Here is a 72,089-nt window from a genome sequence, read left to right as displayed (position 1 = left end):
GTGTCCTTTCACTTTCCATGTCAATCTTCTTTACATTGTTCTTTGCACACATAGTCCCTTGTGGCCCAGTTTCAACAAAGCTCTCACTAATTCCAGGCTGCATATAACTAGTCACATGTTCCCCTTTTTTATATGTTTGGGCCATCATGACCTTCTCTTCCTTGAGGTTAGGTCTTAGCTTCTGGTGTAACATCCTTGTTTGACATTTCCCACAGACTTGTCTTTCATCACCCTTGAAGGTTCTTCTAGCAACTGTACTCATCTCCATCCCTTCCTTTTTGTCATAGGTATATTTAGAGGAATCATCCATTTGAGAGCTCCACATGTAACAGTTGTCTTTGGTCCTGATTCCTTCCATAATTACTTCATTGTCTTTGTTAATAACCAGACATTCAGTTTTAGTGAAGATGACATTCAGACCTTGATCACCTAGCTGACTGATGCTTATTAGATTTGAAGTCAAGCCCTTAACCAGTAAAATATTGTCAAGTTTAGGAGCTCCAAGACACTCAAGCTTGCCTATCCCCTTTATTTCACCCTTTGCTCCATCACCAAAGGTTACATAGCTTATGTCATGAGGGTGAAGATCAATTATCAAGTATGAGTTTCCAGTCATGTGTCTAGAACATCCACTATCAAAATACCACTCTTCTTTGAGGGGAATGTGAGCTATTAGACTTGTAACATTAGTCTTAGGAACCCATTGCTTCTTGTTGATAGGCTTGTGCTATTTGGGTTTGGGTTGATAGTGAGTCTATTGATGAACAGGGGTAGGGTAACCATACAGCTTATAGCAGAAGGGCTTTAAGTGACCAAATTTCCCACAGTAATGACATCTCCATCTTTGGTGTTTCCCTTTCTGCTGTTTTCTCTTCTGATGATGTGACATATGATGTGACATCTCAGGACTGCTCTTACTATTGCGGCATTTAGGTTTAGCTTGAGGTTTGCAACTAGTGTAACTGCTCTCAGCCTTAGATTTATGGTACCCTATTCCAGATTTATCTCCTGTGATTAGTCCAGTTTGGAGAATCTTATCTAAGGAGTCAGATCCATTGTTTAACATCCTTACATACTTGGTTATCTTTTCTAGTTTTGAGTTTAAGAGCATAGCTTCAGTTTTTAGCTTGGAGATGGTTTCCACATGTTCTGCCTTTTCATTCTCCAACTGTACTATCTTCTAGATTTCAACTTGTTGACTTTCATCTAGCTTGACCTTCAGAGCCACAGCTTCTTTTCTCAATTTGGAGATGGTTTCCAATTATTCTCCCTTCTCATTCTCAAGTTGAGTTATCCTCTTCTTCTGGCTTTCAACCTGTTTACACAACTCTACACTTTTGTGACACAACTTTCTGTAGGTAGAGGCCAATTCTTCAAATGTCACTTCTTCATCACTTGAGTCTTCATCAGAACCCCATTTTCCTGTTAATGAGTCTTCATCACTTGAGTCTTCATCACTTTCTGTATGGTTTACCTTAGATTTAGTCAATATCTCTAATGGTAACGAATACCCCGCTACACTACCCCATTGAATATTGCATTCAAAGCTTTAGAATTTCCAAGAGCTAGATCATCCTCCTCCTTGGACCATTGTTCTTCAGGCTTCTTCTCTGTAGTGGCTTTTCCTTCTTTAGTAATTACAAGATGCACCCAGCCTGTTAACATAGCCTTCCAAGCCTTGTTATCAAGAGATTTTAGAAAAGCTACCATTCGAGGTTTCCAATAGTCATAGTTAGAACCATCCAAAATTGGTGGCCTGTGAACAGATCCTCCATCTCTCTCCATTGTACCAGAAAGTATTGTCCCTAGATCTCACCCAGAAATAGAGCAGGATGCCTGCTCTGATACCAATTGAAATTCTGGTATTAGATATAAGATGTCGAAGGTAATGTCACGACACTAATATCTGTTAACACAAATAGGATAAAGATACATAATGGTAAAGCAAATGACACAAGCAATTGTTAACCTAGTTCGGTGCAACTCACCTACGTCTGGGGGCTACCAAGCCAGGAAAGAAATCCACTAAAATAGAATCAGTTCAAAGACTCTCCGTACACTTTAACAAGTTACAGTCTTTCTCACCTAATCTCTACCCGTGCAATTTCTACCTAAGCACTCTTAGATATGAGAACCCACTCACTTCCCTACAATCACACCTGTGATCTTAAACAACAATCCCTTGAGAAAAGAAAATACTTTTCAATAACACACTCTTGACTTTACTTCACAGTTTCAATCAAGAAGACACACTCTTGATCTTGCTTCACAGCTTTGATTAAGAAGACACACACTTGATCTTGCTTCACAGCTTTGATCAAGTAGACACACACTCTTGCTTAACAGCTTTAGAGTGACAAATTACAACCACAAATCAGTCCAATTCAATCATCAAAAGATTTCTTGAATGGCTTACAAGTCTCACGACTAAACAGACATAAACCCTAGCTCTCTCACTATATTTCGCTCAGTATTGGTTGTGTTGTTAAACAGGTTTTCTAAGTCCCTTTTTATAGAAGCATTCAGCTGGGCTTGGACATCTTGAAAACCCTAAATCTATTTTCCAATCAAATCTTTTTATACCAGCTGGTTAGATCTCCTTGGAAAATAAGTAAATCAGGTTGTAATCTGTAACACCCTTCTAAAATACCCCAAATATTTAATTAAAATAGCAATATATCAATCAGAGTAATCATGCAATTAAGGGTGTCACACAATCATTTCACACCATTCACCAAATAACTGTCATGCTCTTTTATTAATTCAAAACATAAAGCATTTGCACAATACGCAGCGGATAGAAATCAAATCAATCATGCAAAACATGTAACACATTACATGTAAAATTATTCAACAAGGTAAAACATCCCGTCCCGATGTTACATCTATCAGAGCATGACCCACTAAGGAGACTACACTAGACTCCAAGCACTAGCTTCAACTCAATCACTGCTCGTTACCTGAAAATAGTTGTAAGGGTGAGTTCCTCAATCGATATAATAAGCATTATAAAATAATCATGTAATGCTAAGTAAATAACACATTAATCACCCTAATCATATCACACATTCGGTAACGGCACATCAACTCAAATGGCATACTCAATACCAACACAATTCGTACTCATACCCAATGCCAACACAAATACACGTATAATATTGGAATACATCCATTCATATTATACGTCATACAAACATTATGCAATGAGACTCCATGCATGCGGTACCGACTATTCGTGAACATATAGTTCACCTCACCGATCAAATCCAGATACGGCTACCAAGCCCACTAGTCCCACTCATTTGAGACCTAGTGACTCACTCACTAATTCCTCACCACGGGAATTAGCTACCACCCCAAGGACCATGCTATGCACGCTAATTCACCTAGCATGCAAACATCAACAACAGTCCATAATGACTAACTCACTAATTCCTCACTATGGGAATTAGCTACCACCATAAAGACCACAATATGCATGCTAAATCACCTAGCAATGCAAAATCATCAACAATAATCCATAATGGACATATGCTCACACTCTAAGCCATAAACAGTCCATTCACAATTGCATACATAACATATACATTCACAGCATTATGCATACCATCATACATTCATCAACACACGTATCAAAACATCATATCATGTCAAATAGTTAATCACAGTATTAGCACCCTCCACTAATACCTATACTGCTCAAAACAGCGGGAATTAATCCCTATTACATCATACGCCAATATAGGCCAAACACCAATTATGCACACATTATTCAAATATTAATTTTTCCATTTTCCAACAGTGTTAACCGGTTAACGCCCTGGGTTAACCGGTTAACGCAACACAGAACACGCTTTCTGGCAAAACTCAACAGTGTTAACCGGTTAACACCCTGGGTTAACCGGTTAACGCAGACAGAACAGCAATATTTTCACAACTCACAACAGTGTTAACCGGTTAACGCCCTGGGTTAACCGGTTAACGCAAGCAAAACAGCAATACCTCCCAATTCCTAATAGTGTTAACCGGTTAACACCCTGGGTTAACCGGTTAACGCAAGACAGAAAGCTGTTCCTGCGCTAACACGAAGCAGAATGCAGAATTCTCCGCATTTTCCGCCGTTGGAGGACTTCCGGACCTCCGATTCCGTAAAAAGCTATACGTTCGGGAAATCACAACTCACACAAATACAGATTCAATTACAGCTTTAACACAACTTATCCAACACAATTTTTCAGCATTCAACATCCCAATTAGGGTCAATTCAACGGTTTATCACTACCCATTACATGTTAACCCATAATACCCATTAAACGACGATAAACCCCCCTTACCTGAGTTAATCCGGCGAATCTTTAAGCTTCAAGCTTTTCTCTTCTCCAACCTTCTTCCTCTTGCTCTGTCTCTTTGCCCTTTTCCTCTTTTCAGCCGCTTCTCTGCTTTTCACGTAAAACCCTCTTTACCAAAATGAAACTCTTTCCTTATTTCCAACTTATATACTTTCCAATAATTATTATTCCAATAATAATCCAATAATTCCAATTATTTAATTAAATTAATAAATATAATATTAACTTAAATTAAATAATTATCTTATTTTTATCGGGGTGTTACAACTCTCCCCCACTAAAAGAGTTTTCGTCCTCGAAAACATACCTCAAGCGAATAACTCCGGATAAGACTCCTTCATCTGACTCTCAAGTTCCCAAGTCACATTGCCACCTGCTGGTCCTCCCCAAGCTACCTTCACCAAAGCAATCTCTTTACCCCGCAACTGCTTCAACTCTCGATCCTCGATCCTCATAGGTGATGTTTCAACAGTCAGGTTATCTCTCACCTGTACATCATCTACTTTGACCACATGCGACGGATCAGGAATGTACCTCCTCAACTGAGACACATGAAAAACCTCATGCAAATTCGCAAGTGACGGCGGTAAGGCGATACGATAGGCTACCTCCCCTATCCTCTCCAAAATCTGATAAGGACCAATAAATCGAGGTGTCAACTTCTTCGACTTCAAAGCTCGACCAACCCCAATTATCGGAGTAACACGAAGAAACACATGATCTCCCTCTTGAAACTCAAGTGACTTCCTCCTCTTGTCGTGATAACTCTTCTGACGACTCTGAGCATTTCTCATCTTCTCTTGAATCATCTTAATCTTTTCCGTAGTCTGTTGAACAATCTCCGGTCCAACCACAGCACTCTCACCGGACTCATACCAACATAAAGGCGTCCGACATCTCCTACCATACAAAGCTTCAAACGGTGCCATACCAATGCTCGAATGAAAACTATTGTTGTAGGTAAACTCAATCAAAGGTAAATAACAATCCCAAGTACCTCCCTTTTCCAAAACACAAGCCCTCAAAAGATCCTCTAGTGACTGAATCGTCCTCTCAGTCTGACCATCAGTCTGCGGATGATATGCAGAACTCAATCTCAGCTTAGTTCCCAAAGCCTTCTGCAAACCTTCCCAAAACTTCGATGTAAATCTAGGATCTCTGTCCGAAACAATACTCGACGGAATACCATGCAAACTTACAATCTTCTCAATATACAACTCGGCTAATCTCTCTAACGGATAATCCATTCTGATCGGAATGAAATGAGCCGATTTCGTCAATCTGTCTACAATCACCCAAATAGCTTCAAAATTCTTACTTGTCCTCGGTAAACCAGAAACAAAATCCATACTGATACTATCCCACTTCCACTCTGGAATAGCCAACAGTTGCATTAGCCCAGACGGCTTCTGATGCTCAATCTTTGACTTCTGACAAGTCAAACAAGAATAAACAAAACTCGCAATTTCTCTTTTCATTCCCGGCCACCAAAATAACTTTTTCAAATCATGATACATCTTCGTAGCCCCAGGATGAATACTCAGGCCACTACGATGTCCTTCCTCAAGAATACTCTTCTTAAGTTCGGTAACATCCGGAATACACACCCGATTACCAAATTTCAAAACACCATTCTCATCAACTCTGAATTCACCACCTTGATCTTGATTCACTAGAGTCAACTTATCAACCAAAAGCACATCGGATTTCTGACCCTCTCTAATCTCATCCAGAATACCACTCGTTAACTTCAACATTCCCAGTTTAACACTATTGTGAGTACTCTCACACACCAAACTCAAGTCTCTAAACTGCTCAATTAAATCCAATTCCTTAACCATTAACATAGACATATGCAATGATTTCCGACTCAATGCATCAGCCACTACGTTTGCTTTACCCGGATGGTAATTCAAACCAAAGTCATAATCCTTCAGAAACTCTAACCATCTCCTCTGTCTCATATTCAGCTCTTTCTGATCAAACAAATACTTTAAACTTTTATGGTCACTGAAAACCTCAAATCTTGACCCGTACAAGTAATGCCTCCATAACTTCAGAACAAATACCACGGCTGCCAACTCTAAATCGTGTGTCGGATAGTTCCTCTCATGAACCCTCAGTTGTCTCGAAGCATAAGCTATAACCTGCTTGTTCTGCATCAACACACCACCCAAACCCAACAATGAAGCATCACAGTAAACCTCAAAGGATTCCGACGAACTCGGTAATATCAGAATAGGAGCAGTAGTCAACCTTCTCTTTAACTCTTGGAAACCTTCTTCACATTTTGAGTCCCAAACAAACGCTTGCCCCTTTCTAGTCAACATCGTCAACGGTAACGCCAACTTAGAAAATCCCTCGATGAACTTCCTATAATAACCAGCCAAACCAAGAAAACTCCTTATCTCCGAAACTGACTTCGGAGCTTCCCACTTAGATACCGCTTCTATCTTAGAAGGATCAACAGCAACACAATCTCTTGAAATCACATGACCAAGAAAACTAACCTCTTCTAACCAAAATTCACACTTTGACAGTTTAGCAAATAACTTCTTTTCTCGTAGAACTCCTAAAACCACTCTCAAATGCTCAGCATGCTCTTCTTCAGATTTCGAATACACCAAAATATCGTCAATAAACACCACAACAAACTGATCTAGGTACGGATGGAAAATCCTATTCATATACTCCATAAACACTCCAGGCGCATTAGTCACACCAAAAGGCATTACAGAATACTCATAATGTCCATACCTCGTTCTGAAAGCAGTCTTCTGAATATCCTCAGTTTTCACACGTATCTGATGATATCCCGACCTCAAATCTATTTTGCTGAACACACTCGCACCAACCAACTGATCCATCAAATCGTCAATCCTCGGCAAAGGATACCGATTCTTGATCGTCACTTTATTCAGTTGCCTGTAGTCCACACACAACCTCATAGTACCTTCTTTCTTCTTAACCAATAACACTGGTGCACCCCACGGTGACACACTCGGACGAATAAATTTCTTATCCAACAGATCTTCCAACTGACTCTTCAATTCAGTTAACTCAACAGCAGACATACGGTACGGAGCCATCGACATCGGCCTAGTACCAGGTACCAAATCAATCGAGAACTCAACTTCACGCTCTGGCGGTAATTCATTCACTTCTTCAGGAAACACATCAGGAAAATCACACACCACAGCTAGATCGCAAATCACCAGTTTATCTTTAGCCTCCAAAGTCGCTAACAGCATAAACAACTCTGCCCCATCTGCTACTGCCTCATTCACCTGCCTCGCTGATAGAAACAAACTCTTTCCTTCCTCAATCTCAGGAAAAATCACAGTCTTATCAAAACAATTGATATAGACTCGGTTAAACACCAACCAGTTCATACCCAGAATAACATCAATCTGCACAAGTGGAAGACACACTAGGTCCATCCCAAAGTCTCTACCAAAAATACTCAAAGGACAATTTAAACAAACTGAAGTAGTAGTCACTGAACCCTTCGCAGGAGTATCAATCACCATACTTCCATGCATCTCAAATATCTCTAACTTAAGTTTCACAGCACAATCCAAAGATATAAAGGAATGAGTCGCACATGTGTCAATAATAGCTACAAGAGGAAAGCCATTAATATAACACGTACCTCGGATCAAACGATCATCTGCAGAAGTCTCAGAACCCGATAAAGCAAAGACCTTGCCTCCCGACTGGTTCTCTCTCTTCGGCTTAGGACACTGTGGGCTAATATGACCCAACTCTCCACAGTTGAAACAAGTCACAGTCTTCGACCGGCACTCTGCAGCCAAATGACCACCTTTTCCACACTTGAAACACTTCCTCTCAGCACTAGTACACTCATGGACACGATGTCCATCCTGAACACATCTGTAACACTTAGCAGGGGCACTAGAGTCTCCCCCACTAGGCTTCTTCATTCCACTCTGTCTCTGGAAACCTTTGCCAGCTGCATACGGTTTCCCACGATCATTCTGATTCTTGCCTTTCCTATCAACCCTCTGCTGATAGCTTTCCGCTCTGGCCTTGGTATCCTGTTCAAAAATCCTGCAACAGTCAACCAAATCAGAAAACACTCTAATCCGCTGATATCCAATAGCCTGCTTGATCTCGGGACGCAACCCGTTCTCAAACTTCACACATTTTGAAAATTCCCAAGTAGCCTCATCATAGGGAGTGTAATACTTCGACAACTCTGTGAACTTAGCAGCATACTCAGTAACAGACCGGTTGCCCTGCTTCAATTCCAAGAACTCTATCTCTTTCTTTCCTCTGACATCCTCTGGAAAGTACTTCCTCAGGAATCTCTCTCTGAACACAGCCCAAGTGATCTCAGCATTCCCAGCAGATTCCAACTCAGTGCGGGTAGCAACCCACCAATCATCTGCTTCTTCTGACAGCATATGCGTACCGAACCTGACCTTCTGGTTATCGGCACACTCAGTCACTCGGAAGATCCTCTCGATCTCCTTTAACCACTTCTGAGCGCCATCTGTATTGTATGCTCCCTTGAACATTGGAGGATTGTTCTTCTGGAACTCACTCAGTTGACGAGCAGCTCCCATTCCCACAACATTCGGATTTCCCCCAAGTACTCCAGCTAGCATACCCAGAGCCTCAGCAATCGCAGCATCGTCTCTACCTCTTCCAGCCATCTCTATTCTGAAAACCCAATCAAGCTAAAACAATAAGTACTGATAGGGTTACACAACACCTATTCCGTACAGGGGAAACAGAATAATTACGACTCGACTCGACCGACTATGCTCTGATACCACTAATGTAACACCCTTCTAAAATACCCCAAATATTTAATTAAAATAGCAATATATCAATCAGAGTAATTATGCAATTAAGGGTGTCACACAATCATTTCACACCATTCACCAAATAACTGTCATGCTCTTTTATTAATTCAAAACATAAAGCATTTGCACAATACGCAGCGGATAGAAATCAAATCAATCATGCAAAACATGTAACACATTACATGTAAAATTATTCAACAAGGTAAAACATCCCGTCCCGATGTTACATCTATCAGAGCATGACCCACTAAGGAGACTACACTAGACTCCAAGCACTAGCTTCTACTCAATCACTGCTCGTTACCTGAAAATAGTTGTAAGGGTGAGTTCCTCAATCGATATAATAAGCATTATAAAATATCATGTAATGCTAAGTAAATAACACATTAATCACCCTAATCATATCACACATTCGGTAACGGCACATCAACTCAAATGGCATACTCAATACCAACACAATTCGTACTCATACCCAATGCCAACACAAATACACGTATAATATTGGAATACATCCATTCATATTATACGTCATACATACATTATGCAATGAGACTCCATGCATGCGGTACCGACTATTCGTGAACATATAGTTCACCTCACCGATCAAATCCAGATACGGCTACCAAGCCCACTAGTCCCACTCATTTGAGACCTAGTGACTCACTCACTAATTCCTCACCACGGGAATTAGCTACCACCCCAAGGACCATGCTATGCACGCTAATTCACCTAGCATGCAAACATCAACAACAGTCCATAATGACTAACTCACTAATTCCTCACTATGGGAATTAGCTACCACCATAAAGACCACAATATGCATGCTAAATCACCTAGCAATGCAAAATCATCAACAATAATTCATAATGGACATATGCTCACACTCTAAGCCATAAACAGTCCACTCACAATTGCATACATAACATATACATTCACAGCATTATGCATACCATCATACATTTATCAACACACGTATCAAAACATCATATCATGTCAAATAGTTAATCACAGTATTAGCACCCTCCACTAATACCTATACTGCTCAAAACAGCGGGAATTAATCCCTATTACATCATACGCCAATATAGGCCAAACACCAATTATGCACACATTATTCAAATATTAATTTTTCCAATTTCCAACAGTGTTAACCGGTTAACGCCCTGGGTTAACCGGTTAACGCAACACATAACACGCTTTCTGGCAAAACTCAACAGTGTTAACCGGTTAACGCCCTGGGTTAACCGGTTAACGTAGACAGAACAACAATATTTTCACAACTCACAACAGTGTTAACCGGTTAACGCCCTGGGTTAACCGGTTAACGCAAGCAAAACAGCAATACCTCCCAATTCCTAACAGTGTTAACCGGTTAACACCCTGGGTTAACCGGTTAACGCAAGACAGAAAGCTGTTCCTGCGCTAACACGAAGCAGAATGCAGAATTCTCCGCATTTTCCGCCGTTGGAGGACTTCCGGACCTCCGATTCCGATTCCGTAAAAAGATATACGTTCGGGAAATCACAACTCACACAAATACAGATTCAATTACAGCTTTAACACAACTTATCCAACACAATTTTTCAGCATTCAACATCCCAATTAGGGTCAATTCAACGGTTTATCACTACCCATTACATGTTAACCCATAATACCCATTAAACGACGATAAACCCCCCTTACCTGAGTTAATCCGGCGAATCTTTAAGCTTCAAGCTTTTCTCTTCTCCAACCTTCTTCCTCTTGCTCTGTCTCTTTGCCCTTTTCCTCTTTTCAGCCGCTTCTCTGCTTTTCACGTAAAACCCTCTTTACCAAAATGAAACTCTTTTCTTATTTCCAACTTATATACTTTCCAATAATTATTATTCCAATAATAATAATAATAATCCAATAATTCCAATTATTTAATTAAATTAATAAATATAATATTAACTTAAATTAAATAATTATCTTATTTTTATCGGGGTGTTACATAATCCATTATTGAATGCGCCAGCTAATCAGATCTTCAATCATACATAGATTTCCATTAATTGTGCAATCATAAAACACCAGACATTCATACTGAATGTTCTGTGTACAGGATGTCATGACATCGGGTCTGACATCCTGGAAAAATCCTGCATAATCCAATAATTCCTTTTATAACTTCCAGCAGGTACAACCATATCAGATGCCATGACCTTGTGTATGACATCCTGAAACAATCCTGCATGAACATGTCTTTCATTTAAGCTCCGGCAGGTACATCCCATATCAGATGCCATGACCTTGTGTATGACATTCTGAAACAATCCTGCATGAACATGTTCTTGAACTCCAGCAGGTACATAGTATATCTTATGTTAAGACATCACACATAACATCTTGTGATCACTCTTTGTTTTACCAAAATTGCTGTCAATATTAAGAATCAACAGTGTTCATCGATGATATATTGATTTATTCTAAGAGTGAAGGGGATCATGCCGAGCATTTGAAGGTTGTGTTATCGGTGTTGAAGGAGAAGAAGTTGTTTGCTAAACTCTCTAAATGTGAGTTTTGGTTGAGTGAAGTAAGTCTTCTTGGGCATGTGATTTCGAGTGGTGGTATTTCCGTGGATCCTACGAAGATTGAAGTTGTATCTCAATGGGAAGCCCCTAAATCTGTTGCTAAGATTAGAAGTTTCCTTGGTTTGGCTGGTTATTATAGGAAGTTCATTGAAGGATTTGCTAAGTTGTCGTTACCGTTGACGCAGTTGACTAGGAAAGGTCAAGCTTTCATTTGGACTTCGCAGTGTGAAGCGAATTTTCAAGAGCTTAAGAGAAGATTGACTACGGCTCCTATTTTGATTTTACCGGATCCGTTAGAACCTTTCGTTGTGTATTGTGATACTTCTTTGTTGGGTTTGGGAGGTGTTTTGATGCAAAAAGGGCAAGTGGTAGCTTATGCTTCAAGGCAACTTAAAGTTCATGAGAGGAATTATCCGACGCATGATTTAGAGTTGGTCGCCGTTGTGTTTGTGTTGAAGCTTTGGAGACATTATTTGTTTGGATCGAGATTTGATATGTTTAGTGATCACAAGAGTTTGAAGTACTTGTTCGATCAGAAAGAATTGAATATGAGGCAAAGAAGATGGTTGGAATTCTTGAAAGATTATGATTTTGGTTTGAATTACCATCCTAGAAAGGCGAATGTTGTAGCTGACGCATTGAGTAGGAAGTCATTGCACATGTCTATGTTGATGATTCGAGATTTTGTATTGTTAGAGAAATTTAGAGATTTAAGTTTGGTTTGTGAAGCGACACCTTCGTGTGTTAAGCTTGGTATGTTGAAGCTTACATGTGGCATTCTTGACGAGATTAGAGAAGGTCAGAAGTCAGATTTGAAATTAGTCGATGTTATGACATTGATTAATCAAGGCAAAGGTGGTGACTTTCGGATTGATGAGAATGGTATCATGAGGTGTCGTGATCGAGTTTGTGTTCCGGATGTTGCGGATTCTTGAGGAAGGGCATAGAAGTGGTTTGAGTATTCATCCTGGTGCTACTAAAATGTATCAAGACTTGAGGAAGATGTTTTGGTGGCAAGGTATGAAGAAGGATGTAGCGGAATTTGTGTATTCATGTTTGACTTGTCAAAAGTCAAAGATTGAACATCAAAAGTCGTCTGGTTTGATGCAACCGTTATCTATTCCCGAGTGGAAGTGGGATAGTATCTCTATGGATTTTGTTTCGGGTTTGCCGAGAACATCGAGTAATTGTGAGGCGATTTGGGTCGTTGTGGACAGGTTGACGAAATGTGCTCATTTTATTCCGATGAGGACGGATTATTCGATGGAGAGACTGGCTAAGTTGCACATCGAGAGGATTGTGTGTTTGCATGGTATTCCGTCGAGCATTGTTCCAGATAAATATCTGAGGTTCACTTCGAGATTTTGGGAAAGTTTGCAAAGTGCTTTGGCTATGAAGTTGCGTTTGAGTTCGACATATCATCCGCAAACTGATGGTCAAACGGAGAGGACTATTCAGTCACTTGAAGATCTTTTGAGGTCTTGTGTTTTGGAACAAGGAGGAAATTGGGATAGTTTCTTGCCTTTGATCGAGTTTACTTATAACAACAGTTTCCATTCGAGTATTTGAATGGCACCTTTTGAGGCTCTTTATGGTAGAAAGTGTAGAACTCCTTTGTGTTGGTACGAATCGGGAGAGAGTGCTCTGGTTGGACCCGAGTTGATTCAAGAGACTACGGATAAGATTAAGATTATTCAAGAGAAGATGAAGGCTTCTCAGAGTCGTCAAAAGAGTTATCATGATAAGAGGAGGAAAGCTCTTGAGTTCGAGAAAGATGAGCATATGTTTCTTCGAGTTACGCCAATAACGGGTGTTGGTAGAGCTTTGAAGTCGCGTAAGTTGATGCCACATTTCATTGGTCCTTATCAGATTTCCGAGAGGGTAGGTGAAGTGGCATATCGGATTGCATTGCCACCGTCACTTTCTAATCTTCATGATGTGTTCCATGTGTCTCAATTGAGGAGGTACATTGCGGATCCATCGCATGTTGTTCCATTAGATGATGTTCAAGTACGAGATAATTTGACGGTTGATACATCACCTATGCGAATTGAAGATCGAGAAGTGAAGAAGCTTCGTGGTAATGAGATTGCTTTGGTGAAAGTGATATGGGGCGGAGCTGCCGATGGCAATATCACTTGGGAACTCGAGGATAAGATGAAGGAATCGTATCTGGAGTTGTTCGTTTGAGGTAATTTTCGAGGCCGAAAATCTTTTAAGTGGGGGAGAGTTGTAACAACCCATTTTTTTAGTATTTATTTCTTATATTATTATTATACTATTTTATTTTATTTATTTGGTGTGTTAATCAATTATTTAGTTTATATGAGATATAATGAATAATTGAATTAATTGACTTGGTGTGTATATTGTGTTGGTTTAATTTATTTGAACTAATTAGAGATATTATGATACTATGTCTTATTGGGCCTAATAATTAAATTAGAGGTATCATTTCTTAAGCCCAGATATATACTAGGATAGTAAGAGGTGAGGAGAGTGGGAGGTAACACTCGTTTGGTCATTTCAAGGCAACAGAGAAAGAAAAGAGGAAAAGTAAGGAGAAGAGGGGAAGAACAAGGGAGAAGCTAGGACTTCCAGAAAATTGAAGAGGTAAGGGGGAGAATCCTTATTATTATGGGTTAGTATAATTGGGTCAATGGGTAGAAATATGTTTAGGTTGAAATCCCTAATTTTTATGGTTTTGGAATTGTTAGGTTTTGATGAGTAATCTTTGATTTGTGATGATTAACTGCGTTTGGAATGGATATATGGGTGAAATTGAGGGATAGATTGAGAAGCCACTTAGTTTATTAAATTTCATTACACTATTGGTAACATTAAGAAAAATTCCGGTTTTAAACTGAGTAACGGGTTACCCCAAATGCGTTAACGGGTTACTTGCTGAAAATCTGCCCAGGAATTGAATTCTGTTTTCGTGCTAACGGGTTACCCAAAATGCATTAACCGGTTACTTAGTTAAAAATCTTCCCAGGAATTGAATTCTGTTTTAGTGTTAACGGCTTACCCAAAATGCGTTAATCGGTTACTTAGTTAAAAATCTGCCCAGGAATTGAATTCTGTTTTTGTGTTAATGGGTTACCCAAAATGCGTTAACCGGATACTTAGTTAAAAATCTGCCCAGAAATTGAATTCTGTTTTCGTGTTAACGGGTTACCCAAAATGCGTTAACCGGTTACTTAGTTAAAAATCTGCCCAGGAATTGAATTTTGTTTTTGTGTTAACGGGTTTCCCAAAATGCGTTAACCGGTTACTTGCTGTTGAAAAAGGGAAAATTGAGGATTTTAAATGTTGTAATCATTTTGAAATGAAATCTAAGTGTGCGTATTTGATAATTAGCCTATATTTGTGAATGGTGTATTTGTTATGAATGTGTATATGTACCATTGGTGGATAATTCATAGAGTTGAATTATGGTGATATGCGGAATGTTAAGATGGTAGAGATGATCTTAATTGCATATGTTGTTGGTATGTGTACATTCATTCATGGCATGGTCGGCTTTATGGTGGAAGCGGTAAAACTGTGGATTCACATGGTAATAGACGTTGATCCTTGAATGGAAATAGGCGTAGCAGACGTTGATCCTTAATTGGAAATAGACGTAGTGGCTTAGATTCTAGATATTGAATCGGAAAGCGGTGAAACTGTGGGTTCACATGGTAATAGACGTTGATCCTTGAGTGGAAATAGACGTAGCAGACGTTGATCCTTGAGTGGAAATAGACGTAGCAGACGTTGATCCTTAAATGGAAATAGACGTAGCAGACGTTGATCCTTGAGTGGAAATAGACGTAGTAGACGTTGATCCTTAATTGGAAATAGACGTAGCAGACGTTGATCATTAATTGGAAATAGACGTAGTGGCTTTGATCTTGTCCGGATCGGAAGCATGGCTTGGATTCTAGATATTGAATCGGAAAGCGGTGAAATGTTGGGTTCACATTGTGGTACCACATGCATAGAGTCACATGTCTTGCATTGAGTCACATTAGAGTTATGTGATAATTGAATATATGCATTGATGTGATTGTTATATGTGTATGAGATATGGTAATTGAGTTTGGTGATGTTTGGGTATATAACTTGGTAAAATGTGTGATTATGTGATAATCATAGTTATGTGTATATTCGGGAATATAGCATTGGATTTTAATATTATACTCCTTGAGTTTTGAGGTATGCTTGAAACATGTGAAATAAATATTGGTTAGTATTATTTACATGGTTATACAAGGTGTGATGAATTCCTTTAATTGTTGATTTAATCATTGTGCTTTATTATACTTCTTCATAATGATTCGAATTCTCACCCTTCTGTTTGAATGTTGCCTTTACATGGGCATCGTGCAGATATTCAAGAGTAGTATTGCTGAAGTAAGTGGAAGGTAGCTTACTCGAGATTTAGCCGGAGAGTTTCCGTGTTTTGGTTTAGAGACTAGGTAGTGAGTCAATGCTCTGGTCATGTAACACTGGGTAGATTAGTAGTATTGAACTCATATCTTATTTGGATATGTATTATGTTATTACTTGTGAACATGTTTATTTGCAATCACTGTTTGAGAGGCCATAGTGCCAAATACTCTAGATATGGTTTTATTTTATCTTGAAGAGATTATTGAGAGATGATCATGGTATGGGACATGAATCATTTTATGAAATGCATGAATATTCAATATATTCCGCTGCGAACACATATTCTTCTATATTCAGGATATTTGAAGTGTGTTATTTTAAATAACTAGGTGTATTGTATATTGATGATGAATGATGTTGGTTTTTGAAAGCTTTTAGTTTTTGAAAACGTCGATGTGACGCCCTTTTGTTTATATGCGTGTTTATTCACTCTGATTATATGTTAAGTATTTTGGGGTATAAAAAGGGGTGTTACAGGTCCCGCTTCAGAGAATGATAAAACCTTCTGTTCAATTAGCTCTTGTGAAGTACTGGTGTTGAAGAGTCGTCGTCTTTTGTATTGGAGAAAGGACAAGGTGAAAGTTTTCTGGTTGATAGTCATGAGATGCAAATGAATGAATGCACATGTTGGGGATGGAATGCAAATAATTATGCAACATCCACGGAGTCAAAGCATCGATGGTATAATAAATCAGTGTCAAAAATCCGGCATATATACTGCAATGCAAAAATGATATGCAATAATGTATGCTAACAACATGAAAATAAATCGGATAATCTGCGCATACTGCTCGATGCAGGATCAAAGGTTCGACGTCCATGAGAATAAGGTATGTAAAGTCTATGGTTTCTTGCAAAAAAATCTCATATCCCCCTCACAGGTAGGTTCTAGTCTTCAAAGGCAACCTAAGAGGTTCCTAGAGTCGATGACCCATTTTAAGATACCATTGCCTTAGAAGAAATACTCGTCGGACAATGATGCTCTCAAAAGGATCTACTCTAGGTATGACGTCTCGTGTCAACCATGATCACGAAATAACTCCATGGAGGTCAAACACGACTCTAGTCACATTGCTATCCTGTGTATGTACTCAAGCTCGGGTATATAGCTTTTCTCTCTTGTAATCTATCCCAACCCAACAGGGAGTGTAATAGATAATATCCAGTATAAACAATATTTAAAGCGGTAAATAATGTGATAAATAAAGCTAGTAAGGAAATAAAGGTGAACACCCATAACAAGCGAAAACAACATAAACTAGGCTCGACTCCTTTTACCGACTAGGAAATGATCCAAGAAGCAAATCCCCAACAGAGTCGCCAGCTGAATCTAGCGAAAATATACCCGAATGTATCACGCGCTCGAACATACAACAGAGTCTCCATCAAACTTTATTTATTCCCGAAGGAAAGGGAAAACATCGATAAAACTCGGGGGAAAGAGATATGTTGGGTAAGGAAGTCGGTTATGCAAGGGGAAGGTATTAGCATCCCTAACATCCATGGTACTCCATGGGAACCGTTTTGATTGTTCTCGCTCGAATAGGTGTTAGATCTAAAGATTACTCACAAAAGAATGGAGGAAAAGAAAAAAGAAATAGATAAAGTGCTCGGTGAGGATTGGGGCCCTCATGCCTACGTATCCTCATAGTGCAATGAGGAATTCAGAGCTCCGTAGTTCAAAGAACTAGTGGCGGGAGATGAAAATAAGTGTGCTAAGTATGGTTTAAACCAAAGGATTATACGATTGAACTCCAACAAGGGGTGAAATACGAACCCAAGAGTAAACTGGTATGAACCAACAAGTGAGGGCCTACAACATAATATCACTGTATCGGAACATCATGAAAAGAAGGAATTAAGTGTCTGGGTACAAGCCAAATAACTTTTGGTTCACAAAGGGATACAAGATGGAGCACAAAGGTATATTGTATTTGGTAAGAACTTTGATGTCAACCTCTGTATCGTCCTCTTGTCAAGTCTAGAAGCATCTGTTGGATATTCTTATTTCTCAAGATAGCGTTTGATATCAAAGAACCAGGGTTTGCCATCTGTCTAATGAGCAGGTTCATCAAAACGCTTGATTCCAATATTAGGCGGATGGTTAGGCCATATCAACTTATACATGGATGCTAGAGTTGCCAGAGCATCTGCCATCTGATTCTCTTCTCGAGGAATATGGGAGAAAGTGATTTGATCAAATTTCAGGAGCAATTCAGCACATAATCTCGATATGGAATTAGATTAGCATGTCTTGTTTCCCAATCACCTATAATCTGATGTATTACTAGAGTTGAGTCTCCATATACTTCAAGGAATTTAATCCTTAAATCAATAGCCTCTTCTAGTCCCAACATGCAAGTTTCGTACTCAGCCATGTTGTTTGCACAAGTGAAGCAAAGCTTTGCTGTGAATGGTAGCTGAAAATTCTTGGGAAACATCAATACTTCCCCAACTCCATGGCATGTAGAATTTGAAGCACCATCGAACATAGAAATCCATCGCTCTTTCGGTTCGGGTCCTTCGTTAGGTCTAGGGATCTCATAGTCTTTGACAACTATAATATCCTCGTCTGGGAAGTCAAACTTAAAAGGATGGTAATCCTCTATTGGATGATGAGCGAGATGGTCTTCCAGTACACTACCCTTGATGGACTTATGTGCAACATAAAGGATGTCGTATTCTGATAATAACATCTGGCATCGGGAAATTCTGCCAGTGAGGGATGGTTTTTTGAATATGTACTTGATGGGGTCCATCTTGGATATTAACCAAGTTGTGTGAGTCAACATGTATTATCTGAGACGTCTAGCAGCCCATGCAAGTGCCCAACAAGTCTTTTCGAGCAATGAGTATCTGGTCTCACAATCGTTAAACTTCTTGCTAAGATAATAGATGACGTACTCTTTTTTTACAGTTTCATCTTGTTATCCTAACACACAACCCATAGACTCATCGAGTACTATTAAGTACATGATGATAGACCTTCTCTAAATAGGGGGCATCAAAATTGGTGGTTCTTGTAAATATTCTTTGACCCTATCAAAAGCTGCTTGGCAATCATCACTCCACTCAACTTCTTGATCCTTCCTCAAAGGCTTGAATATTGGTTTACAGGTGGCGGTGAGTGTCGTACCCCAAACTTTTCCCTCCCCTTTTCATCTTTCCACTCAATCTATGGCTTAAGATTAATCTGCACACATTCATCTGCATTCATAAGCATCATGCATTCATTCTAACAAGCTTCCTAGATTCAAGGCTTGTTTGTTTTTAACTAATAGAGGCTAAACTCTTAGTGTTTAAAGCATGGGTTTGAGATTGTATCTTGGTGTTTAAACATGTCTAAGCCCTAGTTTCTTGGATCCTGTATTTGGTGGATCATTTGGCTTGGAAACCCTAATTTTGTGGGTCATCTTAGTGTGAGCTTGCTTGAGGAGCTTTGTTTCTTGTTGTGGGATCTTTGCTTAACTTTTGACAATATGGTTTGAACTTATGATTGTTTAAAACCCTAATGCCTAGAGTATGGTACTAGTTCAATTTGAACGTATCTTGCCATTATTCTTTGGAAACATTCCCAAGATTTAATCAAATTATTGGATGGTTTATAGGCATGGGGAATAAATAGTGGTCTTAGCATACTTGGTTTGAATAACACTTTCATTTGAGAACCAATTGTGGTCCATATAATATAGTCATAGTCCATTTTAAATTGTTTTTCGTGCCCATTTTCAAATCATTTTTTAATTAACTTTGTTTATTCATCCATAATCTTCAACTTTCCAAAAGTTTCTAACGTCCCATTTTAAAGTTTTATTTTAATTCAATTTAAAAACACATTTCGAATTTTGTTTCCATTCAGCTTTCAAAGTCAAACTTAAAGTCACTTATTCAAATATTCATTAAAACAAAAATTTACAATTGATACATATTTATGATTCAAAACAACACTCAATGTCAATTATAATTTCATTCCAAATTTCCATTGCAATACAATTCTATTCAATTCTTATAAATGCATTCAAACATTCATATTTATGTTTCCATAACTATCCAAAACCATTCAATCATAATCCCATTCATTCATATAATGAATATTTTCTTTTAAAAAAAATTCAAAGTCAATTCAATTTCCATATAATAAAATTACACATCTCCATTACAATTACATTCATCTTCAATTCACATTACAATATTCCAATCATTTACATTCATTTACATTCAACCACATTACAATATTCAATACAATTTCATCAATCCATTTCTATTACAACCATTAATCCAAACATTTTCCATTTCAATTTCAAGCTTTTTCCGAAAGAGACCATCTCAATATATGTTTCAAGTCCATCACATCCATATATAATTGCAATTGCATCGTCAAGTATTACACAAATTTTTCCTTTAAACACACAAGTTGACCAAGGTCAAAACCCTTCCCTAAGATATACTCCCTTTAGAGTACAGCCTCATTATGATTCAATATTGCCATCATCTTGCCTTGACTTCATATGCCTTCAAAGAATCTGCAGAATCACGCCAAACATTTCAAATCGTGAGCTAAATATCATCACATCAAAATCACAAACCATCAAAAGCATTGTCAATAACAAGTGCCACACAGTTACAAGTACCTATTTGTTCACAAGAAGCTAATATGCATGATGTAGTCTAGCATTCTATACACATATGTTCCCTGCAAAGACATAAACCGTTAATTCAAGAGTCGGGCTATTCTACCATATTTAAGGCCAATAATGAGCAAGTCACACAAGTCATGTAACACAACACAGTTCAGACGCGCATTCAGGGATGGCTTGAGGAAAATACAAGTTCAAAAGAAAAGAGAGGGAGGGCCAAAGACAATTAATCCCATCCAATTTCAGCTCAACCATTAATCTATGCACCGTTTAGTCACCACCCAGCCGTTAATTATGTTAACCATTTGCTAAACACCAATAACTTTTAAGCATAAGTAACTCTAAACACACTAACAGGAACCCTGCATAACACAAAATGGAGCTCCACAGTAATTAATCTAACACAATACACAGAGAATCAAAACCACAAAAACTGATTAACTGAAACTAAACTTGTTCTAACAGAACTTTTCATTTCTAACCGACTTATGCATTTCAGGTAAATTTCGTTTACATTTAGAATGAATTTCATAACATAAATCAACTCTATAAATTCACATCACTCATCATCAATTGGGAATTCAATCAATTTCTCTCCCACTCTCTGCAATTTCATTTTTCAATTTCACTCTAAAATTCTCCATCTCTCTGAGCTTCTCAATCTCTCATCACTCTCGCGCAACAGTTCACATCCATGATTCAATCGAAAAGCAATAACACAACGGTAGCAGAGTCGAGAAGAGGAAGAAGGAAGCGAATCAAGTAGGGTGAAGATTCAATACCTGGTGCGTAAAAAATTCGTTACGATTGACGCGATTTGGAGCCCTTTTTCTTCATCTGGTTTTCGTGTTGAATTCATGCTCGAAGAAGAAAACACTTGCGCGAAGAAGAGGAGGAAAGCTCTGAGCTCTTTTTGTCGACTTCGTTTTCGTCAAGCCACTACATCGCGACTTCGGTCCGGTGAGTTCTTCAATCGATTCTCAATGTTGTTTTTCCATTTTCATGTATGTGTGGTCACAGTCTTAAAGGGAGTTAGTGATGACGAATTTGAAACGTGATTTGATGAGCGTTGACCGTCGTATGGTTCGCCGCGTGTGGATTCAGAGCTTGAAACGCAGATGCGACGCCGGAGATACGAAATGGTTATTGAAGCGCGTTCACTTGTAGCTTACTTGAGTGGACTTGGTTCATGGCGTTGGATGTATGAAAATTTTACCCTATACCCCTACAATTGTACCCATACCCCTACATTTAAATTTTTTTGACCAAAATACCCTCATATAAATAGGGTATATTTTCCGTTTCAAAATTTTTTTACCATTTTCGTTGAAGACTTCCGGAGAAGAAAATTTTTTGGCGTTTTTGCATTGTATATCGGAACACTTAAGAGTAAGTCTTCCGGTTTGAAAAGTGTATACCGGAACACTTCTCTTAAGTGTTCCGGTTTGTTGTTTTTATGGACACTGAACCGGAAGTCTTCTAGAAAGTCTTCCGGTTTGTATACTTCTATACCGGAACACTTTCTTCAAGTCTTCCGGTTTGGATGATGTGTACCGGAACTCTTCTTTGAAGTGTTCCGGTACGTAATTTTTTTTTTTTTTTTTTTTAATTTTTTTTTTTACATTATTTTTGCAGTGGTTCGAAGAAGAGGTGCAGATGGCCGGATTCCAGTCCGCACGTTAGACCGGGGTGCATCTTCATCTGCAGCTGCAGCTGAGCCGACTGGATATCCAGGAGGGCCGTACGATACATCGCTTTTGGTGAAGTACGAGCATCATGTTGCTCGACATATATGGTTCGGTGAGGTAAGTAAACGGACTATATTTGAAAATGAATAATAGTTGAATATTTTATAATTTGTTTTCTAATATGTGTTTTAATTGTTTTTAGGAAAGAGGACCAAAGAAAGAGTTGAAGGTTGCCGGACATGGACTGAAGTTGAATTCTAGGGTTCCATTGGCTCTTCCACCACAGATGGAGAGTTGGGTATCTAGATCCGTTTAGCTTCACTGCAGAGAACGAGTCTGAACAAGATAGACATAAATCTTGTCTCTGCATTTGTGGAAAGATGGCATCTAGAGACATCTTCATTTCACATGCCGTTTGGTGAAATGAGCATTACTTTAGATGATGTCGCATGTCTACTTCACTTGCCCATTAGGGGTATCTTTTGGAGTCCTCAGGATGTGACTGAAGAGCTAGCTGTTGAACTTGCTGTGGACTACCTAGGAGTGTCACAGAGTCAGGCACAGTCACATGTTCGGAGCTGCAGGGGGTCGTATTACAAGTTGGAGTGGTTATATGATATATTCGTACATCATAGGGCTGCTTCCAGCTGGGCATATGCGACTAGAGCATATCTATTGATGTTGGTGGGTTCCACCATATTTGCTGATAAGACCTTTACACTTGTAGAGGCACGATACCTCCTCCTGTTTAGGGACTTGGATGGATGTTCAGGATATAGTTGGGGAGCAGCTGCACTAGTTACCCTCTACCGATATCTTGGAGATGCGTCCATGTACAGTTGCAAACAGCTAGGTGGATATCCTACTCTCCTACAGGTATATAATTTAATTTTGTTAATTAAGTGTTGGATTCATTTTACAAAATATTGTAACTTAATTTGTTTTATTTATTATGTTTTTATTTTGTAACAGTGTTGGATTCACGAGTATTTTCCAACTGTTGGAAAAAGAGGGGAGAATTGGAATCCTGCTGGAAACTGTGGTCTTCCCCGAGCGATGAGATGGTCATATAGACAGGGAGTCCTGAAGGTCGATGATTTACGACCTATTTTGGACGAGCTGACACCTACCGACGTCATCTGGCGACCATTTGAGGATCATAGAGCGTGGCGTGTATTTGATGAGATATGTCTTTACAGGGGCTGTTTGAAGTGGGGTGAAACAGTTGTTCCATACTTGCCTGATAGATTGTATGATGGCGACGGATATTGATGTTGATTGGATCAGTTACCATCAGAGTGTTGTCGATGTGATCGGTTCATCTTCCGTGGCCACCACTCCATCTGAGGTAGTAGACGGTTATCTGGAGTGGTATTATCGTGTTTCCCATCCACGGTTGTGAAGGAGAATTGCGACCCAAAGCGCAGCGGAAATTAAAATTTTCTCCTTTAGAGATCCTTACGAATGGTCATGATCAGTGATAGAATATTTACCTCTTGTGACGGTTGAAACCTTTGGTGCAGATCTCTTCTGACAATCAAAACCTTTGATGCAAATCCACGAAGCGATCACGAACGTTGAACGATGACAACGTCTCTACTCAGTCCACACGAACGGGTTCCTTCAATCTCAGTGCTAGCTGGTACGAATGAAGGCTTTGAGTAAGAGAGAGAGAGTGATAGAAAACGAAAATAATGCAACCGCAAATTTTTGCTTCTGCACAAGGGTTCTATTTATAGAACCACATGTGTGGGCTTTAAGCTAAAAGCCCACTTAAGTGTATTTTGGCCCATATCTTATAATATGCCCAAAATCACTTAAGCTCATGGTACCTTACCATATTTCGTATTCTACTCAAGTACACCATACCTTACGATGTTCTATAACTCACTTAAGGGCACCGTACCTTACGGTATTCCTTAGTTACTCTATCTCTCATCAATCCGTCCTTTGTGTGTGACCCTGTAGGTTTTCGCGATGTTGGCAATTATATTAAATCACGCATTTAACATAATAAACAGTGAGCGGTATCTAGCAACACATCACTGCTACCCAATACACAAAAATGTCAAGTGATCTGACAATTCCTTTTGTGATAATAATTATGTGTATAATTACCCTTTTGCCCTTATGTCTATATTGAACACAAGGCATAGACCGTGTCATCCTTGTCCAGTTCAATATTGGGCCCATAGACATTTATCCTGTTATGCAGGATGGGCAAATTCCATCTAGGTCACTCATGTCCCTCAGCATGCTTTGTGGAGTACCCATCAACTGTCTTTATGGTTATCCAGTTACGGACAACATTGGATCAGCAATAAAGCACTCGACTCTACATCTAGGGTCCATAGTGGTTTCAGGTCGAAGAGTGGAACACACTATTATCACCATGAGAATAACTTATGACACCTTGCATAACTTTCTATATAGTATTCTCATAGCGGGTCAATCCGATATAAATATTACTCCTAATATTCATACCTATGTTTAAGACTTGGTAACTCTTTATCCATGATCCATGAGATATGATCATCAGTCTACAAACATAATAGTCTTAATGCTTTAATGTTATCCCACTTCACACTAAAGCTCGACTACGGATACTTTAGGAATAGTGTCCTTATGTTTAATGTGTTCTCATGATTAAGTCACACTTAATACATTAAACGGACTATCTATTCCAGGGACTTTATTAATCAACCATAATAAAGAGAATGCCTTTTATTATTCGATACAAGTACCAAAATGTATTGGCCTCTAGGGCTTACACCAACAATCTCCCACTAGCACTAGAGCCAATCAGGTATACCCCTTATGCCCATTGATCTAGTATGGCCATCATGCTTCTGCTGCGCAAGAGGCTTTGTCAGTGGGTCAACTATATTGTCAAGTGTAGGTACTCTACATATTCTCATACAACGTCTAAGTATGTGTTTGGATCGTCGGTGAGATCTAGGCTCCTTAGCTTGAGCGATAGCACCATTGTTATCATAATAGAGACCAATGGGATCCACAATGCTAGGGACTATGCCAAGTTCACTAATGAACTTTTTGATCCAAATAACTTCCTTTGCTGCTCTTGAGGCAACAATATACTCGGCCTCGGTTGTAGAATCAGCAACTGTATCTTGCTTTGAACTTTTCAAGCTCACAGCGCCACCATTTAAGCAAACCATTGGAATCATTCATATTAAAGCGTCTCAGCACCTTGTCTATGTACTCTGAATTAGGCCAAGCATTTTATGATCTATCTTTATAGATTATGATTCCTAATATATAGGCTGTTTCACCTAGGTCCTTCATAGATAAGCATTTCCCCACCCAAGACTTTGCTTGTTGCAGGGTAGGGATATCGTTTCCAATAAGTAATATGTCATCTACATATAATACCAGGATTACGATCATGCTCCCACTAACCTTCTTGTAGACACAAGGCTCATCTTCGTTCTTGATGAACCCATATTGTTTTATTGTTTCATCAAAACGAAGATTCCATGAGTAGGCCACAAGCTCATCTTGATCCATGAGTAATACATCACCTTGATCAGATATCCATATATCTCAGGTAGGTGACGTATCCTGCCTGACCTACGCTGGTCTTGTTCTACTTGAGCAGGTTGCTCTTACACAACTACTTGTGTTTCCTGCTCTAATTCCTCCATAGGTGTATCAATGCCTTGTGATTCTTGAATTTCTTCAAGCTCTACTTTCCTCCCACTGGTTCCTTTGGAAATAAAATCCTTTTCTAGGAAAACTCCAGTTAGAGCGACAAACATTTTGCCCTCAGAAGGATTGTAGAAGTAATACCCTCTTGTTTCTTTAGGATACCCCACAAATTAGCATTTGTCAGATTTGGGCTCAAGCTTAGTTGAAATTTGTCGTTTCACATAAACCTCGCAACCCCAAATCTTTATGTAAGACATATGTGGTTTCTTACCACTCCATATCTCATATGGTGTCTTATTAACCTTTTGGATGGAATATGGTTAAGTGTGTAAGCTGCTGTCAATGTCCCAAAAGGAGTATGGAAGATCGACGTGACTCATCATGGATCGGACCATGTCTAACAGGGTTCGATTTCTTCTCTCAGATACACCATTCCATTGGGGTGTTCTAGGAGGAGTGAGTTGGGATAGGATCCCACACTCTTTCAGATGGTCATCAAACTCTAGGCTTAAATACTCACCACCTCGATCTGATCGAAGGGTTTTAATATTCTTACCTAGTCGGTTTTAACTCGTTAGGTTTCACCCTTTTAGTATTAATGTTATTAATAGGCATTTCGAGATCAAGGACATACAGTCCTTTGCTCATTTGTGCAGTAGCATAGAATATATCATTCAAATAAATTGAGCAACAATTGTTCTTTATTATAAATGAAAAACCAAACTTGTCCAAACAAGAAATGGAAATAATATTCCTGCTAATTGCAGGTACATAATAACAGTTCTCTAACTGAATTATAAAACCACTAGGTAAAGTCAATACATAAGATCCTACGGCTAAAGTAGCAACCTTTGCTCCATTGCCAACTCGTAGGTCAACTTCACCTTTTGCCAAATCTCTACTCCCTTTCAGCCCCTGCACATTTGTACAAGTGTGAGAACCGCATCCAGTATCTAATACCCATGATGCAGAAGTAGATGAATTAATAACAAAAATACCTGAAGTTGAAGTCTCTACTCCATTCTTCTTATCTTCCAGGTACTTTGGGCAGTTTCTCTTCCAGTGTCCGGTCTTACCGCAATGGAAGCAGGTGCCTTCTTTTGCTATGCCTCCATTAGGCTTCAAAGCATCAACGGTGGGTCTGGGTTTGGCAACTTCCTTGCCTTTCCCTTTATCACCCTGCTTGGTGGGCCTTTTGTTCTGTCTCTTTCCATTTCCGATCATTAGAATGGACTTCCCTTTTGACTTCAGATTCTGCTCGGCAGTTCTTAACATGGCGAGCAGTTCAGGAAGAGATTTGTCCATATCAATCATATTGAAATTTAGGACAAATTGGCTGAAACTATCTGGCAACGATTGCAAGATCAAATCAGTTGCAAGTTCCTTTTCGAGGGGAAAACCCAATCTCTCAAGGTTTTCCACATACCCAATCATCTTGAGTACATGGGGACCTACAGGGGCTCCCTCAGCTAACTTGCTTTGGAAAAGGGCTTTTGAAACTTCAAACCTCTCATGCCTTGCTTGCTCTTGATAGAGCAGCTTCAGGTGTTCGATCATATCGAACGCTGACATGTTCTCATGTTGCTTTTGCAATTCTGAGTTCATGGTAGCCAGCATGAGACAAGCAGTTTCATTGGCATCATCGACATGCTTCTTATAAGCATCTCTTTCTGCCTTAGGTGCAGAACTAGGAGGTTCCTCTTCAGGAACAGGTGTCTCCAAGACATACAGCTTTTTATCATGTTTGAGGACAATCCTCAGGTTTCGGTGCCAATCCAGAAAATTTGTCCCAGACAATTTTTCCTTGTCAAGGATTGATCGCAAGATGTTGTTAGAGGTGTTTGCTGTCATGGTTATCTACATAAGGATTAAGAAAATATAAGTATCATTGACATATTTAATTAGGCCTTTAATCAAATATGCTCCTACTATTTTACTCAAAACAAATGACCCTCATCATTTGATTCGGAAAATCCCGTTGGAAGATTTTCTAGTGGATCGAGATCCATATTTCACTTCGTTCTAAGTCCGCGTAGGCGGATTACACAAAACTAGGTTATTTAGGTAGGAACTCCTTCCAGTTGTATCTCATACAACTCTCGAAAATTTCAGTTGGGTGAATAACTCCTTATTCCAATCCATCATATGGATTATTCCCAACTCTTGCTTCTAAAACATATATGATATTATTATAATTAAGTTTGACCCATTGTCTTAGCAGTTGGATATTACAATTATCCCATCGCACCTTACTAATATAGAACATGCACCTCGCTTTGGCGAAACCTACATTATCCGATACTAGTCTTGATGAGTGCTAAAACTTGGAAGGCAAACATATATAATATCATCATAATTTGTTTAGTTAAGTTTGACCCATTGTTTTAGCAGTTGGATATTACAATTATCCCATCGCACCTTACCAATATAGAACATGCACCTCGCTTTGGCGAAACCTACATTATTCGATACTAGTCTTGATGAGTGCTAAAACTTGGAAAGCATAAACTTAATATTTTAGTTTGAGGGAATTGCAATTGTTATGATCTCACCGGCTTGTTTATCATATAAATCGTCTCTCACATGCATCAACATACATTCACATGCATCAACATACATACAACAAAATGAAACAGTTATGGCCCCTAGCGCAATTGTTCTCCCAAGCCAATGAGAGAACCTAAGCTAACCTACAACGATCTAAGCTTCTCCAAGCAAGATCTTCAAGGTTGTCCTCCTTTAATATTGAATTCTTCTCTAAGCTTCTCCAAGCAAGATCTTCAAGATTGTCCTCTTTTGATATTGAAATCTTCTCTTTCTTCATAACATTGTCTTCTTCTCTTTATTCATAACATTACATTCCAGAAGAAACTCGTTTTACATACGAGGGTTTGAGATGAGAAAAGAAGTTACATTAAGAGATCAAAAGGAGAGGCACGACACGCAGGTCGCATTTAAAAACCCAAAACAAAATAAAGGACAACTAAGGCCATAACTGATCACCACAAGGCAATAATAATAAACACATTGTTATTATTAAATTTTAATTCCTTTAATTAATTAAAACCAAATTAAATTTCGGCGACCGATCATACTACGCAGAGTTAGCCGGGGGTTCCGCTGTCCAAAATTTTAATGAACAATTCATTTGGAATGGACATTGTTTTGCATGAATACAACCCTTGCGTAGTCACAAAACAGGAACCCCGAGAATTCTGACCTTGTGAGTGTGACGACCGTCACAGGCATGTTACGCCCGTCACAGGGCCAAAACAGAAATGCCTAGTTTTCTGGACTTGTGAATGTGACGACCGTCACAAAGCACGTGACGACCGTCACGCCCTTGTTACGACCGTCATGGGTCTGTTACGAACGTCACGCGTCTTGTTTGTTACGCCTGTTGCGCTCGTCACACGAGCTTTACGCGGCCAAACTAATAGGGCTTTGAAACAGTCTACGGACCTCTTCCAAAAAAACCCTAAATTCACAACTCCTTGACGGCATAACCCTTGCGCCGTCACCAACCCTAATGCGCCAATTTCAGACCGTCAAACACACCTCGATTGTTGATTCAGTATGATTGATCAACAGGTCATTGCTTCACCATACTAATGTCGGATTCCGAAGCAAATGACCATTGATCGCTCAAAGGAAAACAATCATTTAGTGTTCGAGTGAATGAAACAGAAACAGTATATCACATATACCGTACTTTGCATTAGGATTACTTATATCATATATAAGTTGATCGGTCTCAATTGTGTAACCTATGGACGATCGATGTATCGCTGCTTCACCATACTAATGTCGGATTCCGAAGCATAGTCAACATCAATCATCCAACTCGTACACTCATGATGCCAAATTTAATTGCCCGTTTAATTAATTGATTCATTCCGTCTTTTAATCATATTAATATAGAAATTAAACACCTATCCGATTCATGGTTTCGTAAGTGGCTCTGATACCACTGAAGGAGAATTGCGACCCAAAGCGCAGCGGAAATTAAAATTTTCTCCTTTAGAGATCCTTACGAATGGTCATGATCAGTGATAGAATATTTACCTCTTGTGACGGTTGAAACCTTTGGTGCAGATCTCTTCTGACGATCAAAACCTTTGATGCAAATCCACGAAGCGATCACGAACGTTGAACGATGACAACGTCTCTACTCAGTCCACACGAACGGGTTCCTTCAATCTCAGTGCTAGCTGGTACGAATGAAGGCTTTGAGTAAGAGAGAGAGAGTGATAGAAAACGAAAATAATGCAACCGCAAATTTTTGCTTCTGCACAAGGGTTCTATTTATAGAACCACATGTGTGGGCTTCAAGCTAAAAGCCCACTTAAGTGTATTTTGGCCCATATCTTATAATATGCCCAAAATCACTTAAGCTCATGGTACCTTACCATATTTCGTATTCTACTCAAGTACACCGTACCTTACGATGTTCTATAACTCACTTAAGGGCACCGTACCTTACGGTATTCCTTAGTTACTCTATCTCTCATCAATCCGTCCTTTGTGTGTGACCCTGTAGGTTTTTGTGACGTTGGCAATTATATTAAATCACGCATTTAACATAATAAACAGTGAGCGGTATCTAGCAACACATCACTGCTACCCAAGACACAAAAATGTCAAGTGATCTGACAATTCCTTTTGTGATAATAATTATGTGTATAATTACCCTTTTGCCCTTATGTCTATATTGAACACAAGGCATAGACCGTGTCATCCTTGTCCAGTTCAATATTGGGCCCATAGACATTTATCCTGTTATGCAGGATGGGCAAATTCCATCTAGGTCACTCATGTCCCTCAGCATGCTTTGTGGAGTACCCATCAACTGTCTTTATGGTTATCCAGTTACGGACAACGTTGGATCAGCAATAAAGCACTCGACTCTACATCTAGGGTCCATAGTGGTTTCAGGTCGAAGAGTGGAACACACTATTATCACCATGAGAATAACTTATGACACCTTGCATAACTTTCTATATAGTATTCTCATAGCGGGTCAATCCGATATAAATATTACTCCTAATATTCATACCTATGTTTAAGACTTGGTAACTCTTTATCCATGATCCATGAGATATGATCATCAGTCTACAAACATAATAGTCTTAATGCTTTAATGTTATCCCACTTCACACTAAAGCTCGACTACGGATACTTTAGGAATATTGTCCTTATGTTTAATGTGTTCTCATGATTAAGTCACACTTAATACATTAAACGGACTATCTATTCCAGGGACTTTATTAATCAACCATAATAAAGAGAATGCCTTTTATTATTCGATACAAGTACCAAAATGTATTGGCCTCTAGGGCTTACACCAACAGGTTGGTCCCTCCCCATCGTGACGCTCCTAGAGAGGTACCCGTTCCTGTATATGACGCCGGGCCATCTGATCCTGATTGGGCTCGTGTATCTACATTGATTCGTCGCTATCTGAGACAGGTTAATGCTGAAGAGGAAGATCCACAGTTTTCTGATTTATTTGAAGCTTTGCATATTTCTCGTTCACATTGATTATATGTATTAAGCTTTGAATATAATAGACATAATAATATAGATTTCATGTTTTGATTACATATTTATGTTTTGATTACATAATCATGCTAATACAGGTGTAAGTAATTGCCAATGTTGCATACGTCCTGCAAATCCTAGCATCCAAGTAGTTGCTATATGAGAACGAAATTTCTTCCAATCTAATGTGACCGGTGGCAATGGAAACCCCTCTTTCATGTTAACCTGATAAAGTAAAATAATTAAAAGATTAAGTCATATAACATAAAATATTAACTGGAATAATTAAAATATTTAGACATATAAATACATACCTGAACCCAATGATTCTGGTTAACAAAACCAATGCAATAAATAGAGACATTTGGTGAATGTGAACTTGTCATCGGAAAGAAAGTGATGCACGGATTGCCTAAACAGACAAGTACAACATTATAACGATTGGCTATCAAGTAACCCATATCTGGTAGACTCATCCATTTTTCAGGTGGCTGTGAACCAAACGATTCTATCATCAAAGATTCTCTCACAGCTGACAACCGATTAGAAAATAACTTGTCATACAAAGTTGACCTATCCTTGTCTATTAATTCCAACCCCAACTCTCTGCGAACCATTGACCAACCATCCTCACCATATCCATGCAATGATGCAATGACTCTAAATCCACAATTACCATCTGATTCAACATTAACTACATCTTCAATGTATGACCTAATATGATTAGGAAATTGAACAATGAATTGTGGTTGCTTCTTTGATAATTTGATCTTCTTCGAAGTCTGTGATGGTTGAGATTGCCTTTGTGAAGATTGAGATGCCTTATCAACATACTCATGATACGAAGGGTCCCTATAAACATCATAATCTGCTGGTTTTTTCCCTTTCTTCTTCACTCCTCCTTTGGTTTTTATTTTCTCAGGTGGTGGACACAATGTTGTCATTGTTGGGTATGCTAGTTCACATACCCTACTCCTTAATGCCCTTTTCCCAACAACATCTAATGACCTAAATCGTCTCCACAACTCATCCATTGCAGCTGTCATATCCACCTCTGATCCATCATCTTCACCTATATCTAACTCAACTTCCATAGTTAGTTTCCTCCAATGAACATGAACAGCATCAATGGGTATCGGTATACCACCTACTCTGTATCTTCCTAACTCACAAGCACAAGGTAACCCATAAGATGTTCTAAGAGTACAACCACATATTTGCCTGTTAGTTCCAACATAATCAACTCTCAATAACTCTTCAGCAATACGTCTCAAAGCAGCTCGAGATACGGAACCACGCAAATAACCATAAAAGGGACTTACGTGCGCGTTCTCAACTTCGTAAAAACTCTTTTGAAATGAAGCTCTAATGTTTCCCAGTTGTAACCTCAAGTTGTTATTCATGGCTTCCCAACATTTGACCATGTCACCTATACTGTTTCCTAACATCTGCTTTAACTTCCAATGAGCAGATTCAACCCCAAAAATATCAGATATAAAAAATACCATTAGATATTGAAAATATCAAGTATTAAAAATATCAGATATTGAAAATAACACATCAAAAAACATAAAAAAAAAATCAAATATAAAATTATAAGACGTACCGATTAGTCGTTGTGTTACCCAAATGTAGGACTCGATTAATCCATGCTCCAACAAATCTATGCCTATGTGGAGTCAACCATGTGTCTTTCACATAATTAATAAATCCACTATAATCAACACATGCTTGCTCAAGTTGATGCAACCGCTGACCATACTCAACCTCATCACTAGCCCAGACAACTTCCATCCATAATGTGTCTATCGTCTTTTGCAGGTCATTCACCACATGTTGTTTGCATTTGGCACCAACGTTTTTGTTAATGTGAAATCTACATAGCAAATTAATCGAGTTGGGAAACACAACTTCAATTGCTTTCATCAAAGCAAGATCTCTATCTGTCAAAATCACTTGTGGACACATGTCTTTCTTCACAAACAACTCTTTTAATTTCTCCAATACCCAGCAAAAATTCTCTGTTTGCTCAGACTCCATATATGCAAATCCAACAGCAAAAGTCAACTCAGTCGATGTCATGCCAACAATTTCAAACAAAGGTTGTCTATATTTGTTTGTCTTGTAGGTGCGATCCATAACTAACACAATCGGAAATATATTCAACAACTTCACTGAATCAGGATGTGCCCAAAATATCTCTCTCACCACTTCCGAGTCATCCTTTTTTCTACTCCAATACACATATCCTGCATCCTCAATAAGCTTAAACAAATGTTGTATCTCACTCCTTGGACCTCTTATCTCTTTTTCTATCACACTCTTATGCTTGTATACTTGCGTAATACGAGTGACATTCTCAGGAAACTTGTCTTGCAAGGAAAGCAAAATGTTTCTAGGTGCTACATGTCTCTTTGCCAAATCAGCGACATGTTGCTTCTCATCTGTGGTCAACCTACCAATAAACGAATGACCTTCTAATCTATCAGGTAAACCATGATTATGTAACCCACATTTTACATCAATCTTCCAACCAGATCCATCTTTCGCCGGAGTCGACCTGATTTTAAATGGACATCCACATTTCTTGGACGCACTTTGGGTACCACTATCACTAATCTTGTGTTTCCCACCTTTATCACAGCCAAATATTATTTTGTTACTTCTCCCTCTCTTCCCCGTTTCAGTATCTGAACGACTGATAATAACAGTTACTTTATTGTCGATTCCAACCTCTTTAATCCATCTAATAACCTCTTCTCGTGTACCAAATCTTTCCGTCGTCATAAACGCATCAGTAGTATCTACACATATTTTGGGAAGATTTTCCATTTCTGTATAAAAAAAAAAAAAAAAATTAAAAAAAAAAAAATTAAAAAAAAAAAAAAAAAAAACACGTACCGGAAGACTTAAAGAAAGACTTTCGGTACACAAAAAAAGCAAACCGGAACACTTCTCCAAAGAGTTCCGGTATGCAAATTTTTTTTGAAATTTTTTTATGTGAACCGGAACTCTTTCCTTAAGTGTTCCGGTTTGCTTTTTTTTGTGTTCCGGAAGTCTTCCCAAAAGTCTTCCGGTTTGGAAAAATACATACCGGAAGTCTTTTTGCAAGTGTTCCGGTGCGAGGGGTGTGAAAGTGTAATTTTTGGAATTTTCAACTGAATGGTAAAAATGAAATGGTAAATTAGTTAAAACCAATTAAGGGTAAAATGGGAATTTTTAAATTTTTGTAGGGGTATGGGATTAATTGTAGGGGTACAAGGTAAAATTTTCTGGATGTATCTGTTGGCTTCCATTGCAACCCAATTCCATTTGGTCCTAAAGCCCAAACGTGTTATGCCACACATGCTGACTTCCATTGCAACACACTTTTTTTTTGCTTTTTTGTTTTGTAAATTGGATGGGCTTTGGCTCAGTAGGCCCATGCGCCCAGAATTCTTGTTAACACCCCTACATTAAGCCTGTACCCCACGTTCCTACTATTTCTTATATTTTTTTATAGATTTTAATTGTTTCTTTAATTGTTTTAAGGAGGTTTAATTTCAGTTTTTACAATTTTTAGAATGATATTAATTTGTGGAATTGATGATTGATTTATAAATAGTCATGTAATTAGATATTAGGAATTCTAGAATTTATTAGATTAATTAAGGTTTTAGAATCTTAATTAGGCTAATTAAAATCCATAATTTTAGTTTCTTGATAGTTAGAAATTTAAGTCATAATTAAGATTGTAGAATTAATAATTTTAGAATCTAATTAAGGTTTTAAATCTTGATGTCTAAGATTTTTTAATTAGACTAATTAGGTTTTTCCTAATTTCATTGACATAATGACTATTTTGCCCTTAAGGCTTAGAAATCTGGATTTTCAATGCATGGTCCCTTAATTTAGGATCTTGGTTAAGATTATCTGAATTTTACGTAGTTGATTAGTTCAACAGATTATTGTTGTACATAGTTCAACTATTATTTTAATTCAATTGATTAGTGTTGACCAAAGGTCACTTTGGTCAACCAAATCCTTTGTAATCGTGATGTAAGCCCCAAACCTATTCAAGTTATCAAAAGACCCTTGATCACTTGATATGGCAAGTTCATTTCGCTCAAGCTATTGTGGATATGCTGAACCTCAGGAGCTCAACACCTCAAGGTTCAAGTGAAAGATCAAGACTTCAAGTCAACATTAGTCAATCATAGCTAGCAAAGTGGACAACATTCTCAAGAACAACAAATGTATCAAAAATTGACAAGCGCAATTCAAATTGTAAGCAATAAGCCTTAAGTAATGAGGAATGATGAGGTGGAGTTTCTCATACCCTTGTCTAGGATAAGTTTGCGTACAGGGCGGATGCCCTAGCTATTCAAAGCATTTGCCCTAACTCATAGACTCTAGCACAATTTGTATCAAACAATTGTCAAGTCTTCTCAATGCAACAAACAACATGGCATCATCAAGATCAATATACTCAGAAGCCTCTAACAACACTTGTCAATCATGATAAAGGTTACACGCTATGAGCCTTAAGTAATGAGGAATGATGAGACGAATTTTCTCCTACCCTTGTCTAGAGTGACTTTGAGTATGGGGCATATGCCCTAGCTATTCAAAGCACCCGCCCTTGTTCATAGACTTTAGTGCAATTTGAATCGTGCCATTGATAAGTCCTCTTTAAGCAAGCATCAATCATTCAACACTTCAACAATGAAGTATAATTGCACGTCAATCCTCCTTTAGTATTAGACTTTCCTCCTGGATGTTCATACATTCCTAGGATCATTACTTTGGGGTCACATATCCATTTCTCAATCATTTGCTTCATGCATTGCCTATCAGTTCAGACTATGACATACTTTGTTGCTTGCCTTCTACGTGCAAACCTTGGCAACTTCTTTTATCCTATGAAGTACATACTCTAGCTTTGGCCCCTGCCTATAAGGTACAGACTGTGGCATCCTTTATTCTTGGCCCATAAGGTGCAGACCTTGGCATTCTCGCCATGTTGAGTTCAGACTCTAGCAACCCTTGATTGTGCACATACCGTTCAGACTATGGTATCTTTTATTCCTTGCCCTTAAGGTGCAGACCTTGGCATTCAACCCATGGAGTACAAACTCTGGATTTGCTTCCTACCCTCAAGGTGCACACCTTGGCAATATATTTCAGCCTATGAAGTACATACTATGGCTTTATTCCTTCCCCCATGAGATACAGATCTTGGCATCCCTGCCCCATTGAGTCCAGACTCCGACCACCTTAATTTTGTTTATACGGTACAAACTTTGACTTATTATGCTGCCTTACAGTTCAGATTTTTGCATTCATTCATCCAACCCATTGAGTTCAGACTCGGGCTACCTCTTTCATTGCCTTACAGTTCATACTTTGGCATCATACTCTTTTTCCCTTATGGAGTTCAGACTCTGGCGTTCATATCGGTTCCTTTGCCTTGAATAGTTCAAACTATGGCATGCTTATACATCTTGCCCATGGAGTTCAGACTCTGGCAACCTTTAACATTGTCTTGAAGTTCAGACCTTGGAATTATATTCCCTCTGCCCTTATTGAGTTCAAACTCTGGGAATCTGTTCCTTTCTTTTGTATTAGTTCATACTATGGAATTCATCTATCTTTCCTTGTGGGGTTCAGACATTGGCTATATCTCATTTGTCCTTGTGGTTGATCACCATCCTTGGTTAGTGTAGCACCTCAAATTTGCACCTATCATTATGCATACATTTTCATATTAGGCCATAACATGTCATGGTTCATTGCATAGCATTGCATTGTTCCCAGTTGCCTCAAGAGCAAGCAATCAAGAACCAGGTCAAACTAATCTCCTGATCAGTCAACCAAGCAAGCAAAGGAATTTCTCATTGAATCAAGGCCTTGGGGTTTATCCAACAAGTTCACATGGTTTGGAGGTCTATTTGAAGTGTTCATGTCAAGGGTTAAGGGCTCAGAGGTCAGCAGTTCATGCCCAGACAGTCAAAAACCCTAGAAAAGTCAACTGTCAGTCAAAGCAGTGGATGGTGGTCATTCTTGTGGAATTTGGGCACCATGGTCAACAATCAAGAGTTCAAACAACTTGGGACATCATTTGAAGTCAAGTTCTCAAGGAATTAGGGTTTGGAATTCATCAGTCAATGCATAATCAGACAAAAACCCTAAAAGTCAACTGTTGGTCAACTGTCCATTTAATCAGTGATTGGATGATTGGAATTGGTTTGTGAGAGTTCATTCATATCCAAATAGTCATCATACATCATGCCAAACACCATCATAGAAGAATTTGAAGCCAGATCAAAAATTTCCAAAAGTAGAAACTGGGCCTGTAACTGAAACTTACCATAAATGGAAAGTCTTGATCCTCAGACCTACATTTTGATACAAGCCTCAAATGAATTTTTGCCCAACATGAAAGTTGAAGATCTTGTTCTCCCATTTCCAAAAAGTCCTAGAACTCTCAATTCCCATGTGTGGTTAGCAAGTTATGATCGAATCGATTTCAGAAAATCTTGAACTTCAAAGGGCCATATCTCTCAAACCGTTTGGCCGATTTTGGTGGGGTTTTTTCCTACAAGTCACATTTGATCCCCTCTTTCCAAAAATATAAATTTCATGACCTGAAACCTTACCAATCAAAATGGCATTTTTGGACCTTTTTCATTTAAATTCAAAGTTTGACCAAGAGTTGACTTTTTGACTCAAGCATTTTTTCAACATTTGGCCAATTGGGAAAGCTCATAAATGTCATTTAGAAGGTGTTTGCAAGGTCAAATTATGCAGCACATGTGAATATTGCTTGATTGCTTGAAATGTAAGAAAAGTACCATTTAGCCATACTTGTACCATACTTGTTTATGCATCCACCATGCCTTGATTTGTACTCTTAAAACAGAAGATTAGAAGGCCATTTTGCTGTCAATTATAAGCACATTCTGCAGCCATAACCAATGGTACAAATGACCATGCTCACTTACTTGAATTTTGGGAAGAAAAGTACAAAACCACATCCATCCATACTTCCACACCCTACCTTATACTTACATAGCAGATCTAGTGGCAATGGTGTGCAGCATTGTGTCATGGATTGGATACACATAGAAAACACACTTCACTCATTCCCTAAAAGCATCACCATGCTGTGCATTTAAAGAAAACAGACCATGCCATGTACTGCAGTAGAATGGAGACCATTTCCTGTCACAACAGCAGATTTTCCTCTATCATATTTTCTGTTATTAAAGGACAGCATGAGCAGCATACCACAAAGGAGGAAACCCTTGGCATTTTTCTGATACACACACCCTGCTGCAGCAGGAAAGAAGCATGGTTGACTCACTAAAAAGAGCTGTCACACTGCAGCAGCAATGGGCATCACAAACAAGTAACATAGCACTGCAGCAAAAGGTCAAAAAAAAAATTCAAACCTGACCTTGCCTTGCTAATCTACAGCACACAAGCACACAATACTGCAGGAGGCAAAGAAAAAACCCTTGGCATTTTGCATCTGATATGCTTCTGCTGTCAAAAACCATTAGCCACTAAGAAACACTTTCACTCATATTTTTCCAACCAAAAGCCCTTGGCCACTCTTGAAAAAAACCTGCACAGCATCCATCAAAACTTGGCCCTGCTAATCACATCCTACAACTACATAACTGCATTCATTAAGAGAGGGTTGATTTTTTTTTCTTGTTTTGCAAATTCCTGTCAAAAGGGAACCTTGCCCTCACTTTTCTGCCAATCACACCAGTCTTGTCCACCTCAATTGCTCATGGCCAAACTTGCCAATTTCTAACAGCAGCAACACCAAAATCCTGCTACAGTTGCCAAACTCCACAGTAGAAAACTTAACCTGCCTTGCCTTACCCAATCTGCTCCCCATCTTTGAAACTAGTAGCCAACATCCAACTTCACTCATCACTCATACAGCACTCCCTCATCCTACAACTGCCATCTTACACTCCAACTTCCTCTAGCCAAAACCAATGGACTAAGTTTGGTTTGCCAACATCTTGCAGCATACACCTTTTGCAACACAACCAACTGCTAGCCAACTCCATACCCTCTCTAAAACTGCCCTAGCTTTTGCCTTGCATTCATTGTCACTTGCATTTTTTTTCTGTCCAACCAGCAAACTTCATCTATCCTAACCACTCAATTTGGCCATTTCCTCACAAACTTACCACAAACCAAGGTCAACCACTCAACTTGGCCAAACTCCAAAACCTGTCAAAACTTCCTAAAGAACTCAAGCCTTGCAGTTATGCTTGAACCATCCATTCATCCCTATGAAACCCTACTGGCAGCAACAACACCTGACCAACCAAGGATTCACTCATGCAAAAGGCCTCACCTTGATATTTTCTAAAGGATTACCTTACAAAACAGCACAAAAAGAGAACAGCCAACTGGACTTGTTTCTTCTTCTGTCAACAAGAGCAACAGCAGACCAACTTGATATGTCCTCAAAATAACCACTGCACATCAGTTTGCTTCAAAACCAAGTAAGTGATCAATCTCCATTGTTTGCCATGCTGCTGTTATGAAATCTATTTGTTTTTTTCCAGCACATTTGCATGGATTATGTTTAGGGTATTGGTTTGGCTGTTGTTGCATGATCATTACTGTCATTGCCATTTGTTTGATTCCCATTGGTTGATGAACCATGAAGTTGGGACATGAACTTTGCTGCTGTTGTCAAACCTATCATAATTCTCCCATGATTATGCTTATGTTTGTTGTTGGCTAATGATGTTTTGATGATTGGTATTTTGAGTTAGTGCTCATCTTGGTTGATGATGCTATGCCAATGTTTGAATCATGAGGATTTTCCACTATGCTGATTGTTTACATAAGGATGATGACCTTGATGCATTGCCCTGCTGATTTGAGTTTGTTTGTTGGACTGCATTTTGGTCAATTGTATGAAGTTACATGAGTCTGAATGTTGAATGCCAATGTTGCTGTTAAACCTTAAACTATCCAGGGATTTCCCATGCTTTTTGTCATTTGGCATTTGAATGTTGGTTTTGAAATTGATGATAAAATCCCCTGCTATTAAACCATGAACATTGCCATGATAACATGTGCTGCCATGCTGTTGCTTGAAAACCCCACGAGCCATGCTGTCACCATACTGTAGAAACATCAATTGATGATTGCATGATAATGATGCTCCATGTGCATATATGTTAGCCATGCTGTTGTTTGGTTGCTTGTTGGTTGGAACCTCAATTGATGATGATTTTGATGAACATTGTTGATTACAAATGCTATGCTGCTATGTGCTGTTGTTTGCTTTGCTTAATTTGGTGATGAACATTGATAATGATGAAATACTGCTTGCTGTTTACATGCTGTTGTGTGTGGTTTATGGATACTTGATTGTTGCATAGCTATTATGTTACATGCTGTTGTTCACTTGATGTTGAATGAATGCTGTTTGTTTGCTATGCCATGCTGTAGTTTGTTTGGTAGAATGGTGATAATGATGAACACGTGATGCTGCAGTTACACCCTAAGTTTCCAAAACCCTAACAGCATTCTTTCCAAACTTGGATTTCAATTGGTGTTTGTTTTGAATTTTCTGCATAATTACTGTTGGATTGGCTGGGAGCCAATCAAAACATTTCCCTTTGAATGCCCAAAACGCATAGCTTAAGTTAGTGGCATGCCTATTTACCAGTTTGCCATCGGTTGACTTATGGTTGACCATCTTGCATTGCTTAGTTGTTCATATTGCATCATGATCTCATCCAATTTCCACATTTATTTTCTCATTCATTTTTCATCAAAAATTATGAAATTTTTTACACCTGATCACAAACGAGTCTAGAATTTAATGGTGAATTTTAATTATTTTTCCATGGGTTGGTTTTTTTAATTGACAATTATTTTCTCAACATGTACGCAAAATTGATACATCTTACCATTTCAATTGTGAAATGCTCATGACATATCCATTGTCATTGAAACTTTTTGTGGAGAAAATAGACGCATTGACCTTCATTTCCATATAAAGTTTGTGCATTTATCATTTATGGATTGAGAGTTATGAATTTTTGAAGTTGTGTATTGCATTGGGTGTCATACCATGATCATGCATTTTCCCTAATTTTGTTCACATGTTTCCTTACATCCAAATGACTTGATTTCTTGCATGGACCTACTATTGTATGTCTAGTTGACTTGTGAATTTTCTTGGATTTAATTAAACTATTTTCCATTTGTTTGAGATTTTTCTTCCCTGCCTAGTCAAATGTTGACTTTGTGTGACGCTTGTTCCCATTTCTTTTGTGAAATTCTCATACTTTATTAGATGGACATGAAATTTTGCATGAGATAACTAGACATCCTCATCTTGGCCATGGTTTAAGTCCCATTCATTTATCATACACCATTCTTGACTTATGATTTTTCTAAGTTGATACATGTTTGGTTGACTTCTTTGAGCATGTTCAAATGTGCTTTGACTCTCTGATTTTCATTGACTGCCTTCCACTTGTCCAAATGGGATGAAATTTGACATGCTTACCATGCTGTGGGTTGTGATTGATCATGATTTATTTGATGATTTTTGGAAATGTTTAAGATTGCTTTTGAGTTGAGTCCTGCTGTTGACTTCTATGAGCTTCTGTTTGTCATGTCTTGGCCTAATTTGTTCATGAGATGATGATGATGATTGATATGGATGTGAACCCAATTGGTTGTGTTTCTTAATGGTTTGAACATGATTTTGGATACCTAACCCTTGCTGTTTTGACTTTCTCATTCACTTTTAACCCTAGGCTTTCCCTAGTGGTCCTGTTACTCACCTTTGAGCTTGTGATTTCAGGTTGACCACCAAATGGCCATTGTGACCCACTCTTTTGACTGAGCTTGGTTAAATATTGTTGTCTAACATCTTTGTTTTGTAGGTGGCTTGGCTCATATGCCATAAGCCTTGTGCCTTGCACATCCTTGTGCCCACTAATGGACTGTTGGTGTCTGTTTCTGTTTGTTTTGTTTGAAGTTGCATACTAACATCTGCTTGACTGTTTCAGGTGCTTTAGTTGCTTTTAGTTCCTTGTGAACTTTTGCTTTGCTTTGCTTGTATAAGCAATTTGCATTGAGGTATGTCTCCTTTACTTCATGTAGTCTGGAAGACCTGGTCTGTTACTTGGCCAGGCAACTGTCTGAAGTCCTCCTTAAGAGGCAATGTTTGTGACTGTTTAATTTTGTCCTTGCATAGAGTCAAAGTCCTCCTAAGTGAAGAGGCAATTGGTGGAAGGTAGGGATATGCAATCTATCCCCCACTATTCAGTGTGTCATCTGCTTTGCTCACACCACTGTGTTGATGCATCGCAGATACAAACCCAAGATCTTGTACAACTGTACAGTTGAGTCAGTTTTAAATGTGTAGAAGGGTTCCCACTTTCTGAACCCACACATTCTTGTCTTAAGCTCTCCCTGGCCAGGGATAAGAGCTGTGAGGTCTCATCCTCACTTCATCCTTTCATCTGCTTCACCTTAGCCCCTCAATGGCAAGGTTAAGAGCACATTCACCCAGTTCCAGAGGTTTGTTTGTTGAGGTTGATATGACCCCTTGACTAAAACCTAACCCTTGTTTGAGCCACTTGTTTGTGTATAGCGTGTGCTATCTGTGCTTGTAGGATTGTTTGACTTGCTTCCTGTGCAAGATAGGATTGTTTGACTTGCTTCCTGTGCAAGTTAGGATTAGTTTAGACTTGCTTCCTGTGCAAGTTAGGTTTTGCTTGGCTTGCTTCCTGTGCAAGTTAAGTGTGTGTGGCTTGCTTCCTGTGTGAGCCATGCTTAGGATAGGTTGGCCCTCGTACCATTTAGCTAGAAACCTTAACTTAGGGATGATCCTGCATGATAACATCTAGGCTCGAGTCGTAGTCTCCCTAGTTGTGTCTCCCTCTGTTATCTGGTTAGGCTAGATCCTTATCCCTGCGTAGGGGAACTACATCGCCCTGATCTTCATACCAGATGAAGTATGTAGGCAGGAGATTGAGCTGATCTCTCCGGGCGCCTTTTCTTTTCTTTTGTGTGTGCTTGACAGTTATAGGCTGAGTCCCCGACTCCCTATCAACCTGTTGTGTTGTTGTGTGCTTGGAAGCTGATGTAAGTCCATCGAGTGGCAGTTAGGTTCCAGTGTGCGTGTGTTTGGTTCGGATGCTGATGTAAGCCCAGCTATTGGCATTCAGGCTCCATGTTTGCCTCTTTGTGTGTGTTTAGGTTCGGATGCTGACATAAGTCCAGTGATTGGCAGTCGGGCTCCACGTTTGCCTGTGTCTTGTTTTGTTTGTGTGCGTGTCAGCCGAGCTACGAATGCTCTGATTCTTCTCTCGTCCGAGAAGATACGTATGCATAGGATGCGATATCTTAGCGAGCATGTGTCGTTTCCCCAGTCCGAACTACTTGGACTCTGATGTCTATGCCTGACAGACTAAGTAGGCCCAGGATGCGACATCCTGCCGAGTCGGTTTCAGTCAGTTTCTTGTGTCTCTTTCAGCCAGTGTGTGTGTGAATGTTTGAGCAGTGTTTAGCAACCATTTTCCCTTCCTATTGTGCGTGGATCCCGTAGAGTACTACGGATGCGTAGGGGTGCTAATACCTTCCCTTCGCATAACCGACTCCCGAACCCATTCTCTTTGGTCGCGAGACCATGTTCTTTCCTAGGTTTACTCTGAGCGTTTCCTTTCCCTCTTTTGGGATAAATAACGCACGGTGGCGGCTCTGTTGTTCTTTCTTTTCCCGCCGGTTTTCCGCGCGATGCGACAGCTGGCGACTCTGCTGGGGACTATAGAGAAGTTGACCTGTGCTGGTCCATCTTCCCTAAGCGAGTCTCTCCTAGCGCTCTCTAGGTTAGGGTTTTGGTTGCTTTGTGCTGTGTTTATTTATTGCATTCATTATTTACTGTTTGCATTCATTGTCTATTGTTTGCATTTATGTTTGCATTAATGTTTGCATTTATTCATCTGTTCACCTGGCTGGTTGTTCGTTTCTCTCTGTGTGGGGGGGGAAGAGTCAGTTGAGGTAAAAGGTCCAATACCCAGACCATGAGTGCAATCTAGGATACCTAGGAATAGAGTGATTCATGGGAAGCGGGTGGTATGGCGCCACTTAGCGGAACATTGATATCACGAGCAGTTCAGACCCTGGTAGGGTACTGTCGTTACATACTTCCGGTGTGTATATGACAGTATTCTGCGAAAGGTTATTTATGCTGCGTTTCTCTCAAGCTTTACCCTGGCCTAGACTACACCCGTGAGTGGGGAAGGGTTATTCATTATTACAGGTACCGTTGGTGACTCGGTTCTGTTGATGACTTGGTTCTGATGGTGACTTTGTGTTCAGACAGTGTTCAGTTAACCTTAAGTGGGATTTATGTTCCGATTTTGACTGAAGTTTCGACCTAGTATCAGAGTTTGCACAACCAGCCAGCCGTGTCTGCATCATGTGCATCATAGCATATTTATTTTTCAAAAGAAACGCAAAAAAAAAATCCAAAAAAAAAAAAAGAAAAAAAAAAGAGAAAAAAAAAAAACTAATCTCTGCATGCATATCATTTCTCAGGTACATTCCCCGAGCTTGTCTACTGATAGAGATGGCAACAGTTCCCGAGCCGAAGCGGAAGACCTGTTCCTACAGTTTCCACCGTGAGCCGTTGACTCCGCTAGTTGAGTTGGGTAGCCTCGTGACAGACGATCGACTGAAGAGTTTTGTTGGGCGGTACGGAGATATCTTGACAGTATTGAAGACAGTAGTGGATCCAGTGCCTCTGCAGACACTACTTCAGTTTTATGACCCAGAGCTCAGATGCTTCACTTTCCAAGATTACCAGTTAGCACCTACTCTCGAGGAGTATTCTATCCTGTTGAGTATCCCTATCCAGCATCAGACTCCTTTCTCGGACGTTCCAAAGGAGGTCGACTTCAGATTGATTGCCAGAGCTCTCCGTTTGAGTGTTGAGGAGGTTAGTAAGAGTTGGAAGTCCAGTGGGGATGTTGTAGGATTGCCTTTGAAATTTCTGTTGAGGGTAGCTAGAGAAGAAGCAGAGAAGGGAAGTTGGGAAGCCTTTCATGCTCAGTTGGCCGTCATGATCTATGGGATCGTCTTGTTTCCGAGTATGCCGAATTTTGTTGACTATGCTGCAGTCAGTATTTTCATTGGAGGAAATCCAGTTCCTACTCTATTGGCTGACACTTACTATGCTATTCACAGTAGGCATGGTAAGGGTGGGGCTATCAGGTGTTGTCTCCCACTTTTGCTCAGATGGTTCTTGTCTCTTCTGCCAGCTAGTGGACCGTTTGTGGATACCCAGAGCACTCTTAAGTGGACTCAGAGGGTCATGTCACTCACCTCCTATGATATCAGGTGGCAATCTTACCGGATGGATGTGCGTAACGTCATTATGAGCTGTGGAGGATTCCGTAATGTGCCACTCGTAGGGACTAAGGGTTGCATCAATTACAACCCGGTTCTTTCTCTTCGCCAGTTAGGGTTTGTAATGAAGGGAAGACCACTTGAGGCTGAAGTATCTGAAAGTGTGTATTTTGAGAAGCAGAATGACCCTGTTAGGTTGGAACAGATAGGGAGAGCTTGGAAGTCTATTGGTGTGAAGGATGGATCTGTCTTAGGGAAGAAGTTTGCCATTGCAATGCCCGATTACACTGATTGGGTCAAGAAGAGAGTGGAAACTTTGTTGTTGCCCTACGATAGGATGGAGCCGTTGCAGGAGCAACCACCTTTGGTTCTTGCCGATAGTGTGCCTGCTGAGCACTATAAGCAAGCCCTAATGGAGAGTCGTCGTCTGAGAGAGAAGGAGCAAGACACTCAAATGGAGTTGTACAAAGCTCAGGCTGATAAGCTGCACTTGGCCCATCAACTCAGGGAGGTGGGAGGAGAAGATGCTAGCAGACTGAGAAGCAAGAAGAGATCCTACGAGGAGATGGAGAGTATGTTAGATGCAGAACACCGGGAGCGCTTGAGGCTGCAGAGGTCAGAAATCAGTTATCAGAAGAAGATCAGAGACTTGGAGAGGCAACTCAGAGACAAAGACGCTCAGTTGAAGAAGGAAGTAGAGTTGAGACAGAAATCAGAGGACCACCTCGGAGGAGAAGTCTTGGAGCTGAGAAGACAGTTGAAAGAGAAGATCACTCCTTTACCAGATTGTTCAGAATGCTCGCTGTTGATAGACCAGTGCCATTACCTGAAGACCCTCATTCCTGAAGACCGTCTGTCTTAGTTTGTATCTCTGTTTGTATTTTGTTGAGAATCACCTCCAGGCTTGTTGGATGGGATTCATTTGCGTGTAAGCCATCTCTTGGATCTTTTGTTAAGAATCACCTCCAGGCTTGTTGGATGGGATTCTCTTTCTTTGTACGTTGTTTATTCAGATATTCTGTTGACATTGGTTGTATGCCTTTTTACCCTTATGTATGTATAAGGATGTCAGCATCTCCTTGTATCTGTTTTGTTCTCTTGTTGCTGCAGGTTGCCATCTTTTCAGAATGGGTCAGGCTCTTTGAATGCCTGAGAAATGAGCATATCATGTGCATCATACGCATCATTTAGCATCATACGCATCATTTAGCATCATACTCATATCATTTTGCATAACAGGTGTTCTTGATCGTGACTTCTCACTCTTGGTTCCTGTTCAGGCAGGATAGCTGATCAACGTCCGCACCGCTACTCAACAAGACTGAATCAACAGAGAAGTATGGATCAATTTCAAGCTGAGTTGGCTGAGATGAAGGCAAGCATGGCCCAGTTTATGAATATGATGCAAGGGGTTGCGCAAGGCCAAGAAGAACTTCGAGCTATGGTTCAGAGACAAGAGGCTGCAAATCCACCGATCAACCATGCTCCGCCAGAGGGAGGCCCAGTCGATGATAACAATATTGCTGCTGCTGTACCCGTCAACAACTATGCTGTAGGTGATGAGTTAGGGGGTATTCGAATCAACGGTCAACCTATTGTTCCAGATGCCGCTAATGCCAGAGTAGTCCGTGCTCCGGCCCGTAATCCTGTTCCGATTGTTGACAGACAAGAGGATATGTTCTCTCTGCTCAGTGAAGACGAAGACGTTCTGGGAAGGGTCAATGAGAGAGACCGCAAAGTTGAGGCGCTTGCTGAGAAGATCCGTGCTATGGAAAGTCAGAATTCTCTCGGTTTTGATGTTACTAATATGGGATTGGTTGAAGGTTTGAGGATCCCTCACAAGTTCAAGGCACCGTCCTTCGACAAGTACAACGGTACTTCTTGCCCTCGCACCCATGTGCAGGCTTATTATCGGAAGATCTCTGCGTATACCGATGATGAAAAGATGTGGATGTATTTTTTCCAAGATAGTCTATCTGGGGCTTCTTTGGACTGGTACATGGAATTGAAGAGAGATTCTATCCGCTGTTGGAGGGATCTGGGTGAGGCCTTTTTGAGGCAATACAAACACAACATGGACATGGCACCGAGCCGGACTCAGCTGCAGAGTCTTTGTCAGAAATCCAATGAAAGCTTCAAGGAGTATGCCCAGAGGTGGCGTGAACTGGCTGCTAGAGTTCAACCCCCTATGCTGGAGAGGGAGTTGACAGATATGTTTATTAGTACTCTTCAAGGCGTGTTTATGGACCGGATGGGGAGTTGCCCGTTCGGTAGTTTTTCTGATGTTGTCATTTGTGGAGAAAGGACTGAGAGCCTAATCAAAGCTGGTAGGATCCATGATGCTGGTTCCTCGTCTTCATTAAAGAAACCCTTCTCTGGGGCACCTCGCCGTAGAGAAGGAGAGACCAATGCTGTACAGCACAGAGGGGGTGTGTACAGAACAAATGCTAACAGAGATCAATATCGTCCAGTGGCTGCAGTAACCATTCCGGCGCCTCAACCTCGTCAACAACAACAAAGAGTTCAACAACCGCAACAACAACAACAACAACAACAGCAACGTCCTTATCAGCCCAGACAGAAATTGCAGGCTGATAGAAGATTTGATCCTCTGCCCATGTCTTACACAGAGTTATTACCCGAACTACTCCGGTTGGGGATGATTGAGTTGCGTACAATGGCTCCGCCTACAGTGCTGCCTCCTGGCTATGATGCCAATGTTAGATGTGACTTTCATTCTGGGGCACCAGGCCACCATACTGAGAAGTGTCGAGCTCTCCAACACAAGGTTCAAGATTTGATCGATGCCAAGGCAATCAACTTCGCTCCAGTGCCTAACGTCGTAAACAACCCTATGCCTCAGCATGGTGGGCATAGAGTGAACAATATTGAAGGGAAAGAAGCTGAAGATCTGGTTGTTAATGTTGATGATGTTCAGACTTCTCTGCTAGTTGTGAAGTGTCGTCTGCTGAATGGGGGTGTCTACCCGGGCTGTGATGAGAATTGTTTGGGCTGTGCAGAATCTGAGAATGGTTGCGACCAGTTGAGGACCGGTATCCAGGGTATGATGGATGAAGGCTGTTTGCAATTCAGTAGGGCTGTAAAGGATCGTGGAACAGCGTCAACTATCACCATTTACTTTAAACCGTCTGAAGAACGTGGACGAAGGGTTGTCAGTGCACCTGCAGCAAATGGTACCCCAGTTACCATTCCCGTGCCTGTAACCATCAGTGTTCCGACTACTACCGTGGCGTCTGGAAGAAGGGTTGTTGAGAATAGTAAAGCCGTGCCGTGGAAGTATGATAATGCTCACCGCAATTACAGAAGGGCTGAAAGTCAGACAAGACCAGTGAATCAAACTCCAGTGACAATTGGTTTACCGAATAGAGTTCCTGCAACTGTTGGTCCAGCTGTGGATAATGTAGGGGGTCCAGGAGGTTTTACCAGAAGTGGTCGTCTGTTCGCACCGCAGCCTTTGAGGGACAATAACGCTGAAGCTCTCGCCAAAGCAAAGGGTAAGCAAGCTGTGGTTGAGGAAGAACCTGTTCAGAAGGAGGCGCCTGAGGGGTCATTTGAGAAAGACGTGGAGGAGTTTATGAAGATAATCAAGAAAAGTGACTACAAGATTGTAGACCAGTTGAATCAGACTCCGTCCAAGATCTCTATACTTTCACTGTTGATGTGCTCTGAGGCACACCGTAACGCCTTGCTGAAGATGTTGAATCTGGCTTACGTGCCTCAAGAGATTTCTGTCAATCAACTGGAGGGTGTGATGGCCAATGTGAGCACCAGGCATGGCGTAGGTTTCACCAACTTGGACTTACCACCTGAAGGGCGAAATCATAACAAAGCCTTGCACATCACCATGGAGTGCAAGGGGGCAGTGTTGTCTCACGTATTGGTAGACACCGGGTCGTCGCTGAATGTGTTGCCTAAGCAGATTCTGAGGAAGATTGATGCGGAAGGGTTCGTGCTTAATCCCAGTGACCTGATCGTTCGTGCTTTCGACGGATCCAAACGTTCTGTGTGTGGAGAAGTTACCTTGCCTGTGAAGATAGGTCCTGAGGTATTCGATATCATCTTCTATGTTATGGACATCCAGCCTGCCTATAGTTGTTTGTTGGGGCGTCCATGGATTCATGCAGCAGGGGCAGTCTCGTCGACACTCCATCAAAAGCTCAAGTATGTCTGGAACGGTCAGATTGTGACTGTGTGCGGTGAAGAAGAGATTCTGGTGAGTCATCTATCCTCGTTCAAATATGTTGAGGTGGATGGCGAGATCCACGAAACATTATGCCAGGCATTTGAGACTGTGGCTCTTGAGAAAGTGGCGTACGCTGAACAGAAGAAGCCGGGTGTTTCGATTACTTCTTACAAGCAGGCTAAGGAGGTTGTTGATTCTGGCAGAACTGAAGGCTGGGGCAAGATGGTGGATTTGCCGGTTAAAGAAGACAAATTTGGTGTTGGTTATGAGCCTCTCCGAGCAGAGCAGAATGGTCAAGCGGGTCCGAGTACCTTTACCAGCGCTGGGCTGATGAATCATGGCGACGTTTCTGCAACCGGTAGTGAAGACTGTGACAGTGATTGTGATTTGGACGACTGGGTTCGCCCGTGTGCACCAGGGGGGTCTATCAACAACTGGACGGCTGAAGAAGTGGTTCAAGTTACTCTTCTGACAGAGTAATTTTCTGTTGTTTTGTCATTTTGCATGAAAATCCTACGTTCTGCCCAAGGCGTAGTGATTCATTTTTGTAGGGCCTCATCATGTTTTAATGATTATCATTAATGAAGGACATTTTTGAACAAATTTTGTGATCCCTGTCTTTCTGTTTTCTGTTTTCACTTTTTTTCAAAACAATAAAAATGGCAATGTTTTTGTTTTTGTGACTTTATTGGACTCTTTTTCTAAAACAAAGCATCAAACATGCAGAAGCGATCTTATGGCATTCACTATGAACAGTTCTGTTAGGGCTCAGTATGATTTCGATAATCCCATCTACCAAGCTGAAGAGGAGAGTGAGGAAGACTGTGAACTCCCTGCAGAATTAGCCAGATTGCTGAAGCAGGAGGAAAGGGTCATCCAACCTCATCAGGAGGAGTTGGAAACTATCAACTTGGGTACTGAGGACGACAAAAGGAGATCAAGATTGGGGCTGCTTTAGAGGACTCTGTCAAGAGGAGGCTGATTGAGATGCTAAGAGAATATGTGGAAGTGTTCGCCTGGTCGTATCAAGATATGCCTGGATTAGATACAGACATTGTGATGCATCGATTACCTCTTAGGGAAGGATGTCCTTCGGTCAAGCAGAAGCTTCGTAGAACGAGTCCTGACATGGCAACTAAGATCAAGGAAGAGGTTCAGAAGCAGTGGGATGCAGGTTTTCTGGCTGTTACAAGTTATCCGCCGTGGGTGGCCAACATCGTTCCTGTGCCGAAGAAGGATGGTAAAGTCAGAATGTGTGTCGATTACCGGGATTTGAATAGAGCGAGTCCGAAAGATGATTTCCCATTACCTCACATTGATGTATTGGTTGATAATACGGCTCAATCCTCGGTATTCTCTTTCATGGATGGTTTCTCCGGATATAATCAGATCAAGATGGCGCCAGAGGACATGGAAAAGACGACATTCATCACACCTTGGGGCACGTTCTGCTATAAGGTGATGCCATTTGGGCTGAAGAATGCTGGTGCTACCTATCAGAGGGCAATGACGACTCTCTTTCATGACATGATGCACAAAGAAATTGAAGTGTACGTAGATGATATGATTGCGAAGTCGCAGACGGAAGAGGAGCACCTGGTTAATTTGCAGAAGCTGTTCGACCGGTTGAGAAAGTTCAGACTAAGGTTGAACCCGAACAAGTGCACGTTTGGAGTGAGATCCGGGAAGCTTTTAGGCTTCATTGTCAGTGAGAAAGGGATTGAGGTTGATCCAGCAAAAGTCAAAGCTATTCAAGAGATGCCTGAACCGAAAACGGAGAAGCAAGTCCGTGGGTTTTTAGGGAGATTAAACTACATTGCAAGGTTCATATCTCATCTAACTGCTACATGTGAACCAATTTTCAAACTGCTTAGAAAGAATCAAGCGATCAAGTGGAACGATGACTGTCAGAAAGCTTTTGACAAAATCAAGGAGTACCTACAGAAACCTCCAATCCTTATACCTCCAGTTCCTGGGAGACCTCTGATAATGTACCTGTCAGTGACTGAGAACTCGATGGGGTGTGTATTGGGACAGCATGACGAGTCTGGTCGAAAAGAGCATGCCATATACTACCTTAGCAAAAAGTTTACCGACTGTGAAACAAGATATTCACTGCTCGAGAAAACTTGCTGTGCTTTGGCCTGGGCTGCTCGCCGACTAAGACAGTATATGTTGAACCATACTACCTTATTGATTTCTAAGATGGATCCAGTCAAATACATCTTTGAGAAGCCAGCTCTCACCGGACGTGTTGCCCGTTGGCAGATGATCTTAACAGAGTATGACATTCAGTACACGTCTCAGAAGGCCATCAAAGGTAGTATTCTGTCAGACTATCTCGCCGAACAACCGATTGAAGATTATCAGCCTATGATGTTTGAATTCCCTGATGAAGACATCATGTATCTGAAGATGAAGGATTGCGAAGAGCCTCTTGTCGAGGAAGGACCGGATCCAGATGACAAGTGGACACTGATGTTTGATGGGGCTGTGAATATGAATGGTAACGGCGTTGGGGCAGTATTGATCAATCCTAAAGGTGCTCATATACCTTTTTCTGCCAGACTGACGTTTGACGTCACCAACAACGAAGCTGAGTATGAGGCTTGCATCATGGGGATAGAAGAAGCCATTGATCTGAGGATCAAAACACTTGACATTTATGGAGATTCAGCTCTAGTGGTCAATCAAGTCAACGGAGATTGGAATACGAATCAGCCGCATTTGATTCCGTATAGAGATTACACCCGAAGAATATTACGTTCTTCAAGAAAGTGAAGTTGTATCATGTCCCCCGGGATGAGAATCAAATGGCTGATGCCTTGGCTACTTTGTCGTCTATGATCAAAGTTCATTGGTGGAATCATGTGCCACATGTTGCGGTGAATCGACTGGAGAGGCCTGCGTATGTGTTTGCAGCCGAGTCTGTTGTGGGTGATGAGAAGCCGTGGTATTATGACATCAAGAACTTCCTCAAGACTCAGGAGTATCCTGAAGGTGCGTCAAAGAACGACAAGAAAACCCTGAGGAGGCTAGCTGGAAGCTTCTATTTGAATCAGGATGATGTGCTATACAAAAGGAACTTTGACATGGTCTTGCTCAGATGCGTGGATAGACACGAAGCGGACATGCTAATGCAAGAAGTTCATGAAGGTTCCTTCGGTACTCATGCCGGTGGACATGCAATGGCTAAGAAATTGTTGAGAGCGGGTTATTACTGGATGACTATGGAATCCGATTGTTTCAAGTATGCTCGGAAGTGCCATAAGTGTCAAATCTATGCTGATAAGGTGCACGTACCACCAAGCCCTCTGAATATCATGAATTCGCCTTGGCCGTTTGCCATGTGGGGCATTGATATGATTGGGAAGATTGAGCCTACTGCTTCGAATGGACATCGCTTCATCCTGGTTGCGATTGACTATTTCACCAAATGGGTAGAAGCAGCTTCTTATGCTAACGTTACCAAACAAGTGGTTACCCGGTTCATCAAGAAAGAAATCATATGTCGTTATGGAGTCCCTGAGAGAATCATCACTGACAATGGTTCGAATCTCAATAACAAGATGATGAAGGCTGTGTAAAGATTTCAAGATTGAACATCACAATTCTTCTCCTACAGACCGAAGATGAATGGTGCTGTGGAAGCGGCAAACAAGAATATCAAGAAGATTGTGCAGAAGATGGTCGTTACGTACAAGGATTGGCATGAGATGCTGCCTTTCGCTTTGCATGGGTACCGTACCTCAGTACGTACGTCGACCGGGGCAACCCCTTACTCCCTTGTGTATGGCATGGAAGCTGTCCTACCTGTTGAAGTGGAGATTCCTTCTCTGAGAGTTTTATTGGATGTCAAGCTGGACGAAGCCGAGTGGATTCGAACAAGGTTTAACGAGTTGAGCCTTATCGAGGAGAGACGACTAGCAGCTGTATGTCATGGACAGTTGTATCAGAGAAGGATGAAGCGAGCCTTTGATCAGAAAGTGCGTCCTCGAAGCTATCAAGTCGGTGATCTAGTTTTGAAGAGGATCCTCCCTCCCGGTACAGATAACAGGGGCAAATGGACTCCTAATTATGAAGGTCCGTATGTTGTGAAGAAGGTCTTCTCCGGTGGAGCCTTGATGCTTACAACTATGGATGGTGAAGATTTTCCGTCTCCTGTCAACTCAGATGTAGTCAAAAAATACTTCGCATAAATTGACCCGCTGGATAAGAAAAAAAAAAAGAGTCCAGGCAAAAAAGGGCATCCCGACGAACCAAAAAAAAAAAAAAAAAAAAACAGAAAGAAAAGGTTCGGGCAAAAATTAGGGATAAAATAAAAAAAAATTTTACACCCGGTAAGTCGAAAACCCGCAAGGGCGGCTTAGGCAAAAGAAGGGTATCCCGGTGGATTGAAAACCCGAAAGGGCGATCCAGGCAAAAGTTAGGGATTAAAGCGAAGACTACAGTCTGAGTTTGTCTGTACTTCATCAAGCTTTATCGTCTGCCATCTCGAAAGATGTGATCCGTCCAGTCATTCTTCTCAGAAAGCAAGGAGTTGGGAGGAAAACTGATGATCTGGGAGTTATAACAGAATTAGGAAATAGTGGATGCCGTGTCCACATTGCCATTAGGATAGATTTTTTTCTTTTTATGCGCAATTACCTCTTTCTAGGAATTGCTTCCTAATGTATTTTGCCTCTTCAGGCACATTTTCAATCAATAAAAGTCGTTATTCAGATAAATAGCTCTCTTGTTTTTATTTTTACTGTTTTGTTTGCAAAATGTCCGAATTTTTGATAAGCATTGCATATAAAAACATGGAGGTTATACAATAACATGCAGAAATGTGAAACATTTGAAAATCATTTTGAATGTTGAGGACACTTGAGCGTATCTTGTCCATGTATCCCTTGGAGGCATTTTTTTTTTTTTTGTTGTGCTGTTTTTCAGATCGGCGTCTGTGAGGACGTTTCCTCAACAGATATTTGCCCCGAGCAAGTTTGGAAGCTATCAGAGTGGTTCCCCCCGCAAAGACGTCTGTGGATAGTGCCTTTTATTCCCCAGCAGATCTAAGGATTGCCTATCCCCAGCAGGCCGGTATTTGCCAATTTCCTCCCCGAGTGAGGCAGGTTCATCGAAGTTTATCTCCAGCATTTATTCTACCTGTGGACTGAAGGATATCCCCAGCGGAGTTTATATTTCCCCAGCAGCAGTGCTGTTCTTCAACAAAAGTGAGAAATCGCTTTACCATTCCTCAAGCAGAGTTCCCCGCAGAGTATTTCCCCAAGAGGAGTCTCCCCGCAGAGTCAGAGTATCTGATCGTTTCGGCTCCCTAGCCAGGGTTCATTTTCATTTTGCATGTAGTAATCATTGCATCCTCAAAACTGCGTAGCATTTCCATTCATATATGGAACATTACGCCATAGAAAAATTCAAACATATGCATTCATGTGTTAACTTCACCAGACCGTATCCCCGGTAGAGGCGGATCATTTCATTCAACATCAGCACCAAGACTGCTACAGCTGCTCTTGACAGCATTCAGATTTGTTTATTCCCCACAGAGGTTTATTTCCTCACCCGATGGTGACAGAGGTTTATTTCCTCACCCGATGGTGACAGAAAGTTTGCTTCTCCCCAGTGAGACCCCCAGCAAGTGGTCAACCTTGCCTTAACAGATCTAAGATGTCGTTCTCGTGATGCCGGTAAGTGTCATGCCGGCACCCACGTGTGTTTTCTTTGTTTGGTGTCGGTAAACACCCTTGTTTCGGTGTCTGTAAACATCGAATTTCTCATTCCCAGTCATCAGTAAATGTCTGGTCATCATTGTTTGGTGTCGATAAACACCATTGTTTCGGTGTCTGTAAACATCGAATTTCTCATTCCCAGTCATCAGTAAATGTCTGGTCATCATTTTTGGTGTCGGTAAACACCATTGTTTCGGTGTCTGTAAACATCGGGTATTTTCTCCAGTCATCGGTAAATGTCTGGTCATTTTTGATGTCGGTAAACATCATCTTTCGATGTCGGTAAACATCGAGTCCTTTTCGTCAGTCATCGGTAAATGTCTGATAATTCCCCAGCGAGAAATCCCCAGTAGAGTCATCTGTAAATGTCCTATCTGGTTTCCTGTTGCAAATATTTGTATCTCCCCAATAAATTTCTCATTCCCAGTCATCGGTAAATGTCTGGTCAGTTCTTTTGATGTCGGTAAACATCGTCTTTCGATGTCGGTAAACATCGAGTCTCATCCCAGTCATCGGTAAATGTCTGGTCTTTTTTTGATAAAATCAAATCCCCAGAAGTCGTCGGTAAACGTCTTGTCTGGTATCACCACAAAGATTTTGTTCCTCCCCAAGCGGAGACGCCATCAGTAAATGGCCCAGTTTTTCTTCGATATCGGTAAATATCGAATTCCCAGTTGCAGCAGCCATCGGTAAATGGTCTTGCCAAGTTGACATCGGTAAATGTCAAGTTTCTTTGAAGCCACCATCGGTAAATGGTCTTGCTTCCTTTCTACATCAAATTTTGTTCCCAGCAGCCATCGGTAAATGGTCGTGCTGAAGTTGATATCGGTAAATATCAAAGTTTCCAATTTTAACCATCGGTAAATGGTTTTGCTTTTTCAGAAGTTTATTTTCCCCAGACGCCATCGGTAAATGGTCGTGCTGAAGTTGATATCGGTGAATATCAAAGTTCCAGTTCTTCAACCATCGGTAAATGGTTTCGCTTTTCTGAAGCTGTCAATTGCAGTCGTCATCGGTAAATGACGTGGTTCTTTGGTATCATATCCAGTCTGTGCAAATTCTACGGTTCTTGGTATTCAATCCCTGTTTACCCTGAAAGTCTGACAGCCGTTGCTATCATCCGTTCGGGTTCCCAGCTGATTGAATAGGGGCAGCTGTAGCACCTCAAATTTGCACCTATCATTATGCATACATTTTCATATTAGGCCATAACATGTCATGGTTCATTGCATAGCATTGCATTGTTCCCAGTTGCCTCAAGAGCAAGCAATCAAGAACCAGGTCAAACTAATCTCCTGATCAGTCAACCAAGCAAGCAAAGGAATTTCTCATTGAATCAAGGCCTTGGGGTTTATCCAACAAGTTCACATGGTTTGGAGGTCTATTTGAAGTGTTCATGTCAAGGGTTAAGGGCTCAGAGGTCAGCAGTTCATGCCCAGACAGTCAAAAACCCTAGAAAAGTCAACTGTCAGTCAAAGCAGTGGATGGTGGTCATTCTTGTGGAATTTGGGCACCATGGTCAACAATCAAGAGTTCAAACAACTTGGGACATCATTTGAAGTCAAGTTCTCAAGGAATTAGGGTTTGGAATTCATCAGTCAATGCATAATCAGACAAAAACCCTAAAAGTCAACTGTTGGTCAACTGTCCATTTAATCAGTGATTGGATGATTGGAATTGGTTTGTGAGAGTTCATTCATATCCAAATAGTCATCATACATCATGCCAAACACCATCATAGAAGAATTTGAAGCCAGATCAAAAATTTCCAAAAGTAGAAACTGGGCCTGTAACTGAAACTTACCATAAATGGAAAGTCTTGATCCTCAGACCTACATTTTGATACAAGCCTCAAATGAATTTTTGCCCAACATGAAAGTTGAAGATCTTGTTCTCCCATTTCCAAAAAGTCCTAGAACTCTCAATTCCCATGTGTGGTTAGCAAGTTATGATCGAATCGATTTCAGAAAATCTTGAACTTCAAAGGGCCATATCTCTCAAACCGTTTGGCCGATTTTGGTGGGGTTTTTTCCTACAAGTCACATTTGATCCCCTCTTTCCAAAAATATAAATTTCATGACCTGAAACCTTACCAATCAAAATGGCATTTTTGGACCTTTTTCATTTAAATTCAAAGTTTGACCAAGAGTTGACTTTTTGACTCAAGCATTTTTTCAACATTTGGCCAATTGGGAAAGCTCATAAATGTCATTTAGAAGGTGTTTGCAAGGTCAAATTATGCAGCACATGTGAATATTGCTTGATTGCTTGAAATGTAAGAAAAGTACCATTTAGCCATACTTGTACCATACTTGTTTATGCATCCACCATGCCTTGATTTGTACTCTTAAAACAGAAGATTAGAAGGCCATTTTGCTGTCAATTATAAGCACATTCTGCAGCCATAACCAATGGTACAAATGACCATGCTCACTTACTTGAATTTTGGGAAGAAAAGTACAAAACCACATCCATCCATACTTCCACACCCTACCTTATACTTACATAGCAGATCTAGTGGCAATGGTGTGCAGCATTGTGTCATGGATTGGATACACATAGAAAACACACTTCACTCATTCCCTAAAAGCATCACCATGCTGTGCATTTAAAGAAAACAGACCATGCCATGTACTGCAGTAGAATGGAGACCATTTCCTGTCACAACAGCAGATTTTCCTCTATCATATTTTCTGTTATTAAAGGACAGCATGAGCAGCATACCACAAAGGAGGAAACCCTTGGCATTTTTCTGATACACACACCCTGCTGCAGCAGGAAAGAAGCATGGTTGACTCACTAAAAAGAGCTGTCACACTGCAGCAGCAATGGGCATCACAAACAAGTAACATAGCACTGCAGCAAAAGGTCAAAAAAAAAATTCAAACCTGACCTTGCCTTGCTAATCTACAGCACACAAGCACACAATACTGCAGGAGGCAAAGAAAAAACCCTTGGCATTTTGCATCTGATATGCTTCTGCTGTCAAAAACCATTAGCCACTAAGAAACACTTTCACTCATATTTTTCCAACCAAAAGCCCTTGGCCACTCTTGAAAAAAACCTGCACAGCATCCATCAAAACTTGGCCCTGCTAATCACATCCTACAACTACATAACTGCATTCATTAAGAGAGGGTTGATTTTTTTTCTTGTTTTGCAAATTCCTGTCAAAAGGGAACCTTGCCCTCACTTTTCTGCCAATCACACCAGTCTTGTCCACCTCAATTGCTCATGGCCAAACTTGCCAATTTCTAACAGCAGCAACACCAAAATCCTGCTACAGTTGCCAAACTCCACAGTAGAAAACTTAACCTGCCTTGCCTTACCCAATCTGCTCCCCATCTTTGAAACTAGTAGCCAACATCCAACTTCACTCATCACTCATACAGCACTCCCTCATCCTACAACTGCCATCTTACACTCCAACTTCCTCTAGCCAAAACCAATGGACTAAGTTTGGTTTGCCAACATCTTGCAGCATACACCTTTTGCAACACAACCAACTGCTAGCCAACTCCATACCCTCTCTAAAACTGCCCTAGCTTTTGCCTTGCATTCATTGTCACTTGCATTTTTTTTCTGTCCAACCAGCAAACTTCATCTATCCTAACCACTCAATTTGGCCATTTCCTCACAAACTTACCACAAACCAAGGTCAACCACTCAACTTGGCCAAACTCCAAAACCTGTCAAAACTTCCTAAAGAACTCAAGCCTTGCAGTTATGCTTGAACCATCCATTCATCCCTATGAAACCCTACTGGCAGCAACAACACCTGACCAACCAAGGATTCACTCATGCAAAAGGCCTCACCTTGATATTTTCTAAAGGATTACCTTACAAAACAGCACAAAAAGAGAACAGCCAACTGGACTTGTTTCTTCTTCTGTCAACAAGAGCAACAGCAGACCAACTTGATATGTCCTCAAAATAACCACTGCACATCAGTTTGCTTCAAAACCAAGTAAGTGATCAATCTCCATTGTTTGCCATGCTGCTGTTATGAAATCTATTTGTTTTTTTCCAGCACATTTGCATGGATTATGTTTAGGGTATTGGTTTGGCTGTTGTTGCATGATCATTACTGTCATTGCCATTTGTTTGATTCCCATTGGTTGATGAACCATGAAGTTGGGACATGAACTTTGCTGCTGTTGTCAAACCTATCATAATTCTCCCATGATTATGCTTATGTTTGTTGTTGGCTAATGATGTTTTGATGATTGGTATTTTGAGTTAGTGCTCATCTTGGTTGATGATGCTATGCCAATGTTTGAATCATGAGGATTTTCCACTATGCTGATTGTTTACATAAGGATGATGACCTTGATGCATTGCCCTGCTGATTTGAGTTTGTTTGTTGGACTGCATTTTGGTCAATTGTATGAAGTTACATGAGTCTGAATGTTGAATGCCAATGTTGCTGTTAAACCTTAAACTATCCAGGGATTTCCCATGCTTTTTGTCATTTGGCATTTGAATGTTGGTTTTGAAATTGATGATAAAATCCCCTGCTATTAAACCATGAACATTGCCATGATAACATGTGCTGCCATGCTGTTGCTTGAAAACCCCACGAGCCATGCTGTCACCATACTGTAGAAACATCAATTGATGATTGCATGATAATGATGCTCCATGTGCATATATGTTAGCCATGCTGTTGTTTGGTTGCTTGTTGGTTGGAACCTCAATTGATGATGATTTTGATGAACATTGTTGATTACAAATGCTATGCTGCTATGTGCTGTTGTTTGCTTTGCTTAATTTGGTGATGAACATTGATAATGATGAAATACTGCTTGCTGTTTACATGCTGTTGTGTGTGGTTTATGGATACTTGATTGTTGCATAGCTATTATGTTACATGCTGTTGTTCACTTGATGTTGAATGAATGCTGTTTGTTTGCTATGCCATGCTGTAGTTTGTTTGGTAGAATGGTGATAATGATGAACACGTGATGCTGCAGTTACACCCTAAGTTTCCAAAACCCTAACAGCATTCTTTCCAAACTTGGATTTCAATTGGTGTTTGTTTTGAATTTTCTGCATAATTACTGTTGGATTGGCTGGGAGCCAATCAAAACATTTCCCTTTGAATGCCCAAAACGCATAGCTTAAGTTAGTGGCATGCCTATTTACCAGTTTGCCATCGGTTGACTTATGGTTGACCATCTTGCATTGCTTAGTTGTTCATATTGCATCATGATCTCATCCAATTTCCACATTTATTTTCTCATTCATTTTTCATCAAAAATTATGAAATTTTTTACACCTGATCACAAACGAGTCTAGAATTTAATGGTGAATTTTAATTATTTTTCCATGGGTTGGTTTTTTTAATTGACAATTATTTTCTCAACATGTACGCAAAATTGATACATCTTACCATTTCAATTGTGAAATGCTCATGACATATCCATTGTCATTGAAACTTTTTGTGGAGAAAATAGACGCATTGACCTTCATTTCCATATAAAGTTTGTGCATTTATCATTTATGGATTGAGAGTTATGAATTTTTGAAGTTGTGTATTGCATTGGGTGTCATACCATGATCATGCATTTTCCCTAATTTTGTTCACATGTTTCCTTACATCCAAATGACTTGATTTCTTGCATGGACCTACTATTGTATGTCTAGTTGACTTGTGAATTTTCTTGGATTTAATTAAACTATTTTCCATTTGTTTGAGATTTTTCTTCCCTGCCTAGTCAAATGTTGACTTTGTGTGACGCTTGTTCCCATTTCTTTTGTGAAATTCTCATACTTTATTAGATGGACATGAAATTTTGCATGAGATAACTAGACATCCTCATCTTGGCCATGGTTTAAGTCCCATTCATTTATCATACACCATTCTTGACTTATGATTTTTCTAAGTTGATACATGTTTGGTTGACTTCTTTGAGCATGTTCAAATGTGCTTTGACTCTCTGATTTTCATTGACTGCCTTCCACTTGTCCAAATGGGATGAAATTTGACATGCTTACCATGCTGTGGGTTGTGATTGATCATGATTTATTTGATGATTTTTGGAAATGTTTAAGATTGCTTTTGAGTTGAGTCCTGCTGTTGACTTCTATGAGCTTCTGTTTGTCATGTCTTGGCCTAATTTGTTCATGAGATGATGATGATGATTGATATGGATGTGAACCCAATTGGTTGTGTTTCTTAATGGTTTGAACATGATTTTGGATACCTAACCCTTGCTGTTTTGACTTTCTCATTCACTTTTAACCCTAGGCTTTCCCTAGTGGTCCTGTTACTCACCTTTGAGCTTGTGATTTCAGGTTGACCACCAAATGGCCATTGTGACCCACTCTTTTGACTGAGCTTGGTTAAATATTGTTGTCTAACATCTTTGTTTTGTAGGTGGCTTGGCTCATATGCCATAAGCCTTGTGCCTTGCACATCCTTGTGCCCACTAATGGACTGTTGGTGTCTGTTTCTGTTTGTTTTGTTTGAAGTTGCATACTAACATCTGCTTGACTGTTTCAGGTGCTTTAGTTGCTTTTAGTTCCTTGTGAACTTTTGCTTTGCTTTGCTTGTATAAGCAATTTGCATTGAGGTATGTCTCCTTTACTTCATGTAGTCTGGAAGACCTGGTCTGTTACTTGGCCAGGCAACTGTCTGAAGTCCTCCTTAAGAGGCAATGTTTGTGACTGTTTAATTTTGTCCTTGCATAGAGTCAAAGTCCTCCTAAGTGAAGAGGCAATTGGTGGAAGGTAGGGATATGCAATCTATCCCCCACTATTCAGTGTGTCATCTGCTTTGCTCACACCACTGTGTTGATGCATCGCAGATACAAACCCAAGATCTTGTACAACTGTACAGTTGAGTCAGTTTTAAATGTGTAGAAGGGTTCCCACTTTCTGAACCCACACATTCTTGTCTTAAGCTCTCCCTGGCCAGGGATAAGAGCTGTGAGGTCTCATCCTCACTTCATCCTTTCATCTGCTTCACCTTAGCCCCTCAATGGCAAGGTTAAGAGCACATTCACCCAGTTCCAGAGGTTTGTTTGTTGAGGTTGATATGACCCCTTGACTAAAACCTAACCCTTGTTTGAGCCACTTGTTTGTGTATAGCGTGTGCTATCTGTGCTTGTAGGATTGTTTGACTTGCTTCCTGTGCAAGATAGGATTGTTTGACTTGCTTCCTGTGCAAGTTAGGATTAGTTTAGACTTGCTTCCTGTGCAAGTTAGGTTTTGCTTGGCTTGCTTCCTGTGCAAGTTAAGTGTGTGTGGCTTGCTTCCTGTGTGAGCCATGCTTAGGATAGGTTGGCCCTCGTACCATTTAGCTAGAAACCTTAACTTAGGGATGATCCTGCATGATAACATCTAGGCTCGAGTCGTAGTCTCCCTAGTTGTGTCTCCCTCTGTTATCTGGTTAGGCTAGATCCTTATCCCTGCGTAGGGGAACTACATCGCCCTGATCTTCATACCAGATGAAGTATGTAGGCAGGAGATTGAGCTGATCTCTCCGGGCGCCTTTTCTTTTCTTTTGTGTGTGCTTGACAGTTATAGGCTGAGTCCCCGACTCCCTATCAACCTGTTGTGTTGTTGTGTGCTTGGAAGCTGATGTAAGTCCATCGAGTGGCAGTTAGGTTCCAGTGTGCGTGTGTTTGGTTCGGATGCTGATGTAAGCCCAGCTATTGGCATTCAGGCTCCATGTTTGCCTCTTTGTGTGTGTTTAGGTTCGGATGCTGACATAAGTCCAGTGATTGGCAGTCGGGCTCCACGTTTGCCTGTGTCTTGTTTTGTTTGTGTGCGTGTCAGCCGAGCTACGAATGCTCTGATTCTTCTCTCGTCCGAGAAGATACGTATGCATAGGATGCGATATCTTAGCGAGCATGTGTCGTTTCCCCAGTCCGAACTACTTGGACTCTGATGTCTATGCCTGACAGACTAAGTAGGCCCAGGATGCGACATCCTGCCGAGTCGGTTTCAGTCAGTTTCTTGTGTCTCTTTCAGCCAGTGTGTGTGTGAATGTTTGAGCAGTGTTTAGCAACCATTTTCCCTTCCTATTGTGCGTGGATCCCGTAGAGTACTACGGATGCGTAGGGGTGCTAATACCTTCCCTTCGCATAACCGACTCCCGAACCCATTCTCTTTGGTCGCGAGACCATGTTCTTTCCTAGGTTTACTCTGAGCGTTTCCTTTCCCTCTTTTGGGATAAATAACGCACGGTGGCGGCTCTGTTGTTCTTTCTTTTCCCGCCGGTTTTCCGCGCGATGCGACAGTTAGTACCACATTCCTGCTTGTTAAGCAATTTTCCTCTTGGAAATCAATCTATCTCTCTTTGTTTTCAGCCGTAGTAGACTGAACTATGATTGCTCTAATTTTATCATTGCACGATGAGAATACGTAGGCATGAGGGTTCGAATCCTCCGCGAGCATACTTATTTATTATTCTTCCTCCCTCCTTAGGGCGTCATTCATATCTTTTATGATCCATTATCTACCTTCGATCATAAACCATTTACCTTGTGAAATATTGTTTCTTTGAAACCCAAATACAGTTTCTTTGGAATTCCATATATACCCTTTTAGGACGCCTAATGAAAAGCCCACATTTGTACCTTGAGTTGGTTGGCTCGTACCCAAACATTTAATTCTTTCTTTTTGGCTAAGACGTTGTTCCCTCTATGGTACAAATTCCATTTCTCCTATGGATTCCAATGTATATTTGACCCTTGATTTCAAAATGTACCTCTTCAGTCACTATTATCAAACCTTTCACTTCTGTGACTTTGTTCAATTCACTCCATTCATCTCCATGATGCATTCATATTCTACCTTCATTCACTTCATGTGATACACCCTATCTTTGAGCCAAATACAATATCCATTTGAGCTCCGTCTTGTGTCACCTTGTGAACCAAGAGTTGTTTGACTCATACCCAAACACTTAATTCTTCTTGTTTTCGGTTATACCATATAGTGGCAGACACTTCTGGCTAGTCCACATATTGGTAAATACCACCTTTACTCTTGGGGTTCATATTCCATCCCTTGTTCGAGTTCAAATAACATAATCCACTGGTTCAGACCATACTTTGATCACACTTCTTTTCACCCCCTGTCACTAGTTCTCTGAACTACGAAGCTCTGAATTCCTCATTGCACTATGAGGATACGTAGTCATGAGGGCCCTAATCCTCACCGAGCACTTTATCTATTATTTTATTTTCCCTTATTCTTTCGCGATTAATCTTTAGATATCACACCTATTTAAGCAAAGACAATCAAAACGGTTCCCATGGAGTACCATGGATGTAAGGGGGGCTAATACCTTCCCCTTGCATAACCAACTTCCTTACCCAACATATCTCTTTCCCTTGGGTTTTATCGATGTTTTCCATTTCCTTTGGGAATAAATAAAGTTTGATGGCGAATTTGTTGTATGTTCGAGTGTGCGATGCGTTCAACTATATTTTCGCTAGCTTTAGTGAGATGTGAAATAAATCTGGCGATGTAGTTTAATCTTTCCAAGAATCCATGAACCTCTTTCTTGGTCTTCGGTGTCGGCATGTTCTGAATAGCCCTGACCTTGTCAAGGTCCACCTCAATTCCTTTTTCACTTACAATAAAACCTAAAAGCTTCCCAGATCGAACTCCAAATGTGCATTAGTTGGAGTTAAGCCTCAACCTAAATTTCCTCATTCGAGAAAACAACTTTTGCAAATTGATAATGTGTTCCTCTTCAGTTTGGGATTTGGAAATCATATCATCATCATACACTTCCATCTCTTTATTAATCATGTCATGAAAGAGAGTCACCATTGCGCGTTGATACGTTTGCCCCAACATTCTTTAACCCAAAAGGCGTCACTTTATAACAGAAAGTCCCCCAAGGGGTGTTGAATGTAGTTTTCTCCATGTCCTCCAGATCCATTTTAATCTGGTTATATCCGGAGAAACCATCCATGAAGGAAAATACCGAGAACTGAGTTACGTTATCAACCAATACATCAATGTGAGGTAATGGAAAATCGTCTTTTGGACTAGCTCTGCTCAGATCTCGATAGTCAACACACATGCAGACATTTCCATCTTTCTTTGGTACCGACACAATGTTAGAAACCCATTGTGGCTACTTGAAAACCTCTAAGAACCTGGCATCAAACTGCTTTCTCACTTCTTCTCTGATCTTGAGAGCCATGTCTGGACGAGTTCTTCTTAACTTTTGTTTGACGGCAAGACATTCTTCCTTAAGTGGAAGCTTGTGCATGACAATATTATTATCCAACTCAAGCATATCTTGATATGACCAAGCAAATACATCAGCATACTTATGAATGAGCTCTATCAGTCTTATCTTTATTGCATCTTGGAGAGTGACACCTATCTTTACTTGTTTCTTGTCTTCCTCTGTTCCAAAATTGATGACTTAGACGTCTTCCCTGTGTGGTTAAATGACCTTCTCTTCCTTCCTGAGTAATTTGGCTAGCTCTTCAGAGAGCTCGCAATCTTCCTCACCTTCATCTCTAACTTGGTTAATTGGTCAATGAAAGGCATATAAGACCATAACAGTATCACTATCAATGGTCTCAATGATGTTTCTGAATGTTATGATTTATGGAGTTTATTTAGAAAGTGCGCGCATAAAAATTACTCCCATTTTATTGTATATATAGAAAATGCGAAAGAAAGGAACGAAATTTGAATGCAAATTGCCACTTTATTAATGATAATCAAAGTTCTAAAAATAAGGAGGCCCTACAACATGCCATTGTACCTTGGGCAGAGCACATGGTTTTGACTAAAACAGTAAAATTACTTTTGAAAGATTTGAGGGATCTCCACAGTCTTCTAATTCTTCAGTTCTTCACCAGGTGCCACTTGACGTATCCAGCTGGATACCACTTCATTGTAGGTTTTATCTTCGATCATTGCAATCTGATTACCAAAGATATGTCCGACACTAGTAAATGTCTTTTCAACTGGAGGAATTTGCTTTTTATCAGGTTGATTACTTGCTTTATCCTAGGATGGCTCATATCCCAACCCAAACTTGTCCCACTTCTCATGTATTTCTATCAACGTGCCCCAACCTTGGGCGTTCCCAACCTCTATAACAGTTTTAGCTCCTTGCTAGGGGGTCATTGATAACTCAGGCCTTGGCGGTCAACACATTCACCACTTCTACATTAATATACCTGAAACATGTCAGGTGGCTAACCAGGATGTCCTCTTCACCTCCAATTATGATCATCTTGTCATTCGTAATAAACTTTAATTTTTGATGCAGGGTAGAGGTTATTGCGGCTGCAACATGGATCCAATGTTTTCTAAGTAAGCAACTATACCCAGGATGTATATTTGTGACTTTGAATGTGATAGTGAAGATGGTTGGGCCAATTTTGATTGGCAAGTCAGGCTTCATATCAAAGTGTTAGGCTTCATATCTAGTCCTTCCAAAGGAAGCTTTACCAAATTAGTTTTTGGGATAACATTCAAGGAAGAACCTGTATCCACTAAAATTATTGATAATAGGGTATCTACACATCTTAGGGAGATATGTAAAGCTTTGTTTTGGCTCTTCCCCTCGGAAGGAAATACATCATCATTAAATCCCAGGAAGTTACCAGTGGTTACACAAGCTATCACATCATTAAACTGTTCTACTATGATATTTTTTGTAATATGAGCAGCACCCAAAACCCTCATTAATGAATCCTTATGCGCCTCAGAGTTGAGTAATAGAGATATCATTGATATTTTTGAAGGAGTTTGATTAAGTTGATCGACTACCTTGTAGTCACTCTTCTTGATTATCCTTAGGAATTCTTCAGCCTCCCCTTGAGTAGTTGCATCTTTTGGAGATAATTGCACCTCTTGAGATTCAGTGCTTGGAGTAGGAATTTGAACATGGTTGACCATTTCCTTCACTTTGGCTTTAGCAGATGTACCAATAGTTCTTGGTGCAAACACTCAGGCATTGCACGTCATTCCACCTGGCCATTCAACGAAGGTTACATTTGGCTCATTAATAACTAAAGGTTGGTCCGCCTGCCCCTGCTTAAAAGCTATGGATTGATATATCCACGACACCACTTTGTCATCTTCATAGGAAAAAGGTGATGGAAACTCTATCACTAAAGGTGTGATGGGAATTTGCACATTAACAACATCATAAGGAATGTCAATTAGAACCACCTTCTTTTCTTTCTTATCTTCATTACGGCGCTCAATTTGCATTGTACCCTGATCCAACATTTATTGGATGAAACCCTTCAACTCTTCAATGTTATCTTTGTCAACTAGTTTTACTGGGATTAAACCACTCTTCAAGAATTATTCCCCTATCACATCAATAAGGGTTTTAATTTCTTCCACCTTATTGATCAATTCATGGTTGTAAACTTCCTCTATGACGCTAACTGATGCTCCTTTGTGAGTAGGCATAAGAGTAGTCTTGACATTTGGACCTCTTGGAGAGAAAGTAATAACTTTAGCCTCAACCAAATCTTGCACATGATTCATAAAAGTATAATAGTTCTCTCTGGTATGTCCGGGTGCACCCATGTGAAATTTAGAGTGGGCATTAGCATTATACCCAGGAGGATAAGGGAAAGTGGTTGGCCTCAACTCCCATAAAGTTAATACTCCTTCCTTCTGTAAGTATAAACCTATTTGGCTGTAAGGCACGGGAAAATGGTCAAGTTGCCATCGTGGCGATCTTGGTTTGAACTGCCGCTGTGGAGGGGCGTTCTGTTGTTGTTGTTATTGTGAAGGTTGTTGTTGATAAACTTGTTGTTGTTCTATTGGTTGCTGGTATGGTATAGGTACTACAGCAGCGACTTGGTCATATGGGATTTTTTGATTACCCTTATACCCTCTTGATATGGCATTTGTATCTCCTTCCTTTTTCTTCTCGAAGCCTCTAGAGTACTGTAGCGTTAAATTCATGACCATCAAGCTATGGATAAGCTAGACATCAATTAAACTAGAGTCGCCACCGCGCTTTTATTGTTTCCAAGGGAAAAGGGAAAAGTACAAACAAAACCCAAAAGTAAGAAGTTTTCAAATCAAAACTAATAAAATGCCAGAGATTACAGGTAAGGGGGTTGGTTACACAAAGGGAAGGTGTTAGCACCCGAAGTGTCCTAGATACTCCTAGGGAGCCCTTTCTTGTGTGCATATGTGTTTTTGTACAAAATGATGTTTTCAATAAATAGAATGGAGGGATGAGAAGAAAATTCATTAATTATATTTTTATGTTTGACAAGACCTTCGGACTTGTGCCTACGTACCAACATAAAATGAGGGATCAAAACCTCGTAGTTCGTGGTAACAATTTCAAAGTGGATGCATTGCTTTTAACAAAAAATTAAGTTTAACAAAGGCACAAAGGGCCTAAAAAGGTTTGAATGAGTGTTAGTTCTTTTTGTCTTTTGAAATTTTAAGTCAAGTATAGTTAAGTTCATTTACAAGTTTGATTAAGAAAAGAGTTTAAAAATGAAATGGCATAAGGCTAAAGTTTCTAATTTGCAATATGGTCTAAGTTTAGAAAACACAAACAACGAAGGTTTTAAAAGGAGGGAGAGATTTGAAATTAAAGAAGTGGGGAAGAGATGAAGAGACTAATCCTAAGCAAGAATTAAAAGTTAAGAGTTGAAAAGATCTGACCAATGGGCTGCAATCCAATAGACAAGAATGTCATATAGAAACCCAAATTTCCCTTGGACTTTAGAATCAAGCAATATCAATACACAAATAGCAAGGTGAAGAGCAATGCATCAAATAAAGATAACCACACCCAAGCTTAGCAATTCCAAGATCTTCTTCATAATCTTCCATATATCATATGAACTCAAAGATAGGCACTAGGCACAGGTTCAAAGTAACAGCTTCAATAAGACCATATAGCAGATGAACTCAGACGGAATCACAATACTTGCTTCAGATGAAGTTTCAGATCACAAGCACTTGATTTCATGAAAGTTGGCATTGGCCAAATCCTTTTTCATAGGGAGTGTTGCCTAATTCTAAGTCCAATATCTCAGAGCAAATCCAATAGTCCTCACAAATGTCTTTTAGGGTTTTTGTTGTTATTATGTACATTAAGGTCAAAAGACCACAAAACAAACAAGTATATACAATCACAATATAATCACAAAATGAGGCTCAAACGAGCAAAGTGAAAATGACATTAAAGTAAACAAGTTGAATGGTATGATTAATGGAAAATGAATAAAGACTTAAAATTAAAGTGCATAAAAGTAAATGACTTGAAATTAAATGCTAGTTGTTAGTTGATTAGAAGTTAGTATTGCTTTTGCTTTTGTTTTGTTTAAGTCATTCTTTGGAGAACACTCAACCCACTATTCATAAACATGGATCCTTGAACCAAGACATCTTCCAAAGGAAGGAAAAAAAGGCCAAGTTTCCACATAATACCATGAAAGAGGGGAGACTTACAATCTCACTTACGAGAATACTATGCCTTTTGTGTTAACAATTTAGCGCTATGTTAAGCAATCGTAATTAGACTTATATAGAAGTCACAACTATTTGAGATCGGGCAATAGAAATTTTAGTGTTAATGCATGTTAGAGATATGGTATTATGAACCATACTCCTAAAACATACCACACTTAAAAGAATATGCAAAAGAGGTGGACCTAATCTCATCCACACTTATGTTGATTTTGCAATCAACTAGCCTTAGGATATAGAGACATCATTGGTCCATGAAATGAATGAGAAGAGAATGGGATTGAGATGAAGAGGGAGGGGGAAATGGAATCAACACAAATTGGTCAAAGAAGGACTTTTATCAAATTAAAATCATTCATTCATTTTGGGAGATGAAATGTATATTTCATCAATCCCCTAAATCCAATGATTTTAACTCAACAAAGTCAAATTAACCTTGACCAAGGCCCAACAACACAAGTCAAACTCAACAAGTCAATATCAAAAGCTCAACACAATTTATTTTACATTTAAACAATTAAAATCAATTAAATAATGCATTAAATTAAATTATGGTTGGTCAAAATCCTAAAACCTCATCAAAACACCAAATAAATGGCCATGAGATTTATCATAGGTCAAACAAGGTCAAAGGACCTTGGAGAAAAAAATTCATTAGTTTTTGAAACTTAAAACTATTTTTAAACAATTAAAAATATTCACACAAAAAATTAAATCATGAAAAATATTAATAATAATCCAAAAAATAATTTTAATTCAGAAAATGAAAGAGGAATTTATTTAAATTCTTTTAGTGAAACTCTCATATTTTTTGGATCAATATTAAAATTAATATGAATTAATGAAAATAAACCAAATAAAATGAAAATCAGAAAATAGGAAAAAACGTGGACCACTTGATCTCCCTCATTAATTGAGGTGACAAATCAAGTGGCTGCTAGCGCGCGTTCCATGGTGGACACAAGTCAAAACACTGTATGGAGGGTATGCAAAACCAAGGCACGAGATTAAAACATTTGAAATGGATCATGTGGTTCAGATGAATGCCAACACACCACCGGAGCCAAAGCTCCGGTCTCCTTCTCCGGTGAGCTTCACCGGACTGGTTCACTCACAACCATCATCAAAATTAAAAAGAAGGACATGAATTTAAAGTAAAAATGCTCAGGAGCTCGAAAATCTGGCCTCAATTTCTCCTAACTTCAAGTATATTGAAAGATATAGGGAGTTGAATTTTGAGGTGTATGATCTGAGTTACTTCGATTTGACCTCAAAGCAACTCAATCTTGTTGCCTATATTGGTAGGAATTCAGACAGCCAAAGATCAAGAAGAATTATGGAGAATTGAGTGAGAATCGAAGAGATGAAAATTTCTGGAAAATACCTTCAACGCAGGTCTGTATTTAATCGATCTTGCTCTTGCTTGATATTGATCTTGCTTTGGACAATTGATGGAGTGGAATTGGATGAACAAAGGGCACAAAACTCTTGGAGTTTTGAATCTCAAAACAGTGGAGATTCAAACTCAATTTCCAATGGAAATTCTCAAGGTTATCCTTTGAATGAGAGGGTTTTGGAGGTTGGGAATCAAAGCTGGCATGCG

The 72,089-nt window shown here is 40.0% G+C and overlaps 3 protein-coding genes and 1 long non-coding RNA gene across 4 annotated transcripts; 1 reads left to right on the top strand and 3 right to left on the bottom strand.

The window, feature by feature from the left end:
• Positions 1-18,374: 18,374 nt before the first annotated feature.
• On the bottom strand, positions 18,375-18,929 carry LOC127103998 (uncharacterized). Its single transcript, XM_051041223.1, has one exon. The coding sequence runs from the start codon at positions 18,927-18,929 to the stop codon at positions 18,375-18,377; it is 555 nt and encodes a 184-aa protein (XP_050897180.1).
• A 1,352-nt stretch (positions 18,930-20,281) lies between these two features.
• Positions 20,282-22,013, bottom strand: LOC127106890 (uncharacterized). The gene is made up of 3 exons (XR_007795525.1): positions 21,590-22,013; positions 20,802-20,863; positions 20,282-20,693 (listed from the first exon to the last, which is right to left on the bottom strand). It is a non-coding gene; the product is annotated as an uncharacterized LOC127106890 (long non-coding RNA).
• A 1,735-nt stretch (positions 22,014-23,748) lies between these two features.
• On the top strand, positions 23,749-31,765 carry LOC127105322 (uncharacterized). The gene is made up of 2 exons (XM_051042497.1): positions 23,749-23,890; positions 31,516-31,765. The coding sequence occupies exons 1-2, from the start codon at positions 23,751-23,753 to the stop codon at positions 31,703-31,705; spliced, it is 330 nt and encodes a 109-aa protein (XP_050898454.1). The 5' UTR covers positions 23,749-23,750; the 3' UTR covers positions 31,706-31,765.
• On the bottom strand, positions 31,689-33,178 carry LOC127105321 (uncharacterized). Its single transcript, XM_051042496.1, has 2 exons — positions 32,020-33,178; positions 31,689-31,930 (listed from the first exon to the last, which is right to left on the bottom strand). Exons 1-2 carry the CDS (start codon positions 33,151-33,153, stop codon positions 31,790-31,792), a joined length of 1,275 nt encoding a protein of 424 aa, XP_050898453.1. The 5' UTR covers positions 33,154-33,178; the 3' UTR covers positions 31,689-31,789.
• Positions 33,179-72,089: the final 38,911 nt, after the last annotated feature.

This window comes from Lathyrus oleraceus, chromosome 7 (genome assembly GCF_024323335.1).
Source record: "Lathyrus oleraceus cultivar Zhongwan6 chromosome 7, CAAS_Psat_ZW6_1.0, whole genome shotgun sequence".
In the NCBI taxonomy this organism is placed as follows: Eukaryota; Viridiplantae; Streptophyta; class Magnoliopsida; order Fabales; family Fabaceae; genus Lathyrus; species Lathyrus oleraceus.
Note: the sequence above shows the minus strand (reverse complement) of the source record. Positions and strands in the feature narration are given on the sequence as shown.

Bases quoted from the DNA above. Each gene is read 5' to 3' on its own strand.
- LOC127103998 (XM_051041223.1), bottom strand. From the start codon at position 18,929: ATGGACCCCATCAAGTACATATTCAAAAAACCATCCCTCACTGGCAGA.
- LOC127105322 (XM_051042497.1), top strand. From the start codon at position 23,751: ATGGCGACGGATATTGATGTTGATTGGATCAGTTACCATCAGAGTGTT. The intron at 23,891-31,515 runs GTTGTGAAGGAG...TTACACCAACAG, and splicing joins TATCGTGTTTCCCATCCACG to GTTGGTCCCTCCCCATCGTG.
- LOC127105321 (XM_051042496.1), bottom strand. From the start codon at position 33,153: ATGTTAGGAAACAGTATAGGTGACATGGTCAAATGTTGGGAAGCCATG. The intron at 31,931-32,019 runs GTATGTATTTAT...TTACTTTATCAG, and splicing joins ACCAGAATCATTGGGTTCAG to GTTAACATGAAAGAGGGGTT.